The sequence below is a fragment of the Spermophilus citellus genome, assembly GCF_964194105.1.
Source record: "Spermophilus citellus genome assembly, chromosome: 5".
NCBI classification, from domain to species: domain Eukaryota; kingdom Metazoa; phylum Chordata; class Mammalia; order Rodentia; family Sciuridae; genus Spermophilus; species Spermophilus citellus.
Window position 1 is genome coordinate 30,724,411 of NC_138186.1, and position 72,089 is coordinate 30,796,499.

Genomic DNA, 72,089 nt, shown 5'->3' on the forward strand with positions numbered 1-72,089 from the left:
TATAAAGGGGTTGCCAAGCGTCCAAAAATTACGAATCTCCAGAAATCTCAGCAAATAATTTTTCACCCAAACTGGATGATACTTTCAGGTAATGATCAGTACACTAAGGCGACTTGGTTCCCGCAACTTCGCCCTTCTATTTTGAAGCGTTCATTTCCAGTAACAGTTTGAATTTTTAGGTTTCACTCTATTTTCTCCTATATTGATAGATGTATTTGGAACTCTAAATCCAACACGGTTTGTGCTAGCTTCTTGAAACTTGACACAATAAAGTAGTTTCACGTTCTGTCTCTATGTTTTGTTTCCTCTTGATGTAGCCCTTAGCAGTGACTGGCGAGAAACACTTTCATGGAAACGGGTTGCCAAGCGTCCAAAAATTACGAATCTCCAGAAATCTCAGCAAATATTTTTTCACCCAAACTGGATGATACTTTCAGGTAATGATCAGTACACTAAGCTGACTTGGTTCCCCAAATTTCATTCTTCTATGTTGAAGCGTTCGTTTCCAGTAACAGTTTGAATTTTTAGGTTTCACTCTGTTTTCTCCTATATTGACAGATGTATTTGGAACTCTAAATCCAACACGGTTTGTGCTAGATTCTTGAAACTTGACACAATAATGTAGTTCCATGTTCTATCTCTATGTTTTGTTTCCTCTTGATGTATCCCTAAGCAGTGGCTGGCGAGAAACACTTCCATATAAAGGGGTTGCCAAGCGTCCAAAAATTACGAATCTCCAGAAATCTCAGCAAATATTTTTTCACCCAAACTGGATGATACTTTCAGGTAATGATCAGTACACTAAGGCGACTTGGTTCCCGCAACTTCGTACTTCTATTTTGAAGCGTTCATTTCCAGTAACAGTTTGAATTTTTAGGTTTCACTCTATTTTCTCCTATATTGATAGATGTATTTGGAACTCTAAATCCAACACGGTTTGTGCTAGCTTCTTGAAACTTGACACAATAAAGTAGTTTCACGTTCTGTCTCTATGTTTTGTTTCCTCTTGATGTAGCCCTTAGCAGTGACTGGCGAGAAACACTTTCATGGAAACGGGTTGCCAAGCGTCCAAAAATTACGAATCTCCAGAAATCTCAGCAAATATTTTTTCACCCAAACTGGATGATACTTTCAGGTAATGATCAGTACACTAAGCTGACTTGGTTCCCCAAATTTTATTCTTCTATGTTGAAGCGTTCGTTTCCAGTAACAGTTTGAATTTTTAGGTTTCACTCTGTTTTCTCCTATATTGATAGATGTATTTGGAACTCTAAATCCAACACGGTTTGTGCTAGCTTCTTGAAACTTGACACAATAAAGTAGTTTCACGTTCTATCTCTATGTTTTGTTTCCTCTTGATGTAGCCCTAAGCAGTGACTGGCGAGAAACACTTCCATATAAAGGGGTTGCCAAGCGTCCAAAAATGACGAATCTCCAGAAATCTCAGCAAATATTTTTTCACCCAAACTGGATGATACTTTCAGGTAATGATCAGTACACTAAGCTGACTTGGTTCACCAAATTTCGTTCTTCTATGTTGTAGCGTTCGTTTCCAGTAACAGTTTGAATTTTTAGGTTTCACTCTGTTTTCTCCTATATTGATAGATGTATTTGGAACTCTAAATCCAACACGGTTTGTGCTAGCTTCTTGAAACTTGACACAATAAAGTAGTTTCACGTTCTATCTCTATGTTTTGTTTCCTCTTGATGTAGCCCTAAGCAGTGACTGGCGAGAAACACTTTCATGGAAAGGGGTTGCCAAGCATCCAAAAATTACAAATCTCCAGAAATCTCAGCAAATATTTTTTCACCAAAACTTGATGATAGTTTCAGGTAATGATCAGTACACTAAGGCGACTTGGTTCCCGAAAATTCGTTCTACTATGTTGAAGCGTTCATTTCCAGTAACAGTTTGAATTTTTAGTTTTCATTCTGTTTTCTCCTATATTGATAGATATTTGGAACTCTAAATCCAACACGGTTTGTGCTAGCTTCTTGAAACTTGACACAATAAAGTAGTTTCACGTTCTGTCTCTATGTTTTGTTTCCTCTTGATGTAGCCCTTAGCAGTGACTTGGAGAAACACTTTCATGGAAACGGGTTGCCAAGCGTCCAAAAATTACGAATCTCCAGAAATCTCAGCAAATATTTTTTCACCCAAACTGGATGATACTTTCAGGTAATGATCAGTACACTAAGCTGACTTGGTTCCCCAAATTTCATTCTTCTATGTTGAAGCGTTCGTTTCCAGTAACAGTTTGAATTTTTAGGTTTCACTCTGTTTTCTCCTATATTGATAGATGTATTTGGAACTCTAAATCCAACACGGTTTGTGCTAGATTCTTGAAACTTGACACAATAATGTAGTTCCATGTTCTATCTCTATGTTTTGTTTCCTCTTGATGTAGCCCTAAGCAGTGACTGGCGAGAAACACTTCCATATAAAGGGGTTGCCAAGCGTCCAAAAATTACGAATCTCCAGAAATCTCAGCAAATATTTTTTCACCCAAACTTGATGATACTTTCAGGTAATGATCAGTACACTAAGGCGACTTGGTTCCCGCAACTTCGTCCTTCTATTTTGAAGCGTTCATTTCAAGTAACAGTTTGAATTTTTAGGTTTCACTCTATTTTCTCCTATATTGATAGATGTATTTGGAACTCTAAATCCAACACGGTTTGTGCTAGCTTCTTGAAACTTGACACAATAAAGTAGTTTCACGTTCTGTCTCTATGTTTTGTTTCCTCTTGATGTAGCCCTTAGCAGTGACTGGCGAGAAACACTTTCATGGAAACGGGTTGCCAAGCGTCCAAAAATTACTAATCTCCAGAAATCTCAGCAAATATTTTTTCACCCAAACTGGATGATACTTTCAGGTAATGATCAGTACACTAAGCTGACTTGGTTCCCCAAATTTCATTCTTCTATGTTGAAGCGTTCGTTTCCAGTAACAGTTTGAATTTTTAGGTTTCACTCTGTTTTCTCCTATATTGACAGATGTATTTGGAACTCTAAATCCAACACGGTTTGTGCTAGATTCTTGAAACTTGACACAATAATGTAGTTCCACGTTCTATCTCTATGTTTTGTTTCCTCTTGATGTAGCCCTAAGCAGTGGCTGGCGAGAAACACTTCCATATAAAGGGGTTGCCAAGCGTCCAAAAATTACGAATCTCCAGAAATCTCAGCAAATATTTTTTCACCCAAACTGGATGATACTTTCAGGTAATGATCAGTACACTAAGGCGACTTGGTTCCCGCAACTTCGTCCTTCTATTTTGAAGCGTTCATTTCCAGTAACAGTTTGAATTTTTAGGTTTCACTCTATTTTCTCCTATATTGATAGATGTATTTGGAACTCTAAATCCAACACGGTTTGTGCTAGCTTCTTGAAACTTGACACAATAAAGTAGTTTCACGTTCTGTCTCTATGTTTTGTTTCCTCTTGATGTAGCCCTTAGCAGTGACTGGCGAGAAACACTTTCATGGAAACGGGTTGCCAAGCGTCCAAAAATGACGAATCTCCAGAAATCTCAGCAAATATTTTTTCACCCAAACTGGATGATACTTTCAGGTAATGATCAGTACACTAAGCTGACTTGATTCCCCAAATTTCATTCTTCTATGTTGAAGCGTTCGTTTCCAGTAACAGTTTGAATTTTTAGGTTTCACTCTGTTTTCTCCTATATTGATAGATGTATTTGGAACTCTAAATCCAACACGGTTTGTGCTAGCTTCTTGAAACTTGACACAATAATGTAGTTTCACGTTCTATCTCTATGTTTTGTTTCCTCTTGATGTAGCCCTAAGCAGTGACTGGCGAGAAATACTTTCATGGAAAGGGGTTGCCAAGCATCCAAAAATTACGAATCTCCAGAAATCTCAGCAAATATTTTTTCACCCAAACTGGATGATAGTTGCAGGTAATGATCAGTACACTAAGCCCACTTGGTTCACCAAATTTCGTTCTTCTATGTTGAAGCGTTCGTTTCCAGTAACAGTTTGAATTTTTAGGTTTCACTCTGTTTTCTCCTATATTGATAGACGTATTTGGAACTCTAAATCCAACACGGTTTGTGCTAGCTTCTTGAAACTTGACACAATAATGTAGTTTCACGTTCTATCTCTATGTTTTGTTTCCTCTTGATATAGCCCTTAGCAGTGACTGGGAGAAACACTTTCATGGAAACAGGTTGCCAAGCGTCCAAAAATTACGAATCTCCAGAAATCTCAGCAAATATTTTTTCACCCAAACTGGATGATACTTTCAGGTAATGATCAGTACACGAAGCCCACTTGGTTCACCAAATTTCGTTCTTCTATGTTGAAGCGTTCGTTTCCAGTAACAGTTTGAATTTTTCGGTTTCACTCTGTTTTCTCCTATATTGATAGATGTATTTGGAACTCTAAATCCAACACGGTTTGTGCTAGCTTCTTGAAACTTGACACAATAAAGTAGTTTCACGTTCTATCTCTATGTTTTGTTTCCTCTTGATGTAGCCCTAAGCAGTGACTGGCGAGAAACACTTCCATATAAAGGGGTTGCCAAGCGTCCAAAAATGACGAATCTCCAGAAATCTCAGCAAATATTTTTTCACCCAAACTGGATGATACTTTCAGGTAATGATCAGTACACTAAGGCGACTTGGTCCCGCAACTTCGTCCTTCTATTTTGAAGCGTTCATTTCCAGTAACAGTTTGAATTTTTAGGTTTCACTCTATTTTCTCCTATATTGATAGATGTATTTGGAACTCTAAATCCAACACGGTTTGTGCTAGCTTCTTGAAACTTGACACAATAAAGTAGTTTCACGTTCTGTCTCTATGTTTTGTTTCCTCTTGATGTAGCCCTTAGCATTGACGGGCGAGAAACACTTTCATGGAAACGGATTGCCAAGCGTCCAAAAATTACGAATCTCCAGAAATCTCAGCAAATATTTTTTCACCCAAACTGGACGATACTTTCAGGTAATGATCAGGACACTAAGCTGACTTGGTTCCCCAAATTTCATTCTTCTATGTTGAAGCGTTCGTTTCCAGTAACAGTTTGAATTTTTAGGTTTCACTCTGTTTTCTCCTATATTGATAGATGTATTTGGAACTCTAAATCCAACACGGTTTGTGCTAGCTTCTTGAAACTTGACACAATAATGTAGTTTCACGTTCTATCTCTATGTTGTGTTTCCTCTTGATGTAGCCCTAAGCAGTGACTGGCGAGAAACACTTCCATATAAAGGGGTTGCCAAGCGTCCAAAAATTACGAATCTCCAGAAATCTCAGCAAATATTTTTTCACCCAAACTGGATGATACTTTCAGGTAATGATCAGTACACTAAGGCGACTTGGTTCCCCAAATTTCATTCTTCTATGTTGAAGCGTTCGTTTCCAGTAACAGTTTGAATTTTTAGGTTTCACTCTGTTTTCTCCTATATTGATAGATGTATTTGGAACTCTAAATCCAACACGGTTTGTGCTAGCTTCTTGAAACTTGACACAATAAAGTAGTTTCACGTTCTATCTCTATGTTTTGTTTCCTCTTGATGTAGCCCTAAGCAGTGACTGGCGAGAAACACTTTCATGGAAAGGGGTTGCCAAGCATCCAAAAATTACGAATCTCCAGAAATCTCAGCAAATATTTTTTCACCCAAACTTGATGATAGTTTCAGGTAATGATCAGTAAACTAAGGCGACTTGGTTCCCGAAACTTCGTTCTTCTATGTGGAAGCGTTCATTTCCAGTAACAGTTTGAATTTTTAGGTTTCATTCTGTTTTCTCCTATATTGATAGATGTATTTGGAACTCTAAATCCAACACGGTTTGTGCTAGCTTCTTGAAACTTGACACAATAAAGTAGTTTCACGTTCTGTCTCTATGTTTTGTTTCCTCTTGATGTAGCCCTTAGCAGTGACTGGGAGAAACACTTTCATGGAAACGGGTTGCCAAGCGTCCAAAAATTACGAATCTCCAGAAATCTCAGCAAATATTTTTTCACCCAAACTGGATGATACTTTCAGGTAATGATCAGTACACTAAGCTGACTTGGTTCCCCAAATTTCATTCTTCTATGTTGAAGCGTTCGTTTCCAGTAACAGTTTGAATTTTTAGGTTTCACTCTGTTTTCTCCTATATTGATAGATGTATTTGGAACTCTAAATCCAACACGGTTTGTGCTAGATTCTTGAAACTTGACACAATAATGTAGTTCCATGTTCTATCTCTATGTTTTGTTTCCTCTTGATGTAGCCCTAAGCAGTGACTGGCGAGAAACCCTTCCATATAAAGGGGTTGCCAAGCGTCCAAAAATTACGAATCTCCAGAAATCTCAGCAAATAATTTTTCACCCAAACTGGATGATACTTTCAGGTAATGATCAGTACACTAAGGCGACTTGGTTCCCGCAACTTCGCCCTTCTATTTTGAAGCGTTCATTTCCAGTAACAGTTTGAATTTTTAGGTTTCACTCTATTTTCTCCTATATTGATAGATGTATTTGGAACTCTAAATCCAACACGGTTTGTGCTAGCTTCTTGAAACTTGACACAATAAAGTAGTTTCACGTTCTGTCTCTATGTTTTGTTTCCTCTTGATGTAGCCCTTAGCAGTGACTGGCGAGAAACACTTTCATGGAAACGGGTTGCCAAGCGTCCAAAAATTACGAATCTCCAGAAATCTCAGCAAATATTTTTTCACCCAAACTGGATGATACTTTCAGGTAATGATCAGTACACTAAGCTGACTTGGTTCCCCAAATTTCATTCTTCTATGTTGAAGCGTTCGTTTCCAGTAACAGTTTGAATTTTTAGGTTTCACTCTGTTTTCTCCTATATTGACAGATGTATTTGGAACTCTAAATCCAACACGGTTTGTGCTAGCTTCTTGAAACTTGACACAATAATGTAGTTCCATGTTCTATCTCTATGTTTTGTTTCCTCTTGATGTATCCCTAAGCAGTGGCTGGCGAGAAACACTTCCATATAAAGGGGTTGCCAAGCGTCCAAAAATTACGAATCTCCAGAAATCTCAGCAAATATTTTTTCACCCAAACTGGATGATACTTTCAGGTAATGATCAGTACACTAAGGCGACTTGGTTCCCGCAACTTCGTCCTTCTATTTTGAAGCGTTCATTTCCAGTAACAGTTTGAATTTTTAGGTTTCACTCTATTTTCTCCTATATTGATAGATGTATTTGGAACTCTAAATCCAACACGGTTTGTGCTAGCTTCTTGAAACTTGACACAATAAAGTAGTTTCACGTTCTGTCTCTATGTTTTGTTTCCTCTTGATGTAGCCCTTAGCAGTGCCTGGCGAGAAACACTTTCATGGAAACGGGTTGCCAAGCGTCCAAAAATTACGAATCTCCAGAAATCTCAGCAAATATTTTTTCACCCAAACTGGATGATACTTTCAGGTAATGATCAGTACACTAAGCTGACTTGGTTCCCCAAATTTTATTCTTCTATGTTGAAGCGTTCGTTTCCAGTAACAGTTTGAATTTTTAGGTTTCACTCTGTTTTCTCCTATATTGATAGATGTATTTGGAACTCTAAATCCAACACGGTTTGTGCTAGCTTCTTGAAACTTGACACAATAAAGTAGTTTCACGTTCTATCTCTATGTTTTGTTTCCTCTTGATGTAGCCCTAAGCAGTGACTGGCGAGAAACACTTCCATATAAAGGGGTTGCCAAGCGTCCAAAAATGACGAATCTCCAGAAATCTCAGCAAATATTTTTTCACCCAAACTGGATGATACTTTCAGGTAATGATCAGTACACTAAGGCGACTTGGTCCCGCAACTTCGTCCTTCTATTTTGAAGCGTTCATTTCCAGTAACAGTTTGAATTTTTAGGTTTCACTCTATTTTCTCCTATATTGATAGATGTATTTGGAACTCTAAATCCAACACGGTTTGTGCTAGCTTCTTGAAACTTGACACAATAAAGTAGTTTCACGTTCTGTCTCTATGTTTTGTTTCCTCTTGATGTAGCCCTTAGCATTGACGGGCGAGAAACACTTTCATGGAAACGGATTGCCAAGCGTCCAAAAATTACGAATCTCCAGAAATCTCAGCAAATATTTTTTCACCCAAACTGGACGATACTTTCAGGTAATGATCAGGACACTAAGCTGACTTGGTTCCCCAAATTTCATTCTTCTATGTTGAAGCGTTCGTTTCCAGTAACAGTTTGAATTTTTAGGTTTCACTCTGTTTTCTCCTATATTGATAGATGTATTTGGAACTCTAAATCCAACACGGTTTGTGCTAGCTTCTTGAAACTTGACACAATAATGTAGTTTCACGTTCTATCTCTATGTTGTGTTTCCTCTTGATGTAGCCCTAAGCAGTGACTGGCGAGAAACACTTCCATATAAAGGGGTTGCCAAGCGTCCAAAAATTACGAATCTCCGGAAATCTCAGCAAATATTTTTTCACCCAAACTGGATGATACTTTCAGGTAATGATCAGTACACTAAGCCCACTTGGTTCACCAAATTTCGTTCTTCTATGTTGAAGCGTTCGTTTCCAGTAACAGTTTGAATTTTTAGGTTTCACTCTGTTTTCTCCTATATTGATAGATGTATTTGGAACTCTAAATCCAACACGGTTTGTGCTAGCTTCTTGAAACTTGACACAATAAAGTAGTTTCACGTTCTATCTCTATGTTTTGTTTCCTCTTGATGTAGCCCTAAGCAGTGACTGGCGAGAAACACTTCCATATAAAGGGGTTGCCAAGCGTCCAAAAATTACGAATCTCCAGAAATCTCAGCAAATAATTTTTCACCCAAACTGGATGATACTTTCAGGTAATGATCAGTACACTAAGGCGACTTGGTTCCCGCAACTTCGCCCTTCTATTTTGAAGCGTTCATTTCCAGTAACAGTTTGAATTTTTAGGTTTCACTCTATTTTCTCCTATATTGATAGATGTATTTGGAACTCTAAATCCAACACGGTTTGTGCTAGCTTCTTGAAACTTGACACAATAAAGTAGTTTCACGTTCTGTCTCTATGTTTTTTTTCCTCTTGATGTAGCCCTTAGCAGTGACTGGCGAGAAACACTTTCATGGAAACGGGTTGCCAAGCGTCCAAAAATTACGAATCTCCAGAAATCTCAGCAAATATTTTTTCACCCAAACTGGATGATACTTTCAGGTAATGATCAGTACACTAAGCTGACTTGGTTCCCCAAATTTCATTCTTCTATGTTGAAGCGTTCGTTTCCAGTAACAGTTTGAATTTTTAGGTTTCACTCTGTTTTCTCCTATATTGACAGATGTATTTGGAACTCTAAATCCAACACGGTTTGTGCTAGATTCTTGAAACTTGACACAATAATGTAGTTCCATGTTCTATCTCTATGTTTTGTTTCCTCTTGATGTATCCCTAAGCAGTGGCTGGCGAGAAACACTTCCATATAAAGGGGTTGCCAAGCGTCCAAAAATTACGAATCTCCAGAAATCTCAGCAAATATTTTTTCACCCAAACTGGATGATACTTTCAGGTAATGATCAGTACACTAAGGCGACTTGGTTCCCGCAACTTCGTACTTCTATTTTGAAGCGTTCATTTCCAGTAACAGTTTGAATTTTTAGGTTTCACTCTATTTTCTCCTATATTGATAGATGTATTTGGAACTCTAAATCCAACACGGTTTGTGCTAGCTTCTTGAAACTTGACACAATAAAGTAGTTTCACGTTCTGTCTCTATGTTTTGTTTCCTCTTGATGTAGCCCTTAGCAGTGACTGGCGAGAAACACTTTCATGGAAACGGGTTGCCAAGCGTCCAAAAATTACGAATCTCCAGAAATCTCAGCAAATATTTTTTCACCCAAACTGGATGATACTTTCAGGTAATGATCAGTACACTAAGCTGACTTGGTTCCCCAAATTTTATTCTTCTATGTTGAAGCGTTCGTTTCCAGTAACAGTTTGAATTTTTAGGTTTCACTCTGTTTTCTCCTATATTGATAGATGTATTTGGAACTCTAAATCCAACACGGTTTGTGCTAGCTTCTTGAAACTTGACACAATAAAGTAGTTTCACGTTCTATCTCTATGTTTTGTTTCCTCTTGATGTAGCCCTAAGCAGTGACTGGCGAGAAACACTTCCATATAAAGGGGTTGCCAAGCGTCCAAAAATGACGAATCTCCAGAAATCTCAGCAAATATTTTTTCACCCAAACTGGATGATACTTTCAGGTAATGATCAGTACACTAAGCTGACTTGGTTCACCAAATTTCGTTCTTCTATGTTGTAGCGTTCGTTTCCAGTAACAGTTTGAATTTTTAGGTTTCACTCTGTTTTCTCCTATATTGATAGATGTATTTGGAACTCTAAATCCAACACGGTTTGTGCTAGCTTCTTGAAACTTGACACAATAAAGTAGTTTCACGTTCTATCTCTATGTTTTGTTTCCTCTTGATGTAGCCCTAAGCAGTGACTGGCGAGAAACACTTTCATGGAAAGGGGTTGCCAAGCATCCAAAAATTACAAATCTCCAGAAATCTCAGCAAATATTTTTTCACCAAAACTTGATGATAGTTTCAGGTAATGATCAGTACACTAAGGCGACTTGGTTCCCGAAAATTCGTTCTACTATGTTGAAGCGTTCATTTCCAGTAACAGTTTGAATTTTTAGTTTTCATTCTGTTTTCTCCTATATTGATAGATATTTGGAACTCTAAATCCAACACGGTTTGTGCTAGCTTCTTGAAACTTGACACAATAAAGTAGTTTCACGTTCTGTCTCTATGTTTTGTTTCCTCTTGATGTAGCCCTTAGCAGTGACTTGGAGAAACACTTTCATGGAAACGGGTTGCCAAGCGTCCAAAAATTACGAATCTCCAGAAATCTCAGCAAATATTTTTTCACCCAAACTGGATGATACTTTCAGGTAATGATCAGTACACTAAGCTGACTTGGTTCCCCAAATTTCATTCTTCTATGTTGAAGCGTTCGTTTCCAGTAACAGTTTGAATTTTTAGGTTTCACTCTGTTTTCTCCTATATTGATAGATGTATTTGGAACTCTAAATCCAACACGGTTTGTGCTAGATTCTTGAAACTTGACACAATAATGTAGTTCCATGTTCTATCTCTATGTTTTGTTTCCTCTTGATGTAGCCCTAAGCAGTGACTGGCGAGAAACACTTCCATATAAAGGGGTTGCCAAGCGTCCAAAAATTACGAATCTCCAGAAATCTCAGCAAATATTTTTTCACCCAAACTTGATGATACTTTCAGGTAATGATCAGTACACTAAGGCGACTTGGTTCCCGCAACTTCGTCCTTCTATTTTGAAGCGTTCATTTCCAGTAACAGTTTGAATTTTTAGGTTTCACTCTATTTTCTCCTATATTGATAGATGTATTTGGAACTCTAAATCCAACACGGTTTGTGCTAGCTTCTTGAAACTTGACACAATAAAGTATTTTCACGTTCTGTCTCTATGTTTTGTTTCCTCTTGATGTAGCCCTTAGCAGTGACTGGCGAGAAACACTTTCATGGAAACGGGTTGCCAAGCGTCCAAAAATTACTAATCTCCAGAAATCTCAGCAAATATTTTTTCACCCAAACTGGATGATACTTTCAGGTAATGATCAGTACACTAAGCTGACTTGGTTCCCCAAATTTCATTCTTCTATGTTGAAGCGTTCGTTTCCAGTAACAGTTTGAATTTTTAGGTTTCACTCTGTTTTCTCCTATATTGACAGATGTATTTGGAACTCTAAATCCAACACGGTTTGTGCTAGATTCTTGAAACTTGACACAATAATGTAGTTCCACGTTCTATCTCTATGTTTTGTTTCCTCTTGATGTAGCCCTAAGCAGTGGCTGGCGAGAAACACTTCCATATAAAGGGGTTGCCAAGCGTCCAAAAATTACGAATCTCCAGAAATCTCAGCAAATATTTTTTCACCCAAACTGGATGATACTTTCAGGTAATGATCAGTACACTAAGGCGACTTGGTTCCCGCAACTTCGTCCTTCTATTTTGAAGCGTTCATTTCCAGTAACAGTTTGAATTTTTAGGTTTCACTCTATTTTCTCCTATATTGATAGATGTATTTGGAACTCTAAATCCAACACGGTTTGTGCTAGCTTCTTGAAACTTGACACAATAAAGTAGTTTCACGTTCTGTCTCTATGTTTTGTTTCCTCTTGATGTAGCCCTTAGCAGTGACTGGCGAGAAACACTTTCATGGAAACGGGTTGCCAAGCGTCCAAAAATGACGAATCTCCAGAAATCTCAGCAAATATTTTTTCACCCAAACTGGATGATACTTTCAGGTAATGATCAGTACACTAAGCTGACTTGATTCCCCAAATTTCATTCTTCTATGTTGAAGCGTTCGTTTCCAGTAACAGTTTGAATTTTTAGGTTTCACTCTGTTTTCTCCTATATTGATAGATGTATTTGGAACTCTAAATCCAACACGGTTTGTGCTAGCTTCTTGAAACTTGACACAATAATGTAGTTTCACGTTCTATCTCTATGTTTTGTTTCCTCTTGATGTAGCCCTAAGCAGTGACTGGCGAGAAATACTTTCATGGAAAGGGGTTGCCAAGCATCCAAAAATTACGAATCTCCAGAAATCTCAGCAAATATTTTTTCACCCAAACTGGATGATAGTTGCAGGTAATGATCAGTACACTAAGCCCACTTGGTTCACCAAATTTCGTTCTTCTATGTTGAAGCGTTCGTTTCCAGTAACAGTTTGAATTTTTAGGTTTCACTCTGTTTTCTCCTATATTGATAGACGTATTTGGAACTCTAAATCCAACACGGTTTGTGCTAGCTTCTTGAAACTTGACACAATAATGTAGTTTCACGTTCTATCTCTATGTTTTGTTTCCTCTTGATATAGCCCTTAGCAGTGACTGGGAGAAACACTTTCATGGAAACAGGTTGCCAAGCGTCCAAAAATTACGAATCTCCAGAAATCTCAGCAAATATTTTTTCACCCAAACTGGATGATACTTTCAGGTAATGATCAGTACACGAAGCCCACTTGGTTCACCAAATTTCGTTCTTCTATGTTGAAGCGTTCGTTTCCAGTAACAGTTTGAATTTTTCGGTTTCACTCTGTTTTCTCCTATATTGATAGATGTATTTGGAACTCTAAATCCAACACGGTTTGTGCTAGCTTCTTGAAACTTGACACAATAAAGTAGTTTCACGTTCTATCTCTATGTTTTGTTTCCTCTTGATGTAGCCCTAAGCAGTGACTGGCGAGAAACACTTCCATATAAAGGGGTTGCCAAGCGTCCAAAAATGACGAATCTCCAGAAACCTCAGCAAATATTTTTTCACCCAAACTGGATGATACTTTCAGGTAATGATCAGTACACTAAGGCGACTTGGTCCCGCAACTTCGTCCTTCTATTTTGAAGCGTTCATTTCCAGTAACAGTTTGAATTTTTAGGTTTCACTCTATTTTCTCCTATATTGATAGATGTATTTGGAACTCTAAATCCAACACGGTTTGTGCTAGCTTCTTGAAACTTGACACAATAAAGTAGTTTCACGTTCTGTCTCTATGTTTTGTTTCCTCTTGATGTAGCCCTTAGCATTGACGGGCGAGAAACACTTTCATGGAAACGGATTGCCAAGCGTCCAAAAATTACGAATCTCCAGAAATCTCAGCAAATATTTTTTCACCCAAACTGGACGATACTTTCAGGTAATGATCAGTACACTAAGCCCACTTGGTTCACCAAATTTCGTTCTTCTATGTTGAAGCGTTCGTTTCCAGTAACAGTTTGAATTTTTCTGTTTCACTCTGTTTTCTCCTATATTGATAGACGTATTTGGAACTCTAAATACAACACGGTTTGTGCTAGCTTCTTGAATCTTGACACAATAATGTAGTTTCACGTTCTATCTCTATGTTTTGTTTCCTCTTGATGTAGCCCTAAGCAGTGACTGGCGAGAAACACTTCCATATAAAGGGGTTGCCAAGCGTCCAAAAATTACGAATCTCCAGAAATCTCAGCAAATATTTTTTCACCCAAACTGGATGATACTTTCAGGTAATGATCAGTACACTAAGGCGACTTGGTTCCCCAAATTTCATTCTTCTATGTTGAAGCGTTCGTTTCCAGTAACAGTTTGAATTTTTAGGTTTCACTCTGTTTTCTCCTATATTGATAGATGTATTTGGAACTCTAAATCCAACACGGTTTGTGCTAGCTTCTTGAAACTTGACACAATAAAGTAGTTTCACGTTCTATCTCTATGTTTTGTTTCCTCTTGATGTAGCCCTAAGCAGTGACTGGCGAGAAACACTTTCATGGAAAGGGGTTGCCAAGCATCCAAAAATTACGAATCTCCAGAAATCTCAGCAAATATTTTTTCACCCAAACTTGATGATAGTTTCAGGTAATGATCAGTAAACTAAGGCGACTTGGTTCCCGAAACTTCGTTCTTCTATGTGGAAGCGTTCATTTCCAGTAACAGTTTGAATTTTTAGGTTTCATTCTGTTTTCTCCTATATTGATAGATGTATTTGGAACTCTAAATCCAACACGGTTTGTGCTAGCTTCTTGAAACTTGACACAATAAAGTAGTTTCACGTTCTGTCTCTATGTTTTGTTTCCTCTTGATGTAGCCCTTAGCAGTGACTGGGAGAAACACTTTCATGGAAACGGGTTGCCAAGCGTCCAAAAATTACGAATCTCCAGAAATCTCAGCAAATATTTTTTCACCCAAACTGGATGATACTTTCAGGTAATGATCAGTACACTAAGCTGACTTGGTTCCCCAAATTTCATTCTTCTATGTTGAAGCGTTCGTTTCCAGTAACAGTTTGAATTTTTAGGTTTCACTCTGTTTTCTCCTATATTGATAGATGTATTTGGAACTCTAAATCCAACACGGTTTGTGCTAGATTCTTGAAACTTGACACAATAATGTAGTTCCATGTTCTATCTCTATGTTTTGTTTCCTCTTGATGTAGCCCTAAGCAGTGACTGGCGAGAAACACTTCCATATAAAGGGGTTGCCAAGCGTCCAAAAATTACGAATCTCCAGAAATCTCAGCAAATAATTTTTCACCCAAACTGGATGATACTTTCAGGTAATGATCAGTACACTAAGGCGACTTGGTTCCCGCAACTTCGCCCTTCTATTTTGAAGCGTTCATTTCCAGTAACAGTTTGAATTTTTAGGTTTCACTCTATTTTCTCCTATATTGATAGATGTATTTGGAACTCTAAATCCAACACGGTTTGTGCTAGCTTCTTGAAACTTGACACAATAAAGTAGTTTCACGTTCTGTCTCTATGTTTTGTTTCCTCTTGATGTAGCCCTTAGCAGTGACTGGCGAGAAACACTTTCATGGAAACGGGTTGCCAAGCGTCCAAAAATTACGAATCTCCAGAAATCTCAGCAAATATTTTTTCACCCAAACTGGATGATACTTTCAGGTAATGATCAGTACACTAAGCTGACTTGGTTCCCCAAATTTCATTCTTCTATGTTGAAGCGTTCGTTTCCAGTAACAGTTTGAATTTTTAGGTTTCACTCTGTTTTCTCCTATATTGACAGATGTATTTGGAACTCTAAATCCAACACGGTTTGTGCTAGATTCTTGAAACTTGACACAATAATGTAGTTCCATGTTCTATCTCTATGTTTTGTTTCCTCTTGATGTATCCCTAAGCAGTGGCTGGCGAGAAACACTTCCATATAAAGGGGTTGCCAAGCGTCCAAAAATTACGAATCTCCAGAAATCTCAGCAAATATTTTTTCACCCAAACTGGATGATACTTTCAGGTAATGATCAGTACACTAAGGCGACTTGGTTCCCGCAACTTCGTCCTTCTATTTTGAAGCGTTCATTTCCAGTAACAGTTTGAATTTTTAGGTTTCACTCTATTTTCTCCTATATTGATAGATGTATTTGGAACTCTAAATCCAACACGGTTTGTGCTAGCTTCTTGAAACTTGACACAATAAAGTAGTTTCACGTTCTGTCTCTATGTTTTGTTTCCTCTTGATGTAGCCCTTAGCAGTGACTGGCGAGAAACACTTTCATGGAAACGGGTTGCCAAGCGTCCAAAAATTACGAATCTCCAGAAATCTCAGCAAATATTTTTTCACCCAAACTGGATGATACTTTCAGGTAATGATCAGTACACTAAGCTGACTTGGTTCCCCAAATTTTATTCTTCTATGTTGAAGCGTTCGTTTCCAGTAACAGTTTGAATTTTTAGGTTTCACTCTGTTTTCTCCTATATTGATAGATGTATTTGGAACTCTAAATCCAACACGGTTTGTGCTAGCTTCTTGAAACTTGACACAATAAAGTAGTTTCACGTTCTATCTCTATGTTTTGTTTCCTCTTGATGTAGCCCTAAGCAGTGACTGGCGAGAAACACTTCCATATAAAGGGGTTGCCAAGCGTCCAAAAATGACGAATCTCCAGAAATCTCAGCAAATATTTTTTCACCCAAACTGGATGATACTTTCAGGTAATGATCAGTACACTAAGGCGACTTGGTCCCGCAACTTCGTCCTTCTATTTTGAAGCGTTCATTTCCAGTAACAGTTTGAATTTTTAGGTTTCACTCTATTTTCTCCTATATTGATAGATGTATTTGGAACTCTAAATCCAACACGGTTTGTGCTAGCTTCTTGAAACTTGACACAATAAAGTAGTTTCACGTTCTGTCTCTATGTTTTGTTTCCTCTTGATGTAGCCCTTAGCATTGACGGGCGAGAAACACTTTCATGGAAACGGATTGCCAAGCGTCCAAAAATTACGAATCTCCAGAAATCTCAGCAAATATTTTTTCACCCAAACTGGACGATACTTTCAGGTAATGATCAGGACACTAAGCTGACTTGGTTCCCCAAATTTCATTCTTCTATGTTGAAGCGTTCGTTTCCAGTAACAGTTTGAATTTTTAGGTTTCACTCTGTTTTCTCCTATATTGATAGATGTATTTGGAACTCTAAATCCAACACGGTTTGTGCTAGCTTCTTGAAACTTGACACAATAATGTAGTTTCACGTTCCATCTCTATGTTGTGTTTCCTCTTGATGTAGCCCTAAGCAGTGACTGGCGAGAAACACTTCCATATAAAGGGGTTGCCAAGCGTCCAAAAATTACGAATCTCCGGAAATCTCAGCAAATATTTTTTCACCCAAACTGGATGATACTTTCAGGTAATGATCAGTACACTAAGCCCACTTGGTTCACCAAATTTCGTTCTTCTATGTTGAAGCGTTCGTTTCCAGTAACAGTTTGAATTTTTCTGTTTCACTCTGTTTTCTCCTATATTGATAGACGTATTTGGAACTCTAAATACAACACGGTTTGTGCTAGCTTCTTGAAACTTGACACAATAATGTAGTTTCACGTTCTATCTCTATGTTTTGTTTCCTCTTGATGTAGCCCTAAGCAGTGACTGGCGAGAAACACTTCCATATAAAGGGGTTGCCAAGCGTCCAAAAATGACGAATCTCCAGAAATCTCAGCAAATATTTTTTCACCCAAACTGGATGATACTTTCAGGTAATGATCAGTACACTAAGCTGACTTGGTTCACCAAATTTCGTTCTTCTATGTTGTAGCGTTCGTTTCCAGTAACAGTTTGAATTTTTAGGTTTCACTCTGTTTTCTCCTATATTGATAGATGTATTTGGAACTCTAAATCCAACACGGTTTGTGCTAGCTTCTTGAAACTTGACACAATAAAGTAGTTTCACGTTCTATCTCTATGTTTTGTTTCCTCTTGATGTAGCCCTAAGCAGTGACTGGCGAGAAACACTTCCATATAAAGGGGTTGCCAAGCGTCCAAAAATTACGAATCTCCAGAAATCTCAGCAAATATTTTTTCACCCAAACTGGATGATACTTTCAGGTAATGATCAGTACACTAAGGCGACTTGGTTCCCCAAATTTCATTCTTCTATGTTGAAGCGTTCGTTTCCAGTAACAGTTTGAATTTTTAGGTTTCACTCTGTTTTCTCCTATATTGATAGATGTATTTGGAACTCTAAATCCAACACGGTTTGTGCTAGCTTCTTGAAACTTGACACAATAAAGTAGTTTCACGTTCTATCTCTATGTTTTGTTTCCTCTTGATGTAGCCCTAAGCAGTGACTGGCGAGAAACACTTTCATGGAAAGGGGTTGCCAAGCATCCAAAAATTACGAATCTCCAGAAATCTCAGCAAATATTTTTTCACCCAAACTTGATGATAGTTTCAGGTAATGATCAGTAAACTAAGGCGACTTGGTTCCCGAAACTTCGTTCTTCTATGTGGAAGCGTTCATTTCCAGTAACAGTTTGAATTTTTAGGTTTCATTCTGTTTTCTCCTATATTGATAGATGTATTTGGAACTCTAAATCCAACACGGTTTGTGCTAGCTTCTTGAAACTTGACACAATAAAGTAGTTTCACGTTCTGTCTCTATGTTTTGTTTCCTCTTGATGTAGCCCTTAGCAGTGACTGGGAGAAACACTTTCATGGAAACGGGTTGCCAAGCGTCCAAAAATTACGAATCTCCAGAAATCTCAGCAAATATTTTTTCACCCAAACTGGATGATACTTTCAGGTAATGATCAGTACACTAAGCTGACTTGGTTCCCCAAATTTCATTCTTCTATGTTGAAGCGTTCGTTTCCAGTAACAGTTTGAATTTTTAGGTTTCACTCTGTTTTCTCCTATATTGATAGATGTATTTGGAACTCTAAATCCAACACGGTTTGTGCTAGATTCTTGAAACTTGACACAATAATGTAGTTCCATGTTCTATCTCTATGTTTTGTTTCCTCTTGATGTAGCCCTAAGCAGTGACTGGCGAGAAACACTTCCATATAAAGGGGTTGCCAAGCGTCCAAAAATTACGAATCTCCAGAAATCTCAGCAAATAATTTTTCACCCAAACTGGATGATACTTTCAGGTAATGATCAGTACACTAAGGCGACTTGGTTCCCGCAACTTCGCCCTTCTATTTTGAAGCGTTCATTTCCAGTAACAGTTTGAATTTTTAGGTTTCACTCTATTTTCTCCTATATTGATAGATGTATTTGGAACTCTAAATCCAACACGGTTTGTGCTAGCTTCTTGAAACTTGACACAATAAAGTAGTTTCACGTTCTGTCTCTATGTTTTGTTTCCTCTTGATGTAGCCCTTAGCATTGACGGGCGAGAAACACTTTCATGGAAACGGATTGCCAAGCGTCCAAAAATTACGAATCTCCAGAAATCTCAGCAAATATTTTTTCACCCAAACTGGACGATACTTTCAGGTAATGATCAGGACACTAAGCTGACTTGGTTCCCCAAATTTCATTCTTCTATGTTGAAGCGTTCGTTTCCAGTAACAGTTTGAATTTTTAGGTTTCACTCTGTTTTCTCCTATATTGATAGATGTATTTGGAACTCTAAATCCAACACGGTTTGTGCTAGCTTCTTGAAACTTGACACAATAATGTAGTTTCACGTTCTATCTCTATGTTGTGTTTCCTCTTGATGTAGCCCTAAGCAGTGACTGTCGAGAAACACTTCCATATAAAGGGGTTGCCAAGCGTCCAAAAATTACGAATCTCCGGAAATCTCAGCAAATATTTTTTCACCCAAACTGGATGATACTTTCAGGTAATGATCAGTACACTAAGCCCACTTGGTTCACCAAATTTCGTTCTTCTATGTTGAAGCGTTCGTTTCCAGTAACAGTTTGAATTTTTCTGTTTCACTCTGTTTTCTCCTATATTGATAGACGTATTTGGAACTCTAAATACAACACGGTTTGTGCTAGCTTCTTGAAACTTGACACAATAATGTAGTTTCACGTTCTATCTCTATGTTTTGTTTCCTCTTGATGTAGCCCTAAGCAGTGACTGGCGAGAAACACTTCCATATAAAGGGGTTGCCAAGCGTCCAAAAATGACGAATCTCCAGAAATCTCAGCAAATATTTTTTCACCCAAACTGGATGATACTTTCAGGTAATGATCAGTACACTAAGCTGACTTGGTTCACCAAATTTCGTTCTTCTATGTTGTAGCGTTCGTTTCCAGTAACAGTTTGAATTTTTAGGTTTCACTCTGTTTTCTCCTATATTGATAGATGTATTTGGAACTCTAAATCCAACACGGTTTGTGCTAGCTTCTTGAAACTTGACACAATAAAGTAGTTTCACGTTCTATCTCTATGTTTTGTTTCCTCTTGATGTAGCCCTAAGCAGTGACTGGCGAGAAACACTTCCATATAAAGGGGTTGCCAAGCGTCCAAAAATTACGAATCTCCAGAAATCTCAGCAAATATTTTTTCACCCAAACTGGATGATACTTTCAGGTAATGATCAGTACACTAAGGCGACTTGGTTCCCCAAATTTCATTCTTCTATGTTGAAGCGTTCGTTTCCAGTAACAGTTTGAATTTTTAGGTTTCACTCTGTTTTCTCCTATATTGATAGATGTATTTGGAACTCTAAATCCAACACGGTTTGTGCTAGCTTCTTGAAACTTGACACAATAAAGTAGTTTCACGTTCTATCTCTATGTTTTGTTTCCTCTTGATGTAGCCCTAAGCAGTGACTGGCGAGAAACACTTTCATGGAAAGGGGTTGCCAAGCATCCAAAAATTACGAATCTCCAGAAATCTCAGCAAATATTTTTTCACCCAAACTTGATGATAGTTTCAGGTAATGATCAGTAAACTAAGGCGACTTGGTTCCCGAAACTTCGTTCTTCTATGTGGAAGCGTTCATTTCCAGTAACAGTTTGAATTTTTAGGTTTCATTCTGTTTTCTCCTATATTGATAGATGTATTTGGAACTCTAAATCCAACACGGTTTGTGCTAGCTTCTTGAAACTTGACACAATAAAGTAGTTTCACGTTCTGTCTCTATGTTTTGTTTCCTCTTGATGTAGCCCTTAGCAGTGACTGGGAGAAACACTTTCATGGAAACGGGTTGCCAAGCGTCCAAAAATTACGAATCTCCAGAAATCTCAGCAAATATTTTTTCACCCAAACTGGATGATACTTTCAGGTAATGATCAGTACACTAAGCTGACTTGGTTCCCCAAATTTCATTCTTCTATGTTGAAGCGTTCGTTTCCAGTAACAGTTTGAATTTTTAGGTTTCACTCTGTTTTCTCCTATATTGATAGATGTATTTGGAACTCTAAATCCAACACGGTTTGTGCTAGATTCTTGAAACTTGACACAATAATGTAGTTCCATGTTCTATCTCTATGTTTTGTTTCCTCTTGATGTAGCCCTAAGCAGTGACTGGCGAGAAACACTTCCATATAAAGGGGTTGCCAAGCGTCCAAAAATTACGAATCTCCAGAAATCTCAGCAAATAATTTTTCACCCAAACTGGATGATACTTTCAGGTAATGATCAGTACACTAAGGCGACTTGGTTCCCGCAACTTCGCCCTTCTATTTTGAAGCGTTCATTTCCAGTAACAGTTTGAATTTTTAGGTTTCACTCTATTTTCTCCTATATTGATAGATGTATTTGGAACTCTAAATCCAACACGGTTTGTGCTAGCTTCTTGAAACTTGACACAATAAAGTAGTTTCACGTTCTGTCTCTATGTTTTGTTTCCTCTTGATGTAGCCCTTAGCAGTGACTGGCGAGAAACACTTTCATGGAAACGGGTTGCCAAGCGTCCAAAAATTACGAATCTCCAGAAATCTCAGCAAATATTTTTTCACCCAAACTGGATGATACTTTCAGGTAATGATCAGTACACTAAGCTGACTTGGTTCCCCAAATTTCATTCTTCTATGTTGAAGCGTTCGTTTCCAGTAACAGTTTGAATTTTTAGGTTTCACTCTGTTTTCTCCTATATTGACAGATGTATTTGGAACTCTAAATCCAACACGGTTTGTGCTAGATTCTTGAAACTTGACACAATAATGTAGTTCCATGTTCTATCTCTATGTTTTGTTTCCTCTTGATGTATCCCTAAGCAGTGGCTGGCGAGAAACACTTCCATATAAAGGGGTTGCCAAGCGTCCAAAAATTACGAATCTCCAGAAATCTCAGCAAATATTTTTTCACCCAAACTGGATGATACTTTCAGGTAATGATCAGTACACTAAGGCGACTTGGTTCCCGCAACTTCGTCCTTCTATTTTGAAGCGTTCATTTCCAGTAACAGTTTGAATTTTTAGGTTTCACTCTATTTTCTCCTATATTGATAGATGTATTTGGAACTCTAAATCCAACACGGTTTGTGCTAGCTTCTTGAAACTTGACACAATAAAGTAGTTTCACGTTCTGTCTCTATGTTTTGTTTCCTCTTGATGTAGCCCTTAGCAGTGACTGGCGAGAAACACTTTCATGGAAACGGGTTGCCAAGCGTCCAAAAATTACGAATCTCCAGAAATCTCAGCAAATATTTTTTCACCCAAACTGGATGATACTTTCAGGTAATGATCAGTACACTAAGCTGACTTGGTTCCCCAAATTTTATTCTTCTATGTTGAAGCGTTCGTTTCCAGTAACAGTTTGAATTTTTAGGTTTCACTCTGTTTTCTCCTATATTGATAGATGTATTTGGAACTCTAAATCCAACACGGTTTGTGCTAGCTTCTTGAAACTTGACACAATAATGTAGTTTCACGTTCTATCTCTATGTTTTGTTTCCTCTTGATGTAGCCCTAAGCAGTGACTGGCGAGAAACACTTTCATGGAAAGGGGTTGCCAAGCATCCAAAAATTACGAATCTCCAGAAATCTCAGCAAATATTTTTTCACCCAAACTGGATGATAGTTGCAGGTAATGATCAGTACACTAAGCCCACTTGGTTCACCAAATTTCGTTCTTCTATGTTGAAGCGTTCGTTTCCAGTAACAGTTTGAATTTTTAGGTTTCACTCTGTTTTCTCCTATATTGATAGACGTATTTGGAACTCTAAATCCAACACGGTTTGTGCTAGCTTCTTGAAACTTGACACAATAATGTAGTTTCACGTTCTATCTCTATGTTTTGTTTCCTCTTGATATAGCCCTTAGCAGTGACTGGGAGAAACACTTTCATGGAAACAGGTTGCCAAGCGTCCAAAAATTACGAATCTCCAGAAATCTCAGCAAATATTTTTTCACCCAAACTGGATGATACTTTCAGGTAATGATCAGTACACTAAGCCCACTTGGTTCACCAAATTTCGTTCTTCTATGTTGAAGCGTTCGTTTCCAGTAACAGTTTGAATTTTTCGGTTTCACTCTGTTTTCTCCTATATTGATAGACGTATTTGGAACTCTAAATACAACACGGTTTGTGCTAGCTTCTTGAAACTTGACACAATATTGTAGTTTCACGTTCTATCTCTATGTTTTGTTTCCTCTTGATGTAGCCCTAAGCAGTGACTGGCGAGAAACACTTCCATATAAAGGGGTTGCCAAGCGTCCAAAAATGACGAATCTCCAGAAATCTCAGCAAATATTTTTTCACCCAAACTGGATGATACTTTCAGGTAATGATCAGTACACTAAGCTGACTTGGTTCACCAAATTTCGTTGTTCTATGTTGTAGCGTTCGTTTCCAGTAACAGTTTGAATTTTTAGGTTTCACTCTGTTTTCTCCTATATTGATAGATGTATTTGGAACTCTAAATACAACACGGTTTGTGCTAGCTTCTTGAAACTTGACACAATAATGTAGTTTCACGTTCTATCTCTATGTTTTGTTTCCTCTTGATGTAGCCCTAAGCAGTGACTGGCGAGAAACACTTCCATATAAAGGGGTCCCAAGCGTCCAAAAATTACGAATCTCCAGAAATCTCAGCAAATATTTTTTCACCCAAACTGGATGATACTTTCAGGTAATGATCAGTACACTAAGGCGACTTGGTTCCCCAAATTTCATTCTTCTATGTTGAAGCGTTCGTTTCCAGTAACTGTTTGAATTTTTAGGTTTCACTCTGTTTTCTCCTATATTGATAGATGTATTTGGAACTCTAAATCCAACACGGTTTGTGCTAGCTTCTTGAAACTTGACACAATAAAGTAGTTTCACGTTCTATCTCTATGTTTTGTTTCCTCTTGATGTAGCCCTAAGCAGTGACTGGCGAGAAACACTTTCATGGAAAGGGGTTGCCAAGCATCCAAAAATTACGAATCTCCAGAAATCTCAGCATATATTTTTTCACCCAAACTTGATGATAGTTTCAGGTAATGATCAGTACACTAAGGCGACTTGGTTCCCGAAACTTCGTTCTTCTATGTTGAAGCGTTCATTTCCAGTAACAGTTTGAATTTTTAGGTTTCATTCTGTTTTCTCCTATATTGATAGATATTTGGAACTCTAAATCCAACACGGTTTGTGCTAGCTTCTTGAAACTTGACACAATAAAGTAGTTTCACGTTCTGTCTCTATGTTTTGTTTCCTCTTGATGTAGCCCTTAGCAGTGACTGGGAGGAACACTTTCATGGAAACGGGTTGCCAAGCGTCCAAAAATTACGAATCTCCAGAAATCTCAGCAAATATTTTTTCACCCAAACTGGATGATACTTTCAGGTAATGATCAGTACACTAAGCTGACTTGGTTCCCCAAATTTCATTCTTCTATGTTGAAGCGTTCGTTTCCAGTAACAGTTTGAATTTTTCGGTTTCACTCTGTTTTCTCCTATATTGATAGATGTATTTGGAACTCTAAATCCAACACGGTTTGTGCTAGATTCTTGAAACTTGACACAATAATGTAGTTCCATGTTCTATCTCTATGTTTTATTTCCTCTTGATGTAGCCCTAAGCAGTGGCTGGCGAGAAACACTTCCATATAAAGGGGTTGCCAAGCGTCCAAAAATTACGAATCTCCAGAAATCTCAGCAAATATTTTTTCACCCAAACTGGATGATACTTTCAGGTAATGATCAGTACACTAAGGCGACTTGGTTCCCGCAACTTCGTCCTTCTATTTTGAAGCGTTCATTTCCAGTAACAGTTTGAATTTTTAGGTTTCACTCTGTTTTCTCCTATATTGATAGATGTATTTGGAACTCTAAATCCAACACGGTTTGTGCTAGCTTCTTGAAACTTGACACAATAAAGTAGTTTCACGTTTCTGTCTCTATGTTTTGTTTCCTCTTGATGTAGCCCTTAGCAGTGACTGGCGAGAAACACTTTCATGGAAACGGGTTGCCAAGCGTCCAAAAATTACGAATCTTAGAAATCTCAGCAAATATTTTTTCACCCAAACTGGATGATACTTTCAGGTAATGATCAGTACACTATGCTGACTTGGTTCCCCAAATTTCATTCTTCTATGTTGAAGCGTTCGTTTCCAGTAACAGTTTGAATTTTTAGGTTTCACTCTGTTTTCTCCTATATTGATAGATGTATTTGGAACACTAAATCCAACACGGTTTGTGCTAGTTTCTTGAAACTTGACACAATAATGTAGTTCCATGTTCTATCTCTATGTTTTGTTTCCTCTTGATGTAGCCCTAAGAAGTGGCTGGCGAGAAACACTTCCATATAAAGGGGTTGCCAAGCGTCCAAAAATTACGAATCTCCAGAAATCTCAGCAAATATTTTTTCACCCAAACTGGATGATACTTTCAGGTAATGATCAGTACACTAAGGCGACTTGGTTCCCGCAACTTCGTCCTTCTATTTTGAAGCGTTCATTTCCAGTAACAGTTTGAATTTTTAGGTTTCACTCTATTTTCTCCTATATTGATAGATGTATTTGGAACTCTAAATCCAACACGGTTTGTGCTAGCTTCTTGAAACTTGACACAATAAAGTAGTTTCACGTTCTGTCTCTATGTTTTGTTTCCTCTTGATGTAGCCCTTAGCAGTGACTGGCGAGAAACACTTTCATGGAAACGGGTTGCCAAGCGTCCAAAAATTACGAATCTCCAGAAATCTCAGCAAATATTTTTTCACCCAAACTGGATGATACTTTCAGGTAATGATCAGTACACTAAGCTGACTTGGTTCCCCAAATTTCATTCTTCTATGTTGAAGCGTTCGTTTCCAGTAACAGTTTGAATTTTTAGGTTTCACTCTGTTTTCTCCTATATTGATAGATGTATTTGGAACTCTAAATCCAACACGGTTTGTGCTAGCTTCTTGAAACTTGACACAATAAAGTAGTTTCACGTTCTATCTCTATGTTTTGTTTCCTCTTGATGTAGCCCTTAGCAGTGACTGGGAGAAACACTTTCATGGAAACGGGTTGCGAAGCGTCCAAAAATTACGAATCTCCAGAAATCTCAGCAAATATTTTTTCACCCAAACTGGATGATACTTTCAGGTAATGATCAGTACACTAAGCCCACTTGGTTCACCAAATTTCGTTCTTCTATGTTGAAGTGTTCGTTTCCAGTAACAGTTTGAATTTTTCGGTTTCACTCTGTTTTCTCCTATATTGATAGACGTATTTGGAACTCTAAATACAACACGGTTTGTGCTAGCTTCTTGAAACTTGACACAATAATGTAGTTTCACGTTCTATCTCTATGTTTTGTTTCCTCTTGATGTAGCCCTAAGCAGTGACTGGCGAGAAACACTTCCATATAAAGGGGTTGCCAAGCGTCCAAAAATGACGAATCTCCAGAAATCTCAGCAAATATTTTTTCACCCAAACTGCATGATACTTTCAGGTAATGATCAGTACACTATGCTGACTTGGTTCCCCAAATTTCATTCTTCTATGTTGAAGCGTTCGTTTCCAGTAACAGTTTGAATTTTTAGGTTTCACTCTGTTTTCTCCTATATTGATAGATGTATTTGGAACTCTAAATCCAACACGGTTTGTGCTAGATTCTTGAAACTTGACACAATAATGTAGTTCCATGTTCTATCTCTATGTTTTGTTTCCTCTTGATGTAGCCCTAAGCAGTGGCTGGCGAGAAACACTTCCATATAAAGGGGTTGCCAAGCGTCCAAAAATTACGAATCTCCAGAAATCTCAGCAAATATTTTTTCACCCAAACTGGATGATACTTTCAGGTAATGATCAGTACACTAAGGCGACTTGGTTCCCGCAACTTCGTCCTTCTATTTTGAAGCGTTCATTTCCAGTAACAGTTTGAATTTTTAGGTTTCACTCTATTTTCTCCTATATTGATAGATGTATTTGGAACTCTAAATCCAACACGGTTTGTGCTAGCTTCTTGAAACTTGACACAATAAAGTAGTTTCACGTTCTGTCTCTATGTTTTGTTTCCTCTTGATGTAGCCCTTAGCAGTGACTGGCGAGAAACACTTTCATGGAAACGGGTTGCCAAGCGTCCAAAAATTACGAATCTCCAGAAATCTCAGCAAATATTTTTTCACCCAAACTGGATGATACTTTCAGGTAATGATCAGTACACTAAGCTGACTTGGTTCCCCAAATTTCATTCTTCTATGTTGAAGCGTTCGTTTCCAGTAACAGTTTGAATTTTTAGGTTTCACTCTGTTTTCTCCTATATTGATAGATGTATTTGGAACTCTAAATCCAACACGGTTTGTGCTAGCTTCTTGAAACTTGACACAATAATGTAGTTTCACGTTCTATCTCTATGTTTTGTTTCCTCTTGATGTAGCCCTTAGCAGTGACTGGGAGAAACACTTTCATGGAAACGGGTTGCGAAGCGTCCAAAAATTACGAATCTCCAGAAATCTCAGCAAATATTTTTTCACCCAAACTGGATGATACTTTCAGGTAATGATCAGTACACTAAGCCCACTTGGTTCACCAAATTTCGTTCTTCTATGTTGAAGTGTTCGTTTCCAGTAACAGTTTGAATTTTTCGGTTTCACTCTGTTTTCTCCTATATTGATAGACGTATTTGGAACTCTAAATACAACACGGTTTGTGCTAGCTTCTTGAAACTTGACACAATAATGTAGTTTCACGTTCTATCTCTATGTTTTGTTTCCTCTTGATGTAGCCCTAAGCAGTGACTGGCGAGAAACACTTCCATATAAAGGGGTTGCCACGCGTCCAAAAATGACGAATCTCCAGAAATCTCAGCAAATATTTTTTCACCCAAACTGGATGATACTTTCAGGTAATGATCAGTACACTAAGCTGACTTGGTTCACCCAATTTCGTTCTTCTATGTTGTAGCATTCGTTTCCAGTAACAGTTTGAATTTTTAGGTTTCACTCTGTTTTCTCCTATATTGATAGATGTATTTGGAACTCTAAATCCAACACGGTTTGTGCTAGTTTCTTGAAACTTGACACAATAATGTAGTTTCACGTTCTATCTCTATGTTTTGTTTCCTCTTGATGTAGCCCTAAGCAGTGACTGGCGAGAAACACTTCCATATAAAGGGGTTGCCAAGCGTCCAAAAATTACGAATCTCCAGAAATCTCAGCAAATATTTTTTCACCCAAACTGGATGATACTTTCAGGTAATGATCAGTACACTAAGGCGACTTGGTTCCCCAAATTTCATTCTTCTATGTTGAAGCGTTCGTTTCCAGTAACAGTTTGAATTTTTAGGTTTCACTCTGTTTTCTCCTATATTGATAGATGTATTTGGAACTCTAAATCCAACATGGTTTGTGCTAGCTTCTTGAAACTTGACACAATAAAGTAGTTTCATGTTCTATCTCTATGTTTTGTTTCCTCTTGATGTAGCCCTAAGCAGTGACTGGCGAGAAACACTTTCATGGAAAGGGGTTGCCAAGCATCCAAAAATTACAAATCTCCAGAAATCTCAGCAAATATTTTTTCACCCAAACTTGATGATAGTTTCAGGTAATGATCAGTACACTAAGGCGAATTGGTTCCCGAAACTTCGTTCTTCTATGTTGAAGCGTTCATTTCCAGTAACAGTTTGAATTTTTAGGTTTCATTCTGTTTTCTCCTATATTGATAGATGTATTTGGAACTCTAAATCCAACACGGTTTGTGCTAGCTTCTTGAAACTTGACACAATAAAGTAGTTTCACGTTCTGTCTCTATGTTTTGTTTCCTCTTGATGTAGCCCTTAGCAGTGACTGGGAGAAACACTTTCATGGAAACGGGTTGCCAAGCGTCCAAAAATTACGAATCTCCAGAAATCTCAGCAAATATTTTTTCACCCAAACTGGATGATAATTTCAGGTAATGATCAGTACACTAAGGCGACTTGGTTCCCCAAATTTCATTCTTCTATGTTGAAGCGTTCGTTTCCAGTAACAGTTTGAATTTTTAGGTTTCACTCTGTTTTCTCCTATATTGATAGATGTATTTGGAACTCTAAATCCAACACGGTTTGTGCTAGCTTCTTGAAACTTGACACAATAAAGTAGTTTCACGTTCTATCTCTATGTTTTGTTTCCTCTTGATGTAGCCCTAAGCAGTGACTGGCGAGAAACACTTTCATGGAAACGGGTTGCGAAGCGTCCAAAAATTACGAATCTCCAGAAATCTCAGCAAATATTTTTTCACCCAAACTGGATGATACTTTCAGGTAATGATCAGTACACTAAGCCCACTTGGTTCACCAAATTTCGTTCTTCTATGTTGAAGTGTTCGTTTCCAGTAACAGTTTGAATTTTTCGGTTTCACTCTGTTTTCTCCTATATTGATAGACGTATTTGGAACTCTAAATACAACACGGTTTGTGCTAGCTTCTTGAAACTTGACACAATAATGTAGTTTCACGTTCTATCTCTATGTTTTGTTTCCTCTTGATGTAGCCCTAAGCAGTGACTGGCGAGAAACACTTCCATATAAAGGGGTTGCCAAGCGTCCAAAAATGACGAATCTCCAGAAATCTCAGCAAATATTTTTTCACCCAAACTGCATGATACTTTCAGGTAATGATCAGTACACTATGCTGACTTGGTTCCCCAAATTTCATTCTTCTATGTTGAAGCGTTCGTTTCCAGTAACAGTTTGAATTTTTAGGTTTCACTCTGTTTTCTCCTATATTGATAGATGTATTTGGAACTCTAAATCCAACACGGTTTGTGCTAGATTCTTGAAACTTGACACAATAATGTAGTTCCATGTTCTATCTCTATGTTTTGTTTCCTCTTGATGTAGCCCTAAGCAGTGGCTGGCGAGAAACACTTCCATATAAAGGGGTTGCCAAGCGTCCAAAAATTACGAATCTCCAGAAATCTCAGCAAATATTTTTTCACCCAAACTGGATGATACTTTCAGGTAATGATCAGTACACTAAGGCGACTTGGTTCCCGCAACTTCGTCCTTCTATTTTGAAGCGTTCATTTCCAGTAACAGTTTGAATTTTTAGGTTTCACTCTATTTTCTCCTATATTGATAGATGTATTTGGAACTCTAAATCCAACACGGTTTGTGCTAGCTTCTTGAAACTTGACACAATAAAGTAGTTTCACGTTCTGTCTCTATGTTTTGTTTCCTCTTGATGTAGCCCTTAGCAGTGACTGGCGAGAAACACTTTCATGGAAACGGGTTGCCAAGCGTCCAAAAATTACGAATCTCCAGAAATCTCAGCAAATATTTTTTCACCCAAACTGGATGATACTTTCAGGTAATGATCAGTACACTAAGCTGACTTGGTTCCCCAAATTTCATTCTTCTATGTTGAAGCGTTCGTTTCCAGTAACAGTTTGAATTTTTAGGTTTCACTCTGTTTTCTCCTATATTGATAGATGTATTTGGAACTCTAAATCCAACACGGTTTGTGCTAGCTTCTTGAAACTTGACACAATAATGTAGTTTCACGTTCTATCTCTATGTTTTGTTTCCTCTTGATGTAGCCCTTAGCAGTGACTGGGAGAAACACTTTCATGGAAACGGGTTGCGAAGCGTCCAAAAATTACGAATCTCCAGAAATCTCAGCAAATATTTTTTCACCCAAACTGGATGATACTTTCAGGTAATGATCAGTACACTAAGCCCACTTGGTTCACCAAATTTCGTTCTTCTATGTTGAAGTGTTCGTTTCCAGTAACAGTTTGAATTTTTCGGTTTCACTCTGTTTTCTCCTATATTGATAGACGTATTTGGAACTCTAAATACAACACGGTTTGTGCTAGCTTCTTGAAACTTGACACAATAATGTAGTTTCACGTTCTATCTCTATGTTTTGTTTCCTCTTGATGTAGCCCTAAGCAGTGACTGGCGAGAAACACTTCCATATAAAGGGGTTGCCACGCGTCCAAAAATGACGAATCTCCAGAAATCTCAGCAAATATTTTTTCACCCAAACTGGATGATACTTTCAGGTAATGATCAGTACACTAAGCTGACTTGGTTCACCCAATTTCGTTCTTCTATGTTGTAGCATTCGTTTCCAGTAACAGTTTGAATTTTTAGGTTTCACTCTGTTTTCTCCTATATTGATAGATGTATTTGGAACTCTAAATCCAACACGGTTTGTGCTAGTTTCTTGAAACTTGACACAATAATGTAGTTTCACGTTCTATCTCTATGTTTTGTTTCCTCTTGATGTAGCCCTAAGCAGTGACTGGCGAGAAACACTTCCATATAAAGGGGTTGCCAAGCGTCCAAAAATTACGAATCTCCAGAAATCTCAGCAAATATTTTTTCACCCAAACTGGATGATACTTTCAGGTAATGATCAGTACACTAAGGCGACTTGGTTCCCCAAATTTCATTCTTCTATGTTGAAGCGTTCGTTTCCAGTAACAGTTTGAATTTTTAGGTTTCACTCTGTTTTCTCCTATATTGATAGATGTATTTGGAACTCTAAATCCAACATGGTTTGTGCTAGCTTCTTGAAACTTGACACAATAAAGTAGTTTCATGTTCTATCTCTATGTTTTGTTTCCTCTTGATGTAGCCCTAAGCAGTGACTGGCGAGAAACACTTTCATGGAAAGGGGTTGCCAAGCATCCAAAAATTACAAATCTCCAGAAATCTCAGCAAATATTTTTTCACCCAAACTTGATGATAGTTTCAGGTAATGATCAGTACACTAAGGCGAATTGGTTCCCGAAACTTCGTTCTTCTATGTTGAAGCGTTCATTTCCAGTAACAGTTTGAATTTTTAGGTTTCATTCTGTTTTCTCCTATATTGATAGATGTATTTGGAACTCTAAATCCAACACGGTTTGTGCTAGCTTCTTGAAACTTGACACAATAAAGTAGTTTCACGTTCTGTCTCTATGTTTTGTTTCCTCTTGATGTAGCCCTTAGCAGTGACTGGGAGAAACACTTTCATGGAAACGGGTTGCCAAGCGTCCAAAAATTACGAATCTCCAGAAATCTCAGCAAATATTTTTTCACCCAAACTGGATGATAATTTCAGGTAATGATCAGTACACTAAGCTGACTTGGTTCCCCATATTTCATTCTTCTATGTTGAAGCGTTCGTTTCCAGTAACAGTTTGAATTTTTAGGTTTCACTCTGTTTTCTCCTATATTGATAGATGTATTTGGAACTCTAAATCCAACACGGTTTGTGCTAGCTTCTTGAAACTTGACACAATAAAGTAGTTTCACGTTCTATCTCTATGTTTTGTTTCCTCTTGATGTAGCCCTAAGCAGTGACTGGCGAGAAACACTTTCATGGAAAGGGGTTGCCAAGCATCCAAAAATTACGAATCTCCAGAAATCTCAGCAAATATTTTTTCACCCAAACTTGATGATAGTTTCAGGTAATGATCAGTACACTAAGGCGACTTGGTTCCCGAAACTTCGTTCTTCTATGTTGAAGCGTTCATTTCCAGTAACAGTTTGAATTTTTAGGTTTCATTCTGTTTTCTCCTATATTGATAGATATTTGGAACTCTAAATCCAACACGGTTTGTGCTAGCTTCTTGAAACTTGACACAATAAAGTAGTTTCACGTTCTGTCTCTATGTTTTGTTTCCTCTTGATGTAGCCCTTAGCAGTGACTGGGAGGAACACTTTCATGGAAACGGGTTGCCAAGCGTCCAAAAATTACGAATCTCCAGAAATCTCAGCAAATATTTTTTCACCCAAACTGGATGATACTTTCAGGTAATGATCAGTACACTAAGCTGACTTGGTTCCCCAAATTTCATTCTTCTATGTTGAAGCGTTCGTTTCCAGTAACAGTTTGAATTTTTCGGTTTCACTCTGTTTTCTCCTATATTGATAGATGTATTTGGAACTCTAAATCCAACACGGTTTGTGCTAGATTCTTGAAACTTGACACAATAATGTAGTTCCATGTTCTATCTCTATGTTTTATTTCCTCTTGATGTAGCCCTAAGCAGTGGCTGGCGAGAAACACTTCCATATAAAGGGGTTGCCAAGCGTCCAAAAATTACGAATCTCCAGAAATCTCAGCAAATATTTTTTCACCCAAACTGGATGATACTTTCAGGTAATGATCAGTACACTAAGGCGACTTGGTTCCCGCAACTTCGTCCTTCTATTTTGAAGCGTTCATTTCCAGTAACAGTTTGAATTTTTAGGTTTCACTCTGTTTTCTCCTATATTGATAGATGTATTTGGAACTCTAAATCCAACACGGTTTGTGCTAGCTTCTTGAAACTTGACACAATAAAGTAGTTTCACGTTTCTGTCTCTATGTTTTGTTTCCTCTTGATGTAGCCCTTAGCAGTGACTGGCGAGAAACACTTTCATGGAAACGGGTTGCCAAGCGTCCAAAAATTACGAATCTTAGAAATCTCAGCAAATATTTTTTCACCCAAACTGGATGATACTTTCAGGTAATGATCAGTACACTATGCTGACTTGGTTCCCCAAATTTCATTCTTCTATGTTGAAGCGTTCGTTTCCAGTAACAGTTTGAATTTTTAGGTTTCACTCTGTTTTCTCCTATATTGATAGATGTATTTGGAACTCTAAATCCAACACGGTTTGTGCTAGATTCTTGAAACTTGACACAATAATGTAGTTCCATGTTCTATCTCTATGTTTTGTTTCCTCTTGATGTAGCCCTAAGCAGTGGCTGGCGAGAAACACTTCCATATAAAGGGGTTGCCAAGCGTCCAAAAATTACGAATCTCCAGAAATCTCAGCAAATATTTTTTCACCCAAACTGGATGATACTTTCAGGTAATGATCAGTACACTAAGGCGACTTGGTTCCCGCAACTTCGTCCTTCTATTTTGAAGCGTTCATTTCCAGTAACAGTTTGAATTTTTAGGTTTCACTCTATTTTCTCCTATATTGATAGATGTATTTGGAACTCTAAATCCAACACGGTTTGTGCTAGCTTCTTGAAACTTGACACAATAAAGTAGTTTCACGTTCTGTCTCTATGTTTTGTTTCCTCTTGATGTAGCCCTTAGCAGTGACTGGCGAGAAACACTTTCATGGAAACGGGTTGCCAAGCGTCCAAAAATTACGAATCTCCAGAAATCTCAGCAAATATTTTTTCACCCAAACTGGATGATACTTTCAGGTAATGATCAGTACACTAAGCTGACTTGGTTCCCCAAATTTCATTCTTCTATGTTGAAGCGTTCGTTTCCAGTAACAGTTTGAATTTTTAGGTTTCACTCTGTTTTCTCCTATATTGATAGATGTATTTGGAACTCTAAATCCAACACGGTTTGTGCTAGCTTCTTGAAACTTGACACAATAATGTAGTTTCACGTTCTATCTCTATGTTTTGTTTCCTCTTGATGTAGCCCTTAGCAGTGACTGGGAGAAACACTTTCATGGAAACGGGTTGCGAAGCGTCCAAAAATTACGAATCTCCAGAAATCTCAGCAAATATTTTTTCACCCAAACTGGATGATACTTTCAGGTAATGATCAGTACACTAAGCCCACTTGGTTCACCAAATTTCGTTCTTCTATGTTGAAGTGTTCGTTTCCAGTAACAGTTTGAATTTTTCGGTTTCACTCTGTTTTCTCCTATATTGATAGACGTATTTGGAACTCTAAATACAACACGGTTTGTGCTAGCTTCTTGAAACTTGACACAATAATGTAGTTTCACGTTCTATCTCTATGTTTTGTTTCCTCTTGATGTAGCCCTAAGCAGTGACTGGCGAGAAACACTTCCATATAAAGGGGTTGCCAAGCGTCCAAAAATGACGAATCTCCAGAAATCTCAGCAAATATTTTTTCACCCAAACTGGATGATACTTTCAGGTAATGATCAGTACACTATGCTGACTTGGTTCCCCAAATTTCATTCTTCTATGTTGAAGCGTTCGTTTCCAGTAACAGTTTGAATTTTTAGGTTTCACTCTGTTTTCTCCTATATTGATAGATGTATTTGGAACTCTAAATCCAACACGGTTTGTGCTAGATTCTTGAAACTTGACACAATAATGTAGTTCCATGTTCTATCTCTATGTTTTGTTTCCTCTTGATGTAGCCCTAAGCAGTGGCTGGCGAGAAACACTTCCATATAAAGGGGTTGCCAAGCGTCCAAAAATTACGAATCTCCAGAAATCTCAGCAAATATTTTTTCACCCAAACTGGATGATACTTTCAGGTAATGATCAGTACACTAAGGCGACTTGGTTCCCGCAACTTCGTCCTTCTATTTTGAAGCGTTCATTTCCAGTAACAGTTTGAATTTTTAGGTTTCACTCTATTTTCTCCTATATTGATAGATGTATTTGGAACTCTAAATCCAACACGGTTTGTGCTAGCTTCTTGAAACTTGACACAATAAAGTAGTTTCACGTTCTGTCTCTATGTTTTGTTTCCTCTCGATGTAGCCCTTAGCAGTGACTGGCGAGAAACACTTTCATGGAAACGGGTTGCCAAGCGTCCAAAAATTACGAATCTCCAGAAATCTCAGCAAATATTTTGTCACCCAAACTGGATGATACTTTCAGGTAATGATCAGTACACTAAGCTGACTTGGTTCCCCAAATTTCATTCTTCTATGTTGAAGCGTTCATTTCCAGTAACAGTTTGAATTTTTAGGTTTCACTCTGTTTTCTCCTATATTGATAGATGTATTTGGAACTCTAAATCCAACACGGTTTGTGCTAGCTTCTTGAAACTTGACACAATAATGTAGTTTCACGTTCTATCTCTATGTTTTGTTTCCTCTTGATGTAGCCCTAAGCAGTGACTGGCGAGAAACACTTCCATATAAAGGGGTTGCCAAGCGTCCAAAAATTACGAATCTCCAGAAATATCAGCAAATATTTTTTCACCCAAACTGGATGATACTTTCAGGTAATGATCAGTACACTAAGCTGACTTGGTTCCCCAAATTTAATTCTTCTATGTTGAAGCGTTCGTTTCCAGTAACAGTTTGAATTTTTAGGTTTCACTCTGTTTTCTCCTATATTGATACACGTATTTGGAACTCTAAATACAACACGGTTTGTGCTAGCTTCTTGAAACTTGACACAATAATGTAGTTTCACGTTCTATCTCTATGTTTTGTTTCCTCTTGATGTAGCCCTAAGCAGTGACTGGCGAGAAACACTTCCATATAAAGGGGTTGCCAAGCGTCCAAAAATGACGAATCTCCAGAAATCTCAGCAAATATTTTTTCACCCAAACTGGATGATACTTTCAGGTAATGATCAGTACACTAAGCTGACTTGGTTCACCAAATTTCGTTCTTCTATGTTGCAGCGTTCGTTTCCAGTAACAGTTTGAATTTTTAGGTTTCACTCTGTTTTCTCCTATATTGATAGATGTATTTGGAACTCTAAATCCAACACGGTTTGTGCTAGCTTCTTGAAACTTGACACAATAATGTAGTTTCACGTTCTATCTCTATGTTTTGTTTCCTCTTGATGTAGCCCTAAGCAGTGACTGGCGAGAAACACTTCCATATAAAGGGGTTGCCAAGCGTCCAAAAATTACGAATCTCCAGAAATCTCAGCAAATATTTTTTCACCCAAACTGGATGATACTTTCAGGTAATGATCAGTACACTAAGGCGACTTGGTTCCCCAAATTTCATTCTTCTATGTTGAAGCGTTCGTTTCCAGTAACAGATTGAATTTTTAGGTTTCACACTTTTTCTCCTATATTGATAGATGTATTTGGAACTCTAAATCCAACAGGGTTTGTGCTAGCTTCTTGAAACTTGACACAATAAATTAGTTTCACGTTCTATCTCTATGTTTTGTTTCCTCTTGATGTAGCCCTAAGCAGTGACTGGCGAGAAACACTTTCATGGAAAGGGGTTGCCAAGCATCCAAAAATTACGAATCTCCAGAAATCTCAGCAAATATTTTTTCACCCAAACTTGATGATAGTTTCAGGTAATGATCAGTACACTAAGGCGACTTGGTTCCCGAAACTTCGTTCTTCTATGTTGAAGCGTTCATTTCCAGTAACAGTTTGAATTTTTAGGTTTCATTCTGTTTTCTCCTATATTGATAGATATTTGGAACTCTAAATCCAACACGGTTTGTGCTAGCTTCTTGAAACTTGACACAATAAAGTAGTTTCACGTTCTGTCTCTATGTTTTGTTTCCTCTTGATGTAGCCCTTAGCAGTGACTGGGAGAAACACTTTCATGGAAACGGGTTGCCAAGCGTCCAAAAATTACGAATCTCCAGAAATCTCAGCAAATATTTTTTCACCCAAACTGGATGATACTTTCAGGTAATGATCAGTACACTACGCTGACTTGGTTCCCCAAATTTCATTCTTCTATGTTGAAGCGTTCATTTCCAGTAACAGTTTGAATTTTTAGGTTTCACTCTGTTTTCTCCTATATTGATAGATGTATTTGGAACTCTAAATCCAACACGGTTTGTGCTAGCTTCTTGAAACTTGACACAATAATGTAGTTTCACGTTCTATCTCTGTTTTGTTTCCTCTTGATGTTGCCCTAAGCAGTGACTGGCGAGAAACACTTCCATATAAAGGGGTTGCCAAGCGTCCAAAAATTACGAATCTCCAGAAATCTCAGCAAATATTTTTTCACCCAAACTGGATGATACTTTCAGGTAATGATCAGTACACTAAGGCGACTTGGTTCCCCAAATTTCATTCTTCTATGTTGAAGCGTTCGTTTCCAGTAACAGTTTGAATTTTTAGGTTTCACACTTTTTCTCCTATATTGATAGATGTATTTGGAACTCTAAATCCAACACGGTTTGTGCTAGCTTCTTGAAACTTGACACAATAAATTAGTTTCACGTTCTATCTCTATGTTTTGTTTCCTCTTGATGTAGCCCTAAGCAGTGACTGGCGAGAAACACTTTCATGAAAAGGGGTTGCCAAGCATCCAAAAATTACGAATCTCCAGAAATCTCAGCAAATATTTTTTCACCCAAACTTGATGATAGTTTCAGGTAATGATCAGTACACTAAGGCGAATTGGTTCCCGAAACTTCGTTCTTCTATGTTGAAGCGTTCATTTCCAGTAACAGTTTGAATTTTTAGGTTTCATTCTGTTTTCTCCTATATTGATAGATATTTGGAACTCTAAATCCAACACGGTTTTTGCTAGCTTCTTGAAACTTGACACAATAAAGTAGTTTCACGTTCTGTCTCTATGTTTTGTTTCCTCTTGATGTAGCCCTTAGCAGTGACTGGGAGAAACACTTTCATGGAAACGGGTTGCCAAGCGTCCAAAAATTACGAATCTCCAGAAATCTCAGCAAATATTTTTTCACCCAAACTGGATGATACTTTCAGGTAATGATCAGTACACTAAGCTGACTTGGTTCCCCAAATTTCATTCTTCTATGTTGAAGCGTTCGTTTCCAGTAACAGTTTGAATTTTTAGGTTTCACTCTGTTTTCTCCTATATTGATAGATGTATTTGGAACTCTAAATCCAACACGGTTTGTGCTAGCTTCTTGAAACTTGACACAATAATGTAGTTTCACGTTCTATCTCTGTTTTGTTTCCTCTTGATGTTGCCCTAAGCAGTGACTGGCGAGAAACACTTCCATATAAAGGGGTTGCCAAGCGTCCAAAAATTACGAATCTCCAGAAATCTCAGCAAATATTTTTTCACCCAAACTGGATGATACTTTCAGGTAATGATCAGTACACTAAGGCGACTTGGTTCCCGCAACTTCGTCCTTCTATTTTGAAGCGTTCATTTCCAGTAACAGTTTGAATTTTTAGGTTTCACTCTATTTTCTCCTATATTGATAGATGTATTTGGAACTCTAAATCCAACACGGTTTGTGCTAGCTTCTTGAAACTTGACACAATAAAGTAGTTTCACGTTCTGTCTCTATGTTTTGTTTCCTCTTGATGTAGTCCTTAGCAGTGACTGGCGAGAAACACTTTCATGGAAACGGGTTGCCAAGCGTCCAAAAATTACGAATCTCCAGAAATCTCAGCAAATATTTTTTCACCCAAACTGGATGATACTTTCAGGTAATGATCAGTACACTAAGCTGACTTGGTTCCCCAAATTTCATTCTTCTATGTTGAAGCGTTCGTTTCCAGTAACAGTTTGAATTTTTAGGTTTCACTCTGTTTTCTCCTATATTGATAGATGTATTTGGAACTCTAAATCCAACACGGTTTGTGCTAGCTTCTTGAAACTTGACACAATAATGTAGTTTCACGTTCTATCTCTATGTTTTGTTTCCTCTTGATGTAGCCCTTAGCAGTGACTGGGAGAAACACTTTCATGGAAACGGGTTGCGAAGCGTCCAAAAATTACGAATCTCCAGAAATCTCAGCAAATATTTTTTCACCCAAACTGGATGATACTTTCAGGTAATGATCAGTACACTAAGCCCACTTGGTTCACCAAATTTCGTTCTTCTATGTTGAAGTGTTCGTTTCCAGTAACAGTTTGAATTTTTCGGTTTCACTCTGTTTTCTCCTATATTGATAGACGTATTTGGAACTCTAAATACAACACGGTTTGTGCTAGCTTCTTGAAACTTGACACAATAATGTAGTTTCACGTTCTATCTCTATGTTTTGTTTCCTCTTGATGTAGCCCTAAGCAGTGACTGGCGAGAAACACTTCCATATAAAGGGGTTGCCAAGCGTCCAAAAATGACGAATCTCCAGAAATCTCAGCAAATATTTTTTCACCCAAACTGGATGATACTTTCAGGTAATGATCAGTACACTATGCTGACTTGGTTCCCCAAATTTCATTCTTCTATGTTGAAGCGTTCGTTTCCAGTAACAGTTTGAATTTTTAGGTTTCACTCTGTTTTCTCCTATATTGATAGATGTATTTGGAACTCTAAATCCAACACGGTTTGTGCTAGATTCTTGAAACTTGACACAATAATGTAGTTCCATGTTCTATCTCTATGTTTTGTTTCCTCTTGATGTAGCCCTAAGCAGTGGCTGGCGAGAAACACTTCCATATAAAGGGGTTGCCAAGCGTCCAAAAATTACGAATCTCCAGAAATCTCAGCAAATATTTTTTCACCCAAACTGGATGATACTTTCAGGTAATGATCAGTACACTAAGGCGACTTGGTTCCCGCAACTTCGTCCTTCTATTTTGAAGCGTTCATTTCCAGTAACAGTTTGAATTTTTAGGTTTCACTCTATTTTCTCCTATATTGATAGATGTATTTGGAACTCTAAATCCAACACGGTTTGTGCTAGCTTCTTGAAACTTGACACAATAAAGTAGTTTCACGTTCTGTCTCTATGTTTTGTTTCCTCTCGATGTAGCCCTTAGCAGTGACTGGCGAGAAACACTTTCATGGAAACGGGTTGCCAAGCGTCCAAAAATTACGAATCTCCAGAAATCTCAGCAAATATTTTGTCACCCAAACTGGATGATACTTTCAGGTAATGATCAGTACACTAAGCTGACTTGGTTCCCCAAATTTCATTCTTCTATGTTGAAGCGTTCATTTCCAGTAACAGTTTGAATTTTTAGGTTTCACTCTGTTTTCTCCTATATTGATAGATGTATTTGGAACTCTAAATCCAACACGGTTTGTGCTAGCTTCTTGAAACTTGACACAATAATGTAGTTTCACGTTCTATCTCTATGTTTTGTTTCCTCTTGATGTAGCCCTAAGCAGTGACTGGCGAGAAACACTTCCATATAAAGGGGTTGCCAAGCGTCCAAAAATTACGAATCTCCAGAAATATCAGCAAATATTTTTTCACCCAAACTGGATGATACTTTCAGGTAATGATCAGTACACTAAGCTGATTTGGTTCCCCAAATTTAATTCTTCTATGTTGAAGCGTTCGTTTCCAGTAACAGTTTGAATTTTTAGGTTTCACTCTGTTTTCTCCTATATTGATACACGTATTTGGAACTCTAAATACAACACGGTTTGTGCTAGCTTCTTGAAACTTGACACAATAATGTAGTTTCACGTTCTATCTCTATGTTTTGTTTCCTCTTGATGTAGCCCTAAGCAGTGACTGGCGAGAAACACTTCCATATAAAGGGGTTGCCAAGCGTCCAAAAATGACGAATCTCCAGAAATCTCAGCAAATATTTTTTCACCCAAACTGGATGATACTTTCAGGTAATGATCAGTACACTAAGCTGACTTGGTTCACCAAATTTCGTTCTTCTATGTTGCAGCGTTCGTTTCCAGTAACAGTTTGAATTTTTAGGTTTCACTCTGTTTTCTCCTATATTGATAGATGTATTTGGAACTCTAAATCCAACACGGTTTGTGCTAGCTTCTTGAAACTTGACACAATAATGTAGTTTCACGTTCTATCTCTATGTTTTGTTTCCTCTTGATGTAGCCCTAAGCAGTGACTGGCGAGAAACACTTCCATATAAAGGGGTTGCCAAGCGTCCAAAAATTACGAATCTCCAGAAATCTCAGCAAATATTTTTTCACCCAAACTGGATGATACTTTCAGGTAATGATCAGTACACTAAGGCGACTTGGTTCCCCAAATTTCATTCTTCTATGTTGAAGCGTTCGTTTCCAGTAACAGTTTGAATTTTTAGGTTTCACACTTTTTCTCCTATATTGATAGATGTATTTGGAACTCTAAATCCAACACGGTTTGTGCTAGCTTCTTGAAACTTGACACAATAAATTAGTTTCACGTTCTATCTCTATGTTTTGTTTCCTCTTGATGTAGCCCTAAGCAGTGACTGGCGAGAAACACTTTCATGGAAAGGGGTTGCCAAGCATCCAAAAATTACGAATCTCCAGAAATCTCAGCAAATATTTTGTCACCCAAACTGGATGATACTTTCAGGTAATGATCAGTACACTAAGGCGACTTGGTTCCCGAAACTTCCTTCTTCTATGTTGAAGCGTTCATTTCCAGTAACAGTTTGAATTTTTAGGTTTCATTCTGTTTTCTCCTATATTGAGAGATATTTGGAACTCTAAATCCAACACGGTTTGTGCTAGCTTCTTGAAACTTGACACAATAAAGTAGTTTCACGTTCTATCTCTATGATTTGTTTCCTCTTGATGTAGCCCTTAGCAGTGACTGGGAGAAACACTTTCATGGAAATGGGTTGCCAAGCGTCCAAAAATTACGAATCTCCAGAAATCTCAGCAAATATTTTTTCACCCAAACTGGATGATACTTTCAGGTAATGATCAGTACACTAAGCTGACTTGGTTCCCCAAATTTCATTCTTCTATGTTGAAGCGTTCGTTTCCAGTAACAGTTTGAATTTTTAGGTTTCACTCTGTTTTCTCCTATATTGATAGATGTATTTGGAACTCTAAATCCAACACGGTTTGTGCTAGCTTCTTGAAACTTGACACAATAATGTAGTTTCACGTTCTATCTCTGTTTTGTTTCCTCTTGATGTTGCCCTAAGCAGTGACTGGCGAGAAACACTTCCATATAAAGGGGTTGCCAAGCGTCCAAAAATTACGAATCTCCAGAAATCTCAGCAAATATTTTTTCACCCAAACTGGATGATACTTTCAGGTAATGATCAGTACACTACGGCGACTTGGTTCCCCAAATTTCATTCTTCTATGTTGAAGCGTTCATTTCCAGTAACAGTTTGAATTTTTCGGTTTCACTCTGTTTTCTCCTATATTGATACACGTATTTGGAACTCTAAATACAACACGGTTTGTGCTAGCTTCTTGAAACTTGACACAATAATGTAGTTTCACGTTCTATCTCTATGTTTTGTTTCCTCTTGATGTAGCCCTAAGCAGTGACTGGCGAGAAACACTTCCATATAAAGGGGTTGCCAAGCGTCCAAAAATGACGAATCTCCAGAAATCTCAGCAAATATTTTTTCACCCAAACTGGATGATACTTTCAGGTAATGATCAGTACACTAAGCTGACTTGGTTCCCGCAACTTCGTCCTTCTATTTTGAAGCGTTCATTTCCAGTAACAGTTTGAATTTTTAGGTTTCACTCTATTTTCTCCTATATTGATAGATGTATTTGGAACTCTAAATCCAACACGGTTTGTGCTAGCTTCTTGAAACTTGACACAATAATGTAGTTTCACGTTCTATCTCTATGTTTTGTTTCCTCTTGATGTAGCCCTAAGCAGTGACTGGCGAGAAACACTTCCATATAAAGGGGTTGCCAAGCGTCCAAAAATTTCGAATCTCCAGAAATCTCAGCAAATATTTTTTCACCCAAACTGGATGATACTTTCAGGTAATGATCAGTACACTAAGGCGACTTGGTTCCCCAAATTTCATTCTTCTATGTTGAAGCGTTCGTTTCCAGTAACAGATTGAATTTTTAGGTTTCACACTTTTTCTCCTATATTGATAGATGTATTTGGAACTCTAAATCCAACAGGGTTTGTGCTAGCTTCTTGAAACTTGACACAATAAATTAGTTTCACGTTCTATCTCTATGTTTTGTTTCCTCTTGATGTAGCCCTAAGCAGTGACTGGCGAGAAACACTTTCATGGAAAGGGGTTGCCAAGCATCCAAAAATTACGAATCTCCAGAAATCTCAGCAAATATTTTTTCACCCAAACTTGATGATAGTTTCAGGTAATGATCAGTACACTAAGGCGACTTGGTTCCCGAAACTTCGTTCTTCTATGTTGAAGCGTTCATTTCCAGTAACAGTTTGAATTTTTAGGTTTCATTCTGTTTTCTCCTATATTGATAGATATTTGGAACTCTAAATCCAACACGGTTTGTGCTAGCTTCTTGAAACTTGACACAATAAAGTAGTTTCACGTTCTGTCTCTATGTTTTGTTTCCTCTTGATGTAGCCCTTAGCAGTGACTGGGAGAAACACTTTCATGGAAACGGGTTGCCAAGCGTCCAAAAATTACGAATCTCCAGAAATCTCAGCAAATATTTTTTCACCCAAACTGGATGATACTTTCAGGTAATGATCAGTACACTACGCTGACTTGGTTCCCCAAATTTCATTCTTCTATGTTGAAGCGTTCATTTCCAGTAACAGTTTGAATTTTTAGGTTTCACTCTGTTTTCTCCTATATTGATAGATGTATTTGGAACTCTAAATCCAACACGGTTTGTGCTAGCTTCTTGAAACTTGACACAATAATGTAGTTTCACGTTCTATCTCTGTTTTGTTTCCTCTTGATGTTGCCCTAAGCAGTGACTGGCGAGAAACACTTCCATATAAAGGGGTTGCCAAGCGTCCAAAAATTACGAATCTCCAGAAATCTCAGCAAATATTTTTTCACCCAAACTGGATGATACTTTCAGGTAATGATCAGTACACTAAGGCGACTTGGTTCCCCAAATTTCATTCTTCTATGTTGAAGCGTTCGTTTCCAGTAACAGTTTGAATTTTTAGGTTTCACACTTTTTCTCCTATATTGATAGATGTATTTGGAACTCTAAATCCAACACGGTTTGTGCTAGCTTCTTGAAACTTGACACAATAAATTAGTTTCACGTTCTATCTCTATGTTTTGTTTCCTCTTGATGTAGCCCTAAGCAGTGACTGGCGAGAAACACTTTCATGAAAAGGGGTTGCCAAGCATCCAAAAATTACGAATCTCCAGAAATCTCAGCAAATATTTTTTCACCCAAACTTGATGATAGTTTCAGGTAATGATCAGTACACTAAGGCGAATTGGTTCCCGAAACTTCGTTCTTCTATGTTGAAGCGTTCATTTCCAGTAACAGTTTGAATTTTTAGGTTTCATTCTGTTTTCTCCTATATTGATAGATATTTGGAACTCTAAATCCAACACGGTTTTTGCTAGCTTCTTGAAACTTGACACAATAAAGTAGTTTCACGTTCTGTCTCTATGTTTTGTTTCCTCTTGATGTAGCCCTTAGCAGTGACTGGGAGAAACACTTTCATGGAAACGGGTTGCCAAGCGTCCAAAAATTACGAATCTCCAGAAATCTCAGCAAATATTTTTTCACCCAAACTGGATGATACTTTCAGGTAATGATCAGTACACTAAGCTGACTTGGTTCCCCAAATTTCATTCTTCTATGTTGAAGCGTTCGTTTCCAGTAACAGTTTGAATTTTTAGGTTTCACTCTGTTTTCTCCTATATTGATAGATGTATTTGGAACTCTAAATCCAACACGGTTTGTGCTAGCTTCTTGAAACTTGACACAATAATGTAGTTTCACGTTCTATCTCTGTTTTGTTTCCTCTTGATGTTGCCCTAAGCAGTGACTGGCGAGAAACACTTCCATATAAAGGGGTTGCCAAGCGTCCAAAAATTACGAATCTCCAGAAATCTCAGCAAATATTTTTTCACCCAAACTGGATGATACTTTCAGGTAATGATCAGTACACTAAGGCGACTTGGTTCCCCAAATTTCATTCTTCTATGTTGAAGCGTTCGTTTCCAGTAACAGTTTGAATTTTTAGGTTTCACTCTGTTTTCTCCTATATTGATAGAAGTATTTGGAACTCTAAATACAACACGGTTTGTGCTAGCTTTTTGAAACTTGACACAATAAAGTAGTTTCACGTTCTGTCTCTATGTTTTGTTTCCTCTCGATGTAGCCCTTAGCAGTGACTGGCGAGAAACACTTTCATGGAAACGGGTTGCCAAGCGTCCAAAAATTACGAATCTCCAGAAATCTCAGCAAATATTTTTTTCACCCAAACTGGATGATACTTTCAGGTAATGATCAGTACACTAAGCCCACTTGGTTCACCAAATTTCGTTCTTCTATGTTGAAGCGTTCGTTTCCAGTAACAGTTTGAATTTTTCGGTTTCACTCTGTTTTCTCCTATATTGATAGACGTATTTGGAACTCTAAATACAACACGGTTTGTGCTAGCTTCTTGAAACTTGACACAATAATGTAGTTTCACGTTCTATCTCTATGTTTTGTTTCCTCTTGATGTAGCCCTAAGCAGTGACTGGCGAGAAACACTTCCATATAAAGGGGTTGCCAAGCGTCCAAAAATTACGAATCTCCAGAAATCTCAGCAAATATTTTTTCACCCAAACTGGATGATACTTTCAGGTAATGATCAGTACACTAAGCTGACTTGGTTCCCGCAACTTCGTCCTTCTATTTTGAAGCGTTCGTTTCCAGTAACAGTTTGAATTTTTAGGTTTCACTCTATTTTCTCCTATATTGATAGATGTATTTGAAACTCTAAATCCAACACGGTTTGTGCTAGCTTCTTGAAACTTGAAAAAATAGTGTAGTTTCATGTTCTATCTCTATGTTTTGTTTCCTCTTGATGTAGCCCTAAGCAGTGACTGGCGAGAAACACTTCCATATAAAGGGGTTGCCAAGCGTCCAAAAATTACGAATCTCCAGAAATCTCAGCAAATATTTTTTCACCCAAACTGGATGATAGTTTCAGGTAATGATCAGTACACTAAGGCGACTTGGTTCCCGCAACTTCGTCCTTCTATTTTGAAGAGTTCATTTCCAGTAACAGTTTGAATTTTTAGGTTTCACTCTATTTTCTCCTATATTGATAGATGTATTTGGAACTCTAAATCCAACACGGTTTGTGCTAGCTTCTTGAAACTTGACACAATAAAGTAGTTTCACGTTCTGTCTCTATGTTTTGTTTCCTCTCGATGTAGCCCTTAGCAGTGACTGGGAGAAACACTTTCATGGAAACGGGTTGCCAAGCGTCCAAAAATTACGAATCTCCAGAAATCTCAGCAAATATTTTGTCACCCAAACTGGATGATACTTTCAGGTAATGATCAGTACACTAAGCTGACTTGGTTCCCCAAATTTCATTCTTCTATGTTGAAGCGTTCGTTTCCAGTAACAGTTTGAATTTTTAGGTTTCACTCTGTTTTCTCCTATATTGATAGATGTATTTGGAACTCTAAATCCAACACGGTTTGTGCTAGCTTCTTGAAACTTGACACAATAATGTAGTTTCACGTTCTATCTCTATGTTTTGTTTCCTCTTGATGTAGCCCTAAGCAGTGACTGGCGAGAAACACTTCCATATAAAGGGGTTGCCAAGCGTCCAAAAATTACGAATCTCCAGAAATCTCAGCAAATATTTTTTCACCCAAACTGGATGATACTTTCAGGTAATGATCAGTACACTAAGCCCACTTGGTTCACCAAATTTCGTTCTTCTATGTTGAAGCGTTCGTTTCCAGTAACAGTTTGAATTTTTCGGTTTCACTCTGTTTTCTCCTATATTGATACACGTATTTGGAACTCTAAATACAACACGGTTTGTGCTAGCTTCTTGAAACTTGACACAATAATGTAGTTTCACGTTCTATCTCTATGTTTTGTTTCCTCTTGATGTAGCCCTAAGCAGTGACGGGCGAGAAACACTTCCATATAAAGGGGTTGCCAAGCGTCCAAAAATGACGAATCTCCAGAAATCTCAGCAAATATTTTTTCACCCAAACTGGATGATACTTTCAGGTAATGATCAGTACACTAAGCTGACTTGGTTCACCAAATTTCGTTCTTCTATGTTGTAGCGTTCGTTTCCAGTAACAGTTTGAATTTTTAGGTTTCACTCTGTTTTCTCCTATATTGATAGATGTATTTGGAACTCTAAATCCAACACGATTTGTGCTAGCTTCTTGAAACTTGACACAATAATGTAGTTTCACGTTCTATCTCTATGTTTTGTTTCCTCTTGATGTAGCCCTAAGCAGTGACTGGCGAGAAACACTTCCATATAAAGGGGTTGCCAAGCGTCCAAAAATTACGAATCTCCAGAAATCTCAGCAAATATTTTTTCACCCAAACTTGATGATAGTTTCAGGTAATGATCCGTACACTAAGGCGACTTGGTTCCCGAAACTTCGTTCTTCTATGTTGAAGCGTTCATTTCCAGTAACAGTTTGAATTTTTAGGTTTCATTCTGTTTTCTCCTATATTGATAGATGTATTTGGAACTCTAAATCCAACATGGTTTGTGCTAGCTTCTTGAAACTTGACACAATAAAGTAGTTTCACGTTCTGTCTCTATGTTTTGTTTCCTCTTAATGTAGCCCTTAGCAGTGACTGGGAGAAACACTTTCATGGAAACGGGTTGCCAAGCGTCCAAAAATTACGAATCTCCAGAAATCTCAGCAAATATTTTTTCACCCAAACTGGATGATACTTTCAGGTAATGATCAGTACACTAAGCTGACTTGGTTCCCCAAATTTAATTCTTCTATGTTGAAGCGTTCGTTTCCAGTAACAGTTTGAATTTTTAGGTTTCACTCTGTTTTCTCCTATATTGATAGATGTATTTGGAACTCTAAATCCAACACGGTTTGTGCTAGCTTCTTGAAACTTGACACAATAATGTAGTTTCACGTTCTCTCTCTATGTTTTGTTTCCTCTTGATGTAGCCCTAAGCAGTGACTGGCGAGAAACACTTCCATATAAAGGGGTTGCCAAGCGTCCAAAAATTACGAATCTCCAGAAATCTCAGCAAATATTTTTTCACCCAAACTGGATGATACTTTCAGGTAATGATCAGTACACTAAGCTGACTTGGTTCCCCAAATTTCATTCTTCTATGTTGAAGCGTTCGTTTCCAGTAACAGTTTGAATTTTTAGGTTTCACTCTGTTTTCTCCTATATTGATAGAAGTATTTGGAACTCTAAATACAACACGGTTTGTGCTAGCTTCTTGAAACTTGACAAAATAATGTAGTTTCATGTTCTATCTCTATGTTTTGTTTCCTCTTGATGTAGCCCTAAGCAGTGACTGGCGAGAAACACTTCCATATAAAGGGGTTGCCAAGCGTCCAAAAATTACGAATCTCCAGAAATCTCAGCAAATATTTTTTCACCCAAACTGGATGATACTTTCAGGTAATGATCAGTACACTAAGGCGACTTGGTTCCCGCAACTTCGTCCTTCTATGTTGAAGCGTTCATTTCCAGTAACAGTTTGAATTTTTAGGTTTCACTCTATTTTCTCCTATATTGATAGATGTATTTGGAACTCTAAATCCAACACGGTTTGTGCTAGTTTCTTGAAACTTGACACAATAAAGTAGTTTCACGTTCTGTCTCTATGTTTTGTTTCCTCTTGATGTAGCCCTTAGCAGTGACTGGCGAGAAACACTTTCATGGAAACGGGTTGCCAAGCGTCCAAAAATTACGAATCTCCAGAAATCTCAGCAAATATTTTTTCACCCAAACTGGATGATACTTTCAGGTAATGATCAGTACACTATGCTGACTTGGTTCCCCAAATTTCATTCTTCTATGTTGAAGCGTTCGTTTCCAGTAACAGTTTGAATTTTTAGGTTTCACTCTGTTTTCTCCTATATTGATAGATGTATTTGGAACTCTAAATCCAACACGGTTTGTGCTAGATTCTTGAAACTTGACACAATAATGTAGTTCCATGTTCTATCTCTATGTTTTGTTTCCTCTTGATGTAGCCCTAAGAAGTGGCTGGCGAGAAACACTTCCATATAAAGGGGTTGCCAAGCGTCCAAAAATTACGAATCTCCAGAAATCTCAGCAAATATTTTTTCACCCAAACTGGATGATACTTTCAGGTAATGATCAGTACACTAAGGCGACTTGGTTCCCGCAACTTCGTCCTTCTATTTTGAAGCGTTCATTTCCAGTAACAGTTTGAATTTTTAGGTTTCACTCTATTTTCTCCTATATTGATAGATGTATTTGGAACTCTAAATCCAACACGGTTTGTGCTAGCTTCTTGAAACTTGACACAATAAAGTAGTTTCACGTTCTGTCTCTATGTTTTGTTTCCTCTTGATGTAGCCCTTAGCAGTGACTGGCGAGAAACACTTTCATGGAAACGGGTTGCCAAGCGTCCAAAAATTACGAATCTCCAGAAATCTCAGCAAATATTTTTTCACCCAAACTGGATGATACTTTCAGGTAATGATCAGTACACTAAGCTGACTTGGTTCCCCAAATTTCATTCTTCTATGTTGAAGCGTTCGTTTCCAGTAACAGTTTGAATTTTTAGGTTTCACTCTGTTTTCTCCTATACTGATAGATGTATTTGGAACTCTAAATCCAACACGGTTTGTGCTAGCTTCTTGAAACTTGACACAATAATGTAGTTTCAAGTTCTATCTCTATGTTTTGTTTCCTCTTGATGTAGCCCTTAGCAGTGACTGGGAGAAACACTTTCATGGAAACGGGTTGCGAAGCGTCCAAAAATTACGAATCTCCAGAAATCTCAGCAAATATTTTTTCACCCAAACTGGATGATACTTTCAGGTAATGATCCGTACACTAAGCCCACTTGGTTCACCAAATTTCGTTCTTCTATGTTGAAGTGTTCGTTTCCAGTAACAGTTTGAATTTTTCGGTTTCACTCTGTTTTCTCCTATATTGATAGACGTATTTGGAACTCTAAATACAACACGGTTTTTGCTAGCTTCTTGAAACTTGACACAATAATGTAGTTTCACGTTCAATCTCTTTGTTTTGTTTCCTCTTGATGTAGCCCTAAGCAGTGACTGGCGAGAAACACTTCCATATAAAGGGGTTGCCAAGCGTCCAAAAATGACGAATCTCCAGAAATCTCAGCAAATATTTTTTCACCCAAACTGGATGATACTTTCAGGTAATGATCAGTACACTATGCTGACTTGGTTCCCCAAATTTCATTCTTCTATGTTGAAGCGTTCGTTTCCAGTAACAGTTTGAATTTTTAGGTTTCACTCTGTTTTCTCCTATATTGATAGATGTATTTGGAACTCTAAATCCAACACGGTTTGTGCTAGATTCTTGAAACTTGACACAATAATGTAGTTCCATGTTCTATCTCTATGTTTTGTTTCCTCTTGATGTAGCCCTAAGCAGTGGCTGGCGAGAAACACTTCCATATAAAGGGGTTGCCAAGCGTCCAAAAATTACGAGTCTCCAGAAATCTCAGCAAATATTTTTTCACCCAAACTGGATGATACTTTCAGGTAATGATCAGTACACTAAGGCGACTTGGTTCCCGCAACTTCGTCCTTCTATTTTGAAGCGTTCATTTCCAGTAACAGTTTGAATTTTTAGGTTTCATTCTGTTTTCTCCTATATTGATAGATGTATTTGGAACTCTAAATCCAACACGGTTTGTGCTAGCTTCTTGAAACTTGACACAATAAAGTAGTTTCACGTTCTGTCTCTATGTTTTGTTTCCTCTTGATGTAGCCCTTAGCAGTGACTGGCGAGAAACACTTTCATGGAAACGGGTTGCCAAGCGTCCAAAAATTACGAATCTCCAGAAATCTCAGCAAATATTTTTTCACCCAAACTGGATGATACTTTCAGGTAATGATCAGTACACTAAGCTGACTTGGTTCCCCAAATTTCATTCTTCTATGTTGAAGCGTTCGTTTCCAGTAACAGTTTGAATTTTTAGGTTTCACTCTGTTTTCTCCTATATTGATAGATGTATTTGGAACTCTAAATCCAACACGGTTTGTGCTAGCTTCTTGAAACTTGACACAATAATGTAGTTTCACGTTCTATCTCTATGTTTTGTTTCCTCTTGATGTAGCCCTTAGCAGTGACTGGGAGAAACACTTTCATGGAAACGGGTTGCGAAGCGTCCAAAAATTACGAATCTCCAGAAATCTCAGCAAATATTTTTTCACCCAAACTGGATGATACTTTCAGGTAATGATCAGTACCCTAAGCCCACTTGGTTCACCAAATTTCGTTCTTCTATGTTGAAGTGTTCATTTCCAGTAACAGTTTGAATTTTTCGGTTTCACTCTGTTTTCTCCTATATTGATAGACGTATTTGGAACTCTAAATACAACACGGTTTGTGCTAGCTTCTTGAAACTTGACACAATAATGTAGTTTCACGTTCTATCTCTATGTTTTGTTTCCTCTTGATGTAGCCCTAAGCAGTGACTGGCGAGAAACACTTCCATATAAAGGGGTTGCCAAGCGTCCAAAAATGACGAATCTCCAGAAATCTCAGCAAATATTTTTTCACCCAAACTGGATGATACTTTCAGGTAATGATCAGTACACTAAGCTGACTTGGTTCACCAAATTTCGTTCTTCTATGTTGTAGCATTCGTTTCCAGTAACAGTTTGAATTTTTAGGTTTCACTCTGTTTTCTCCTATATTGATAGATGTATTTGGAACTCTAAATCCAACACGGTTTGTGCTAGCTTCTTGAAACTTGACACAATAATGTAGTTTCACGTTCTATCTCTATGTTTTGTTTCCTCTTGATGTAGCCCTAAGCAGTGACTGGCGTGAAACACTTCCATATAAAGGGGTTGCCAAGCGTCCAAAAATTACGAATCTCCAGAAATCTCAGCAAATATTTTTTCACCCAAACTGGATGATACTTTCAGGTAATGATCAGTACACTAAGGCGACTTGGTTCCCCAAATTTCATTCTTCTATGTTGAAGCGTTCGTTTCCAGTAACAGTTTGAATTTTTAGGTTTCACTCTGTTTTCTCCTATATTGATAGATGTATTTGGAACTCTAAATCCAACATGGTTTGTGCTAGCTTCTTGAAACTTGACACAATAAAGTAGTTTCATGTTCTATCTCTATGTTTTGTTTCCTCTTGATGTAGCCCTAAGCAGTGACTGGCGAGAAACACTTTCATGGAAAGGGGTTGCCAAGCATCCAAAAATTACAAATCTCCAGAAATCTCAGCAAATATTTTTTCACCCAAACTTGATGATAGTTTCAGGTAATGATCAGTACACTAAGGCGAATTGGTTCCCGAAACTTCGTTCTTCTATGTTGAAGCGTTCATTTCCAGTAACAGTTTGAATTTTTAGGTTTCATTCTGTTTTCTCCTATATTGATAGATTTATTTGGAACTCTAAATCCAACACGGTTTGTGCTAGCTTCTTGAAACTTGACACAATAAAGTAGTTTCACGTTCTGTCTCTATGTTTTGTTTCCTCTTGATGTAGCCCTTAGCAGTGACTGGGAGAAACACTTTCATGGAAACGGGTTGCCAAGCGTCCAAAAATTACGAATCTCCAGAAATCTGAGCAAATATTTTTTCACCCAAACTGGATGATACTTTCAGGTAATGATCAGTACACTAAGCTGACTTGGTTCCCCAAATTTAATTCTTCTATGTTGAAGCGTTCGTTTCCAGTAACAGTTTGAATTTTTAGGTTTCACTCTGTTTTCTCCTATATTGATAGATGTATTTGGAACTCTAAATCCAACACGGTTTGTGCTAGCTTCTTGAAACTTGACACAATAATGTAGTTTCACGTTCTATCTCTATGTTTTGTTTCCTCTTGATGTAGCCCTAAGCAGTGACTGGCGAGAAACACTTCCATATAAAGGGGTTGCCAAGCGTCCAAAAATTACGAATCTCCAGAAATCTCAGCAAATCTTTTTTCACCCAAACTGGATGATACTTTCAGGTAATGATCAGTACACTAAGCTGACTTGGTTCCCCAAATTTCATTCTTCTATGTTGAAGCGTTCGTTTCCAGTAACAGTTTGAATTTTTAGGTTTCACTCTGTTTTCTCCTATATTGATAGAAGTATTTGGAACTCTAAATACAACACGGTTTGTGCTAGCTTCTTGAAACTTGACAAAATAATGTAGTTTCATGTTCTATCTCTATGTTTTGTTTCCTCTTGAAGTAGCCCTAAGCAGTGACTGGCGAGAAACACTTCCATATAAAGGGGTTGCCAAGCGTCCAAAAATTACGAATCTCCAGAAATCTCAGCAAATATTTTTTCACCCAAACTGGATGATACTTTCAGGTAATGATCAGTACACTAAGGCGACTTGGTTCCCGCAACTTCGTCCTTCTATGTTGAAGCGTTCATTTCCAGTAACAGTTTGAATTTTTAGGTTTCACTCTATTTTCTCCTATATTGATAGATGTATTTGGAACTCTAAATCCAACACGGTTTGTGCTAGTTTCTTGAAACTTGACACAATAAAGTAGTTTCACGTTCTGTCTCTATGTTTTGTTTCCTCTTGATGTAGCCCTTCGCAGTGACTGGCGAGAAACACTTTCATGGAAACGGGTTGCCAAGCGTCCAAAAATTACGAATCTCCAGAAATCTCAGCAAATATTTTTTCACCCAAACTGGATGATACTTTCAGGTAATGATCAGTACACTATGCTGACTTGGTTCCCCAAATTTCATTCTTCTATGTTGAAGCGTTCGTTTCCAGTAACAGTTTGAATTTTTAGGTTTCACTCTGTTTTCTCCTATATTGATAGATGTATTTGGAACTCTAAATCCAACACGGTTTGTGCTAGATTCTTGAAACTTGACACAATAATGTAGTTCCATGTTCTATCTCTATGTTTTGTTTCCTCTTGATGTAGCCCTAAGAAGTGGCTGGCGAGAAACACTTCCATATAAAGGGGTTGCCAAGCGTCCAAAAATTACGAATCTCCAGAAATCTCAGCAAATATTTTTTCACCCAAACTGGATGATACTTTCAGGTAATGATCAGTACACTAAGGCGACTTGGTTCCCGCAACTTCGTCCTTCTATTTTGAAGCGTTCATTTCCAGTAACAGTTTGAATTTTTAGGTTTCACTCTATTTTCTCCTATATTGATAGATGTATTTGGAACTCTAAATCCAACACGGTTTGTGCTAGCTTCTTGAAACTTGACACAATAAAGTAGTTTCACGTTCTGTCTCTATGTTTTGTTTCCTCTTGATGTAGCCCTTAGCAGTGACTGGCGAGAAACACTTTCATGGAAACGGGTTGCCAAGCGTCCAAAAATTACGAATATCCAGAAATCTCAGCAAATATTTTTTCACCCAAACTGGATGATACTTTCAGGTAATGATCAGTACACTAAGCTGACTTGGTTCCCCAAATTTCATTCTTCTATGTTGAAGCGTTCGTTTCCAGTAACAGTTTGAATTTTTAGGTTTCACTCTGTTTTCTCCTATATTGATAGATGTATTTGGAACTCTAAATCCAACACGGTTTGTGCTAGCTTCTTGAAACTTGACACAATAATGTAGTTTCACGTTCTATCTCTATGTTTTGTTTCCTCTTGATGTAGCCCTTAGCAGTGACTGGGAGAAACACTTTCATGGAAACGGATCTCGAAGCGTCCAAAAATTACGAATCTCCAGAAATCTCAGCAAATATTTTTTCACCCAAACTGGATGATACTTTCAGGTAATGATCCGTACACTAAGCCCACTTGGTTCACCAAATTTCGTTCTTCTATGTTGAAGTGTTCGTTTCCAGTAACAGTTTGAATTTTTCGGTTTCACTCTGTTTTCTCCTATATTGATAGACGTATTTGGAACTCTAAATACAACACGGTTTGTGCTAGCTTCTTGAAACTTGACACAATAATGTAGTTTCACGTTGTATCTCTATGTTTTGTTTCCTCTTGATGTAGCCCTAAGCAGTGACTGGCGAGAAACACTTCCATATAAAGGGGTTGCCAAGCGTCCAAAAATGACGAATCTCCAGAAATCTCAGCAAATATTTTTTCACCCAAACTGGATGATACTTTCAGGTAATGATCAGTACACTATGCTGACTTGGTTCCCCAAATTTCATTCTTCTATGTTGAAGCGTTCGTTTCCAGTAACAGTTTGAATTTTTAGGTTTCACTCTGTTTTCTCCTATATTGATAGATGTATTTGGAACTCTAAATCCAACACGGTTTGTGCTAGATTCTTGAAACTTGACACAATAATGTAGTTCCTTGTTCTATCTCTATGTTTTGTTTCCTCTTGATGTAGCCCTAAGCAGTGGCTGGCGAGAAACACTTCCATATAAAGGGGTTGCCAAGCGTCCAAAAATTACGAGTCTCCAGAAATCTCAGCAAATATTTTTTCACCCAAACCTGATGATACTTTCAGGTAATGATCAGTACACTAAGGCGACTTGGTTCCCGCAACTTCGTCCTTCTATTTTGAAGCGTTCATTTCCAGTAACAGTTTGAATTTTTAGGTTTCACTCTGTTTTCTCCTATATTGATAGATGTATTTGGAACTCTAAATCCAACACGGTTTGTGCTAGCTTCTTGAAACTTGACACAATAAAGTAGTTTCACGTTCTGTCTCTATGTTTTGTTTCCTCTTGATGTAGCCCTTAGCAGTGACTGGCGAGAAACACTTTCATGGAAACGGGTTGCCAAGCGTCCAAAAATTACGAATCTCCAGAAATCTCAGCAAATATTTTGTCACCCAAACTGGATGATACTTTCAGGTAATGATCAGTACACTAAGCTGACTTGGTTCCCCAAATTTCATTCTTCTATGTTGAAGCGTTCGTTTCCAGTAACAGTTTGAATTTTTAGGTTTCTCTCTGTTTTCTCCTATATTGATAGATGTATTTGGAACTCTAAATCCAACACGGTTTGTGCTAGCTTCTTGAAACTTGACACAATAATGTAGTTTCACGTTCTATCTCTATGTTTTGTTTCCTCTTGATGTAGCCCTAAGCAGTGACTGGCGAGAAACACTTCCATATAAAGGGGTTGCCAAGCGTCCAAAAATTACGAATCTCCAGAAATCTCAGCAAATATTTTTTCACCCAAACTGGATGATACTTTCAGGTAATGATCAGTACACTAAGCCCACTTGGTTCACCAAATTTCGTTCTTCTATGTTGAAGTGTTCGTTTCCAGTAACAGTTTGAATTTTTCGGTTTCACTCTGTTTTCTCCTATATTGATAGACGTATTTGGAACTCTAAATACAACACGGTTTGTGCTAGCTTCTTGAAACTTGACACAATAATGTAGTTTCACGTTCTATCTCTATGTTTTGTTTCCTCTTGATGTAGCCCTAAGCAGTGACTGGCGAGAAACACTTCCATATAAAGGGGTTGCCAAGCGTCCAAAAATTACGAATCTCCAGAAATCTCAGCAAATATTTTTTCACCCAAACTGGATGATACTTTCAGGTAATGATCAGTACACTAAGCTGACTTGGTTCACCAAATTTCGTTCTTCTATGTTGTAGCATTCGTTTCCAGGAACAGTTTGAATTTTTAGGTTTCACTCTGTTTTCTCCTATATTGATAGATGTATTTGGAACTCTAAATCCAACACGGTTTGTGCTAGCTTCTTGAAACTTGACACAATAATGTAGTTTCACGTTCTATCTCTATGTTTTGTTTCCTCTTGATGTAGCCCTAAGCAGTGACTGGCGAGAAACACTTCCATATAAAGGGGTTGCCAAGCGTCCAAAAATTACGAATCTCCAGAAATCTCAGCAAATATTTTTTCACCCAAACTGGATGATACTTTCAGGTAATGATCAGTACACTAAGCTGACTTGGTTCCCCAAATTTCATTCTTCTATGTTGAAGCGTTCGTTTCCAGTAACAGTTTGAATTTTTAGGTTTCACTCTGTTTTCTCCTATATTGATAGATGTATTTGGAACTCTAAATCCAACATGGTTTGTGCTAGCTTCTTGAAACTTGACACAATAAAGTAGTTTCATGTTCTATCTCTATGTTTTGTTTCCTCTTGATGTAGCCCTAAGCAGTGACTGGCGAGAAACACTTTCATGGAAAGGGGTTGCCAAGCATCCAAAAATTACAAATCTCCAGAAATCTCAGCAAATATTTTTTCACCCAAACTTGATGATAGTTTCAGGTAATGATCAGTACACTAAGGCGAATTGGTTCCCGAAACTTCGTTCTTCTATGTTGAAGCGTTCATTTCCAGTAACAGTTTGAATTTTTAGGTTTCATTCTGTTTTCTCCTATATTGATAGATGTATTTGGAACTCTAAATCCAACACGGTTTGTGCTAGCTTCTTGAAACTTGACACAATAAAGTAGTTTCACGTTCTGTCTCTATGTTTTGTTTCCTCTTCATGTAGCCCTTAGCAGTGACTGGGAGAAACACTTTCATGGAAACGGGTTGCCAAGCGTCCAAAAATTACGAATCTCCAGAAATCTCAGCAAATATTTTTTCACCCAAACTGGATGATAATTTCAGGTAATGATCAGTACACTAAGCTGACTTGGTTCCCCAAATTTCATTCTTCTATGTTGAAGCGTTCGTTTCCAGTAACAGTTTGAATTTTTAGGTTTCACTCTGTTTTCTCTTATATTGATAGATGTATTTGGAACTCTAAATCCAACACGGTTTGTGCTAGCTTCTTGAAACTTGACAAAATAATGTAGTTTCAGGTTCTATCTCTATGTTTTGTTTCCTCTTGATGTAGCCCTAAGCAGTGACTGGCGAGAAACACTTCCATATAAAGGGGTTGCCAAGCGTCCAAAAATTACGAATCTCCAGAAATCTCAGCAAATATTTTTTCACCCAAACTGGATGATACTTTCAGGTAATGATCAGTACACTAAGGCGACTTGGTTCCCGCAACTTCGTCCTTCTATTTTGAAGCGTTCATTTCCAGTAACAGTTTGAATTTTTAGGTTTCACTCTATTTTCTCCTATATTGATAGATGTATTTGGAACTCTAAATCCAACACGGTTTGTGCTAGCTTCTTGAAACTTGACACAATAATGTAGTTTCACGTTCTATCTCTATGTTTTGTTTCCTCTTGATGTAGCCCTAAGCAGTGACTGGCGAGAAACACTTCCATATAAAGGGGTTGCCAAGCGTCCAAAAATTACGAATCTCCAGAAATCTCAGCAAATATTTTTTCACCCAAACTGCATGATACTTTCAGGTAATGATCAGTACACTAAGCTGACTTGGTTCCCCAAATTTCATTCTTCTATGTTGAAGCGTTCGTTTCCAGTAACAGTTTGAATTTTTAGGTTTCACTCTCTTTTCTCCTATATTGATAGATGTATTTGGAACTCTAAATCCAACACGGTTTGTGCTAGATTCTTGAAACTTGACACAATAATGTAGTTTCATGTTCTATCTCTATGTTTTGTTTCCTCTTGATGTAGCCCTAAGCAGTGGCTGGCGAGAAACACTTCCATATAAAGGGGTTGCCAAGCGTCCAAAAATTACGAATCTCCAGAAATCTCAGCAAATATTTTTTCACCCAAACTGGATGATACTTTCAGGTAATGATCAGTACACTAAGGCGACTTGGTTCCCGCAACTTCGTCCTTCTATTTTGAAGCGTTCATTTCCAGTAACAGTTTGTATTTTTAGGTTTCACTCTATTTTCTCCAATATTGATAGATGTATTTGGAACTCTAAATCCAACACGGTTTTTGCTAGCATTTTGAAACTTGACACAATAAAGTAGTTTCAAGTTCTGTCTCTATGTTTTGTTTCCTCTTGATGTAGCCCTTAGCAGTGACTGGCGAGAAACACTTTCATGGAAACGGGTTGCCAAGCGTCCAAAAATTACGAATCTCCAGAAATCTCAGCAAATATTTTGTCACCCAAACTGGATGATACTTTCAGGTAATGATCAGTACACTAAGCTGACTTGGTTCCCCAAATTTCATTCTTCTATGTTGAAGCGTTCGTTTCCAGTAACAGTTTGAATTTTTAGGTTTCACTCTGTTTTCTCCTATATTGATAGATGTATTTGGAACTCCAAATCCAACACGGTTTGTGCTAGATTCTTGAAACTTGACACAATAAAGTAGTTCCATGTTCTATCTCTATGTTTTGTTTCCTCTTGATGTAGCCCTAAGCAGTGGCTGGCGAGAAACACTTCCATATAAAGGGGTTGCCAAGCGTCCAAAAATTACGAATCTCCAGAAATCTCAGCAAATATTTTTTCACCCAAACTGGATGATACTTTCAGGTAATGATCAGTACACTAAGGCGACTTGGTTCCCGCAACTTCGTCCTTCTATTTTGAAGCGTTCATTTCCAGTAACAGTTTGAATTTTTAGGTTTAACTCTATTTTCTCCTATATTGATAGATGTATTTGGAACTCTAAATCCAACACGGTTTGTGCTAGCTTCTTGAAACTTGACACTATAAAGTAGTTTCACGTTCTGTCTCTATGTTTTGTTTCCTCTTGATGTAGCCCTTAGCAGTGACTGGCGAGAAACACTTTCATGGAAACGGGTTGCCAAGCGTCCAAAAATTACGAATCTCCAGAAATCTCAGCAAATATTTTGTCACCCAAACTGGATGATACTTTCAGGTAATGATCAGTACACTAAGCTCACTTGGTTCCCCAAATTTCATTCTTCTATGTTGAAGCGTTCGTTTCCAGTAACAGTTTGAATTTTTAGGTTTCACTCTGTTTTCTCCTATATTGATAGATGTATTTGGAACTCTAAATCCAACACGGTTTGTGCTAGCTTCTTGAAACTTGACACAATAATGTAGTTTCACGTTCTATCTCTATGTTTTGTTTCCTCTTGATGTAGCCCTAAGCAGTGACTGGCGAGAAACACTTCCATATAAAGGGGTTGCCAAGCGTCCAAAAATGACGAATCTCCAGAAATCTCAGCAAATATTTTTTCACCCAAACTGGATGATACTTTCAGGTAATGATCAGTACACTAAGCTGACTTGGTTCACCAAATTTCGTTCTTCTATGTTGTAGCGTTCGTTTCCAGTAACAGTTTGAATTTTTAGGTTTCACTCTGTTTTCTCCTATATTGATAGATGTATTTGGAACTCTAAATCCAACACGGTTTGTGCTAGCTTCTTGAAACTTGACACAATAATGTAGTTTCACGTTCTATCTCTATGTTTTGTTTCCTCTTGATGTAGCCCTAAGCAGTGACTGGCGAGAAACACTTCCATATAAAGGGGTTGCCAAGCGTCCAAAAATTACGAATCTCCAGAAATCTCAGCAAATATTTTTTCACCCAAACTGGGTGATACTTTCAGGTAATGATCAGTACACTAAGGCGACTTGGTTCCCCAAATTTCATTCTTCTATGTTGAAGCGTTCGTTTCCAGTAACAGTTTGAATTTTTAGGTTTCACACTTTTTCTCCTATATTGATAGATGTATTTGGAACTCTAAATCCAACAGGGTTTGTGCTAGCTTCTTGAAACTTGACACAATAAATTAGTTTCACGTTCTATCTCTATGTTTTGTTTCCTCTTGATGTAGCCCTAAGCAGTGACTGGCGAGAAACACTTTCATGGAAAGGGGTTGCCAAGCATCCAAAAATTACGAATCTCCAGAAATCTCAGCAAATATTTTTTCACCCAAACTTGATGATAGTTTCAGGTAATGATCAGTACACCAAGGCGACTTGGTTCCCGAAACTTCGTTCTTCTATGTTGAAGCGTTCATTTCCAGTAACAGTTTGAATTTTTAGGTTTCATTCTGTTTTCTCCTATATTGATAGATATTTGGAACTCTAAATCCAACACGGTTTGTGCTAGCTTCTTGAAACTTGACACAATAAAGTAGTTTCACGTTCTGTCTCTATGTTTTGTTTCCTCTTGATGTTGCCCTAAGCAGTGACTGGCGAGAAACACTTCCATATAAAGGGGTTGCCAAGCGTCCAAAAATTACGAATCTCCAGAAATCTCAGCAAATATTTTTTCACCCAAACTGGATGATACTTTCAGGTAATGATCAGTACACTAAGGCGACTTGGTTCCCCAAATTTCATTCTTCTATGTTGAAGCGTTCGTTTCCAGTAACAGTTTGAATTTTTAGGTTTCACACTTTTTCTCCTATATTGATAGATGTATTTGGAACTCTAAATCCAACACGGTTTGTGCTAGCTTCTTGAAACTTGACACAATAAATTAGTTTCACGTTCTATCTCTATGTTTTGTTTCCTCTTGATGTAGCCCTAAGCAGTGACTGGCGAGAAACACTTTCATGGAAAGGGGTTGCCAAGCATCCAAAAATTACGAATCTCCAGAAATCTCAGCAAATATTTTTTCACCCAAACTTGATGATAGTTTCAGGTAATGATCAGTACACTAAGGCGACTTGGTTCCCGAAACTTCGTTCTTCTATGTTGAAGCGTACATTTCCAGTAACAGTTTGAATTTTTAGGTTTCATTCTGTTTTCTCCTATATTGATAGATATTTGGAACTCTAAATCCAACACGGTTTGTGCTAGCTTCTTGAAACTTGACACAATAAAGTAGTTTCACGTTCTGTCTCTATGTTTTGTTTCCTCTTGATGTAGCCCTTAGCAGTGACTGGGAGAAACACTTTCATGGAAACGGGTTGCCAAGCGTCCAAAAATTACGAATCTCCAGAAATCTCAGCAAATATTTTTTCACCCAAACTGGATGATACTTTCAGGTAATGATCAGTACACTAAGCTGACTTGGTTCCCCAAATTTCATTCTTCTATGTTGAAGCGTTCGTTTCCAGTAACAGTTTGAATTTTTAGGTTTCACTCTGTTTTCTCCTATATTGATAGATGTATTTGGAACTCTAAATCCAACACGGTTTGTGCTAGATTCTTGAAACTTGACACAATAATGTAGTTCCATGTTCTATCTCTATGTTTTGTTTCCTCTTGATGTAGCCCTAAGCAGTGGCTGGCGAGAAACACTTCCATATAAAGGGGTTGCCAAGCGTCCAAAAATGACGAATCTCCAGAAATCTCAGCAAATATTTTTTCACCCAAACTGGATGATACTTTCAGGTAATGATCAGTACACTAAGGCGACTTGGTTCCCGCAACTTCGTCCTTCTATTTTGAAGCGTTCATTTCCAGTAACAGTTTGAATTTTTAGGTTTCACTCTATTTTCTCCTATATTGATAGATGTATTTGGAACTCTAAATCCAACACGGTTTGTGCTAGCTTTTTGAAACTTGACACAATAAAGTAGTTTCACGTTCTGTCTCTATGTTTTGTTTCCTCTTGATGTAGCCCTTAGCAGTGACTGGCGAGAAACACTTTCATGGAAACGGGTTGCCAAGCGTCCAAAAATTACGAATCTCCAGAAATCTCAGCAAATATTTTTTCACCCAAACTGGATGATACTTTCAGGTAATGATCAGTACACTAAGCTGACTTGGTTCCCCAAATTTCATTCTTCTATGTTGAAGCGTTCGTTTCCAGTAACAGTTTGAATTTTTAGGTTTCACTCTGTTTTCTCCTATATTGATAGATGTATTTGGAACTCTAAATCCAACACGGTTTGTGCTAGATTCTTGAAACTTGACACAATAATGTAGTTCCATGTTCTATCTCTATGTTTTGTTTCCTCTTGATGTAGCCCTAAGCAGTGGCTGGCGAGAAACACTTCCATATAAAGGGGTTGCCAAGCGTCCAAAAATGACGAATCTCCAGAAATCTCAGCAAATATTTTTTCACCCAAACTGGATGATACTTTCAGGTAATGATCAGTACACTAAGGCGACTTGGTTCCCGCAACTTCGTCCTTCTATTTTGAAGCGTTCATTTCCAGTAACAGTTTGAATTTTTAGGTTTCACTCTATTTTCTCCTATATTGATAGATGTATTTGGAACTCTAAATCCAACACGGTTTGTGCTAGCTTTTTGAAACTTGACACAATAAAGTAGTTTCACGTTCTGTCTCTATGTTTTGTTTCCTCTTGATGTAGCCCTTAGCAGTGACTGGCGAGAAACACTTTCATGGAAACGGGTTGCCAAGCGTCCAAAAATTACGAATCTCCAGAAATCTCAGCAAATATTTTTTCACCCAAACTGGATGATACTTTCAGGTAATGATCAGTACACTAAGCTGACTTGGTTCCCCAAATTTCATTCTTCTATGTTGAAGCGTTCGTTTCCAGTAACAGTTTGAATTTTTAGGTTTCACTCTGTTTTCTCCTATATTGATAGATGTATTTGGAACTCTAAATCCAACACGGTTTGTGCTAGATTCTTGAAACTTGACACAATAAAGTAGTTCCATGTTCTATCTCTATGTTTTGTTTCCTCTTGATGTAGCCCTAAGCAGTGGCTGGCGAGAAACACTTCCATATAAAGGGGTTGCCAAGCGTCCAAAAATGACGAATCTCCAGAAATCTCAGCAAATATTTTTTCACCCAAACTGGATGATACTTTCAGGTAATGATCAGTACACTAAGCTGACTTGGTTCACCAAATTTCGTTCTTCTATGTTGTAGCGTTCGTTTCCAGTAACAGTTTGAATTTTTAGGTTTCACTCTGTTTTCTCCTATACTGATAGATGTATTTGGAACTCTAAATCCAACACGGTTTGTGCTAGCTACTTGAAACTTGACACAATAATGTAGTTTCACGTTCTATCTCTACGTTTTGTTTCCTCTTGATGTAGCCCTAAGCAGTGACTGGCGAGAAACACTTCCATATAAAGGGGTTGCCAAGCGTCCAAAAATTACGAATCTCCAGAAATCTCAGCAAATATTTTTTCACCCAAACTGGATGATACTTTCAGGTAATGATCAGTACACTAAGGCGACTTGGTTCCCCAAATTTCATTCTTCTATGTTGAAGCGTTCGTTTCCAGTAACAGTTTGAATTTTTAGGTTTCACACTTTTTCTCCTATATTGATAGATGTATTTGGAACTCTAAATCCAACACGGTTTGTGCTAGCTTCTTGAAACTTGACACAATAAATTAGTTTCACGTTCTATCTCTATGTTTTGTTTCCTCTTGATGTAGCCCTAAGCAGTGACTGGCGAGAAACACTTTCATGGAAAGGGGTTGCCAAGCATCCAAAAATTACGAATCTCCAGAAATCTCAGCAAATATTTTTTCACCCAAACTTGATGATAGTTTCAGGTAATGATCAGTACACTAAGGCGACTTGGTTCCCGAAACTTCCTTCTTCTATGTTGAAGCGTTCATTTCCAGTAACAGTTTGAATTTTTAGGTTTCATTCTGTTTTCTCCTATATTGATAGATATTTGGAACTCTAAATCCAACACGGTTTGTGCTAGCTTCTTGAAACTTGACACAATAAAGTAGTTTCACGTTCTGTCTCTATGTTTTGTTTCCTCTTGATGTAGCCCTTAGCAGTGACTGGGAGAAACACTTTCATGGAAACGGGTTGCCAAGTGTCCAAAAATTACGAATCTCCAGAAATCTCAGCAAATATTTTTTCACCCAAACTGGATGATACTTTCAGGTAATGATCAGTACACTAAGCTGACTTGGTTCCCCAAATTTCATTCTTCTATGTTGAAGCGTTCGTTTCCAGTAACAGTTTGAATTTTTAGGTTTCACTCTCTTTTCTCCTATATTGATAGATGTATTTGGAACTCTAAATCCAACACGGTTTGTGCTAGCTTCTTGAAACTTGACACAATAAAGTAGTTTCACGTTCTGTCTCTATGTTTTGTTTCCTCTTGATGTAGCCCTTAGCAGTGACTGGGAGAAACACTTTCATGGAAACGGGTTGCCAAGCGTCCAAAAATTACGAATCTCCAGAAATCTCAGCAAATATTTTGTCACCCAAACTGGATGATACTTTCAGGTAATGATCAGTACACTAAGCTCACTTGGTTCCCCAAATTTCATTCTTCTATGTTGAAGCGTTCGTTTCCAGTAACAGTTTGAATTTTTAGGTTTCACTCTGTTTTCTCCTATATTGATAGATGTATTTGGAACTCTAAATCCAACACGGTTTGTGCTAGCTTCTTGAAACTTGAAAAAATAATGTAGTTTCATGTTCTATCTCTATGTTTTGTTTCCTCTTGATGTAGCCCTAAGCAGTGACTGGCGAGAAACACTTCCATATAAAGGGGTTGCCAAGCGTCCAAAAATTATGAATCTCCAGAAATCTCAGCAAATATTTTTTCACCCAAACTGGATGATACTTTCAGGTAATGATCAGTACACTAAGGCGACTTGGTTCCCGCAACTTCGTCCTTCTATTTTGAAGCGTTCATTTCCAGTAACAGTTTGAATTTTTAGGTTTCACTCTATTTTCTCCTATATTGATAGTTGTATTTGGAACTCTAAATCCAACACGGTTTGTGCTAGCTTCTTGAAACTTGACACAATAAAGTAGTTTCACGTTCTGTCTCTATGCTTTGTTTCCTCTCGATGTAGCCCTTAGCAGTGACTGGCGAGAAACACTTTCATGGAAACGGGTTGCCAAGCGTCCAAAAATTACGAATCTCCAGAAATCTCAGCAAATATTTTGTCACCCAAACTGGATGATACTTTCAGGTAATGATCAGTACACTAAGGTGACTTGGTTCCCCAAATTTCATTCTTCTATGTTGAAGCGTTCGTTTCCAGTAACAGTTTGAATTTTTAGGTTTCACTCTGTTTTCTCCTATATTGATAGATGTATTTGGAACTCTAAATCCAACACGGTTTGTGCTAGCTTCTTGAAACTTGACACAATAATGTAGTTTCACGTTCTATCTCTATGTTTTGTTTCCTCTTGATGTAGCCCTAAGCAGTGACTGGCGAGAAACACTTCCATATAAAGGGGTTGCCAAGCGTCCAAAAATTACGAATCTCAAGAAATCTCAGCAAATATTTTTTCACCCAAACTGGATGATACTTTCAGGTAATGATCAGTACACTAAGCCCACTTGGTTCACCAAATTTCGTTCTTCTATGTTGAAGCGTTCGTTTCCAGTAACAGTTTGAATTTTTCGGTTTCACTCTGTTTTCTCCTATATTGATACACGTATTTGGAACTCTAAATACAACACGGTTTGTGCTAGCTTCTTGAAACTTGACACAATAATGTAGTTTCACGTTCTATCTCTATGTTTTGTTTCCTCTTGATGTAGCCCTAAGCAGTGACGGGCGAGAAACACTTCCATATAAAGGGGTTGCCAAGCGTCCAAAAATGACGAATCTCCAGAAATCTCAGCAAATATTTTTTCACCCAAACTGGATGATACTTTCAGGTAATGATCAGTACACTAAGCTGACTTGGTTCACCAAATTTCGTTCTTCTATGTTGTAGCGTTCGTTTCCAGTAACAGTTTGAATTTTTAGGTTTCACTCTGTTGTCTCCTATATTGATAGATGTATTTGGAACTCTAAATCCAACACTATTTGTGCTAGCTTCTTGAAACTTGACACAATAATGTAGTTTCACGTTCTATCCCTATGTTTTGTTTCCTCTTGATGTAGCCCTAAGCAGTGACTGGCGAGAAACACTTCCATATAAAGGGGTTGCCAAGCGTCCAAAAATTACGAATCTCCAGAAATCTCAGCAAATATTTTTTCACCCAAACTGGATGATACTTTCAGGTAATGATCAGTACACTAAGCTGACTTGGTTCCCCAAATTTCATTCTTCTATGTTGAAGCGTTCGTTTCCAGTAACAGTTTGAATTTTTAGGTTTCACTCTGTTTTCTCCTATATTGATAGAAGTATTTGGAACTCTAAATCCAACACGGTTTGTGCTAGCTTCCTGAAACTTGACACAATAAAGTAGTTTCACGTTCTGTCTCTATGTTTTGTTTCCTCTTGATGTAGCCCTTAGCAGTGACTGGGAGAAACACTTTCATGGAAACGGGTTGCCAAGCGTCCAAAAATTACGAATCTCCAGAAATCTCAGCAAATATTTTTTCACCCAAACTGGATGATACTTTCAGGTAATGATCAGTACACTAAGGCGACTTGGTTCCCGCAACTTCGTCCTTCTATGTTGAAGCGTTCATTTCCAGTAACAGTTTGAATTTTTAGGTTTCACTCTATTTTCTCCTATATTGATAGATGTATTTGGAACTCTAAATCCAACACGGTTTGTGCTAGTTTCTTGAAACTTGACACAATAAAGTAGTTTCACGTTCTGTCTCTATGTTTTGTTTCCTCTTGATGTAGCCCTTAGCAGTGACTGGCGAGAAACACTTTCATGGAAACGGGTTGCCAAGCGTCCAAAAATTACGAATCTCCAGAAATCTCAGCAAATATTTTTTCACCCAAACTGGATGATACTTTCAGGTAATGATCAGTACACTAAGCCCACTTGGTTCAACAAATTTCGTTCTTCTATGTTGAAGCGTTCGTTTCCAGTAACAGTTTGAATTTTTCGGTTTCACTCTGTTTTCTCCTATATTGATACACGTATTTGGAACTCTAAATACAACACGGTTTGTGCTAGCTTCTTGAAACTTGACACAATAATGTAGTTTCACGTTCTATCTCTATGTTTTGTTTCTTCTTGATGTAGCCCTAAGCAGTGAAAGGCGAGAAACACTTCCATATAAAGGGGTTGCCAAGCGTCCAAAAATGACGAATCTCCAGAAAACTCAGCAAATATTTTTTCACCCAAACTGGATGATACTTTCAGGTAATGATCAGTACACTAAGCTGACTTGGTTCACCAAAATTTCGTTCTTCTATGTTGTAGCGTTCGTTTCCAGTAACAGTTTGAATTTTTAGGTTTCACTCTGTTTTCTCCTATATTGATAGATGTATTTGGAACTCTAAATCCAACACGATTTGTGCTAGCTTCTTGAAACTTGACACAATAATGTAGTTTCACGTTCTATCTCTATGTTTTGTTTCCTCTTGATGTAGCCCTAAGCAGTGACTGGCGAGAAACACTTCCATATAAAGTGGTTGCCAAGCGTCCAAAAATTACGAATCTCCAGAAATCTCAGCAAATATTTTTTCACCCAAACTGGATGATACATTCAGGTAATGATCAGTACACTAAGGCGACTTGGTTCCCGCAACTTCGTCCTTCTATTTTGAAGCGTTCATTTCCAGTAACAGTTTGAATTTTTAGGTTTCACTCTATTTTCTCCTATATTGATAGATGTATTTGGAACTCTAAATCCAACACGGTTTGTGCTAGCTTCTTGAAACTTGACACAATAAAGTAGTTTCACGTTCTATCTCTATGTTTTGTTTCCTCTTGATGTAGCCATAAGCAGTGACTGGCGAGAAACACTTTCATGGAAAGGGGTTGCCAAGCGTCCAAAAATTACGAATCTCCAGAAATCTCAGCAAATATTTTTTCACCCAAACTTGATGATAGTTTCAGGTAATGATCAGTACACTAAGGCGACTTGGTTCCCGAAACTTCGTTCTTCTATGTTGAAGCGTTCATTTCCAGTAACAGTTTGAATTTTTAGGTTTCATTCTGTTTTCTCCTATATTGATAGATGTATTTGGAACTCTAAATCCAACACGGTTTGTGCTAGCTTCTTGAAACTTGACACAATAAAGTAGTTTCACGTTCTGTCTCTATGTTTTGTTTCCTCTTGATGTAGCCCTTACCAGTGATTGGGAGAAACACTTTCATGGAAACGGGTTGCCAAGCGTCCAAAAATTACGAATCTCCAGAAATCTCAGCAAATATTTTTTTCACCCAAACTGGATGATACTTTCAGGTAATGATCAGTACACTAAGCTGACTTGGTTCCCCAAATTTAATTCTTCTATGTTGAAGCGTTCGTTTCCAGTAACAGTTTGAATTTTTAGGTTTCACTCTGTTTTCTCCTATATTGATAGATGTATTTGGAACTCTAAATCCAACACGGTTTGTGCTAGCTTCTTGAAACTTGACACAATAATGTAGTTTCACGTTCTATCACTATGTTTTGTTTCCTCTTGATGTAGCCCTAAGCAGTGACTGGCGAGAAACACTTCCATATAAAGGGGTTGCCAAGCGTCCAAAAATTACGAATCTCCAGAAATCTCAGCAAATATTTTTTCACCCAAACTGGATGATACTCTCAGGTTATGATCAGTACACTAAGCCCACTGGTTCACCAAATTTCGTTCTTCTATGTTGAAGCGTTCGTTTCCAGTAACAGTTTGAATTTTTCGGTTTCACTCTGTTTTCTCCTATATTGATAGAAGTATTTGGAACTCTAAATACAACACGGTTTGTGCTAGCTTCTTGAAACTTGACAAAATAATGTAGTTTCATGTTCTATCTCTATGTTTTGTTTCCTCTTGATGTAGCCCTAAGCAGTGACTGGCGAGAAACACTTCCATATAAAGCGGTTGCCAAGCGTCCAAAAATTACGAATCTCCAGAAATCTCAGCAAATATTTTTTCACCCAAACTGGATGATACTTTCAGGTAATGATCAGTACACTAAGGCGACTTGGTTCCCGCAACTTCGTCCTTCTATGTTGAAGCGTTCATTTCCAGTAACAGTTTGAATTTTTAGGTTTCACTCTATTTTCTCCTATATTGATAGATGTATTTGGAACTCTAAATCCAACACGGTTTGTGCTAGTTTCTTGAAACTTGACACAATAAAGTAGTTTCACGTTCTGTCTCTATGTTTTGTTTCCTCTTGATGTAGCCCTTAGCAGTGACTGGCGAGAAACACTTTCATGGAAACGGGTTGCCAAGCGTCCAAAAATTACGAATCTCCAGAAATCTCAGCAAATATTTTGTCACCCAAACTGGATGATACTTTCAGGTAATGATCAGTACACTAAGCTGACTTGGTTCCCCAAATTTCATTCTTCTATGTTGAAGCGTTCGTTTCCAGTAACAGTTTGAATTTTTAGGTTTCACTCTGTTTTCTCCTATATTGATAGATGTATTTGGAACTCTAAATCCAACACGGTTTGTGCTAGCTTCTTGAAACTTGACACAATAATGTAGTTTCACGTTCTATATCTATGTTTTGTTTCCTCTTGATGTAGCCCTAAGCAGTGACTGGCGATAAACACTTCCATATAAAGGGGTTGCCAAGCGTCCAAAAATTACGAATCTCCAGAATTCTCAGCAAATATTTTTTCACCCAAACTGCATGATACTTTCAGGTAATGATCAGTACACTAAGCTGACTTGGTTCACCAAATTTCGTTCTTCTATGTTGAAGCGTTCGTTTCCAGTAACAGTTTGAATTTTTCGGTTTCACTCTGTTTTCTCCTATATTGATAGATGTATTTGGAACTCTAAATCCAACACGGTTTGTGCTAGCTTCTTGAAACTTGACAAAATAATGAAGTTTCATGTTCTATCTCTATGTTTTGTTTCCTCTTGATGTAGCCCTAAGCAGTGACTGGCGAGAAACACTTCCATATAAAGGGGTTGCCAAGCGTCCAAAAATTACGAATCTCCAGAAATCTCAGCAAATATTTTTTCACCCAAACTGGATGATACTTTCAGGTAATGATCAGTACACTAAGCTGACTTGGTTCACCAAATTTCGTTCTTCTATGTTGTAGCGTTCATTTCCAGTAGCAGTTTGAATTTTTAGGTTTCACTCTGTTTTCTCCTATATTGATAGATGTATTTGGAACTCTAAATCCAACACGGTTTGTGCTAGATTCTTGAAACTTGACACAATAATGTAGTTTCAAGTTCTATCTCTATGTTTTGTTTCCTCTTGATGTAGCCCTAAGCAGTGACTGGCGAGAAACACTTCCATATAAAGGGGTTGCCAAGCGTCCAAAAATTACGAATCTCCAGAAATCTCAGCAAATATTTTTTCACCCAAACTGGATGATACTTTCAGGTAATGATCAGTACACTAAGGCGACTTGGTTCCCGCAACTTCGTCCTTCTATTTTGAAGCGTTCATTTCCAGTAACAGTTTGAATTTTTAGGTTTCACTCTATTTTCTCCTATATTGATAGATGTATTTGGAACTCTAAATCCAACACGGTTTGTGCTAGCTTCTTGAAACTTGACACAATAAAGTAGTTTCACGTTCTGTCTCTATGTTTTGTTTCCTCTTGATGTAGCCCTTAGCAGTGACTGGCGAGAAACACTTTCATGGAAACGGGTTGCCAAGCGTCCAAAAATTACGAATCTCCAGAAATCTCAGCAAATATTTTTTCACCCAAACTGGATGATACTTTCAGGTAATGATCAGTACACTAAGCTGACTTGGTTCCCCAAATTTCATTCTTCTATGTTGAAGCGTTCGTTTCCAGTAACAGTTTGAATTTTTAGGTTTCACTCTGTTTTCTCCTATATTGATAGATGTATTTGGAACTCTAAATCCAACACGGTTTGTGCTAGCTTCTTGAAACTTGACACAATAATGTAGTTTCACGTTCTATCTCTATGTTTTGTTTCCTCTTGATGTAGCCCTAAGCAGTGACTGGCGAGAAACACTTCCATATAAAGGGGTTGCCAAGCGTCCAAAAATTACGAATCTCCAGAAATCTCAGCAAATATTTTTTCACCCAAACTGGATGATACTCTCAGGTAATGATCAGTACACTAAGCCCACTTGGTTCACCAAATTTCGTTCTTCTATGTTGAAGCGTTCGTTTCCAGTAACAGTTTGAATTTTTAGGTTTCACTCTGTTTTCTCCTATATTGATAGATGTATTTGGAACTCTAAATCCAACACGGTTTGTGCTACATTCTTGAAACTTGACACAATAATGTA